The sequence below is a fragment of the Panicum virgatum genome, chromosome 6K (genome assembly GCF_016808335.1).
Source record: "Panicum virgatum strain AP13 chromosome 6K, P.virgatum_v5, whole genome shotgun sequence".
Lineage (NCBI taxonomy): Eukaryota > Viridiplantae > Streptophyta > Magnoliopsida > Poales > Poaceae > Panicum > Panicum virgatum.
The window spans coordinates 10,069,609-10,127,615 of record NC_053141.1 but is presented as its reverse complement, the minus strand read 5'-3'; the positions used below and the strand labels follow the sequence as shown (position 1 = coordinate 10,127,615).

Sequence of the window (58,007 nt, the reverse complement as noted above, 5' to 3'; positions counted from 1 at the left end):
TAACCACACGAACAACTAATTATTTTATACGAACAAAAAGGTTAAGCATAATGAACAAATAATAATACACAACGAATAAAATATTATACATCGCGAACATTTAATTGCATAGGATAATAATAAAAATAGATATCGCGAACAAATTAGTCAACATCACGGAATAATTTAATCTACAAAGCGAACAAATAATATGGTGTTGCGAACAAATTAGTAATACGATGACAAATAGTTTTACATGAGGACAAATGCATCTATATTGTAAAAATATAGTTTTATAAGCATAATTTTTCATCACGAATATATAGTTTGTATAGTAGATAATCTAATTAAAGATATATTTAATAATATACAATCATAGAATGATGAAAGGAAGTAGAAACAAGTTTAAAAAATATAAAAAAAGTCAAGATACAAATAAAAATGGAAAAGAAGTAAAACAAAAGGAGAAAGGAAAATATTTTGTATATGCATGCGTACAATAAAAAAATATGAAAAGAAAAAGGAAAAGAATGTAGAAAAAGAATAAGAAAAGAAAAAAAGAAAAAACTACTCACATGACCCCAATCATCGTCTGCCTGCATGCACATGCAAAAAGTAAAGAAAATAAAAAACAGTGTGTAAATTAGTAATAATAAAAAAGAAAAGCGAAGGAATAAGAAGGAATAAAAATAAGTGCTTCATAGTAAATTTGCATCGTGCATGGATGCATGCGTCCGTATATAAAAAGTTATAAGTTTGTAATACATATGTGCATATATGTATGGATATGGACAGCAAATCTATTTACTACATGCTACCAATGAAAGTGTTATTGGGATGAAATCAATCTCGTCGGCCCACTGACCAGCTTCAGACGATGGATCCTTAAATATAGTCGTTTCGGCCAAAGGGGAGCAGCGATTAGGCATCGCTTGAGGTGATGGTTTGGCCAACCATCACCTGAACATGAAAAAGATATACTATAGACTTGTTAGTTTCCACCCACCACATCCGACAAACTTACATGCACACGCTTCCCAGCCGTGGGCTAAAAGCTACAAGCTGCATGCGGTTAGCTAATTAGTGGGCTAATCGTTTATTCCGGTCCACACGCATGCTTCAGTCGATGGATCGGCATATTGTAGCGCACACAATGTATATCCGCGGCGGCGCCAAAACCCCATTTATTGTTTGGTGTTTGCTATGACGCGATGCTGGCGTTTTTGTGAGAACCGCCCAATTTGATACTATTTTAAACGAACCGCCGGTCATTATCACTCAGATGAGAGTTAACACGTGCTTGCCGTAGAGCGTGCCACGTGTTATCCCACATCTAGAGACACGAATAACCGACACGTTATTCATTCAAAATAATACCAAATCCGGTAGTCCCGGTATGTGCTCCAACATACGCCCAGAATCAGCATATGCACATACCGTATATAATCGAATACATAGCCAACAATCCACAAAGAGCAGTTATATAAAACCAAAGTTCGAGACTTAATATTACAAGTTCAATATAGGTGGGTTTCAAGTTTCACTTTACAAGCCTTGGGCTCACGCGAGTCATATTAAACAAAGATTTAGAGCTTATTGAAAATACATGCTCTCACGAAGCTCGATTACGATAAAGACTTCCTAAAGCAATGATGCCTTGCTCAAGGACATCATTACAGCCACCACGACCTACTCTTCCCCCGCGTTCGGATCAGCGGGGTCGAAGTGGCCGAACACGACTTCTGGCTCACCTGCAACTAGGTTTAGAAAGCAACCTGAGTACAAAAGGTACTCGCAAGACTTACGCGATTAAATAAACAAGGATCATGTAAAGGCTCAAGGAAAAGCTTTAGGTTTAAGTACTTATTGTATAAGCATAAGTTGCCTAGACTATCACCTAGCAAACTTAATTAATCTTGCCCAACCCCCAAAATTTTAGTGGATTAAGAGAGTAACACAAAATACATAACAGATCCTCAACATGACATGAAACCAAAGCCAACAATACCGAAACTCTCTATGAAGAATTCGACGAACCAAGAGCTTGCTCATATCCGAGAGCGCGGCAATTCGAATTGATTATAACCTTGCAAGGGTGTACTACTTTACCCACACGACGCGAGGACCATGCGACTCACCCAACCGATCACGCCGGGCAAGGGGGTACTCACGTCAGCCGTTCCCAACAAGGCTCAACCGTTGAGGGTACGCCCAGCTTGCGCGTGGAGATTTAGTTCCACCGGAGATTTCTCTAAACTTTCCTACACATAGTTCCACCCGGGGACACACTAAACCTCCCTGCATAGCCCGATGGCCACGCATCTGGGACCGGGCCCCAATGATCAAGTCAAAGAAGGTATTTGGCTCATCCGTTCCATTATATTGGATATGTGGTAGCACGGAAAGGTGCTCAAGGCCGATGGCATCAACTCGGTCCTTAATCGATCCAAGCGGACTATGCCCATGTGACTTCATTCTCTAGGCCCTACTATTCCGCTCGAATCTCGATACTACCAAACCCATACCACTAAACCAAACCAGTGCGATCAAGGGTAACCAGTAAGTGTGATCCTCCAGACTATTCCTGTCTAGCGAGCAAAAGAAGTACTCTAAGCCGGGCTAAGCATCTAGTCAGATTAAGTTATTAACTATCTAACTAGTGCCAAGAATAGGGATAACAAATCAAGGATGGATTATGCATGAAGATAGGTATCAAAATGCAATACATACATACTACATTTATAGCCCAACAATACCCAGTGGAATAGCTAAACTAAATTAGATTAGAAAGGTGCAAGGAATATGCTTAGCTGCTTGCCTTGGTTAGCTTCAGAGTCGACCACGAACGGGATTCCGGGTTCAGCCTCCACGGACTCGGCGGGTTCCACGGGTTCGTTCTCCGACGGTTCGGTCACTAAAATGCATGAATGCGATGCACGAATTAAGAAACGAACTTAACAACGAGCATTAATCATGAAACAAAATAAACATGCAGAGGATGATACAAGGGACTCATGAAAATTAGTTTTGCAGCAAAACCATTTTCCTAGAATTAACCATAAATATTTTAGCTTTCAGCCACTCTAAACAAGATAAATCAGGAAAGGCATGCAAACTGAACTAAACAAATCTAAGAAAATTATATTTGAAACCAGGAAGCAACACAAGGCTAACAAAACTAGTTTTACTAATTTCTCACTTTCCAGCAAGAAGTTCTATATTAAACCATATTTTGGACAGCAAGCATGAAAACGAAATGAAACCCTAACCAACAGCAAGGAATCATGTGAACAAGCTGCACCACTGAAAACTACACCTCACAAGGAGTCTAACAAAATTTGGTTTGGCATTTTTCTAGCAGTACACAAATAACTAAACAATAAACTCACCTTTGCAAGATAAATCTATAGATAAATCTACAACAAAGTAACATGCAAAACAATATTTTTCCTAAGTAGATCTGAGCTAGAGGAACTCAACAAAACAAGTTTCATAATTTTTGGAGCTATACATGAATTTCTAGGGATTTTACAAGATTGCAGATATATGAAACCTAAGAAACCCTAGCGAAAATTGCTAGGTACACCCCGAGCCGGCCAGCCCAGCGGCTGACAGGCCGGGCCCACGGGCCAGCGCCCACCCAGGCCGGGTCAAGGCTCAGCGCCCGCCTTGACCCGCGCGTGGGCGCGACCACGGGTTCACGTGGCGCGTCGCGCGCGCACACGTCGCGCGTGGCGACGGCGGCGGCGGCGGCGCAAGGCGGCGTGGCAGGGCCGAGGATGGGCTGAGGACGCGCGCACGGCGTGGAGGGGATGGTGGCGAGGCTCACCAGCGGCGGCGCGGTCAGGGAACGGCGGCGGACGGGCGGCGCGACGGACAGGGGCGGCGGCGCGGCGAAGGCGAGCGGCGGCGGCCCTGTGCGGTGATGGAGGAGGCCGGGTTAGCGCCGGAATCGGTGGAGGAGGGGGAGGAGAAGCTTCCCCCGCGAGGAATCGAGATGATGCTCACCGGAGCGGGCGAATCGGCGGCGGGGAGGGAGCTCGGCGGCGGCGGCAATGGTGGAGAGGGCTAGGGTTTGAGGCGGGGAACAGGCCGGGCTCGACGCGGATAAGGAGAGGGGCGAGGGAAGGAGTGAAGGGCGGCACGGCACGCGACGATGAACGGCACGTGGCGCGGAAGCCGAGGATGGACGCCGGCGACGACGCGTGCAGCGCGCGGCGAGGCAAAACAGAGAAGGGAGAGGGAGAGGCTGACAGGTGGGGCCCGCGCGAGGGATTTTCTTTTTCTTTCTTTTTTTTCCAGGGCTGTGACAACTCTCCCCCCCTTAAGAAAATCTCGTCCCGAGATTTAGGTAGACAAGAGGGGAAGGATAAAACTCGGACTAGGTTGAGGCCATATTCACCTAGACAAGATAAACATCTAAGAGATGATGCACCAAGGCCGGATGATGTGGTGTGAGACATTCCTAGGGTCTTCTTGATGGTGATTGTGTCCACATATAATAGTATCCAGAAAATAAACTTCACTAAGAAAGTGGGGGTGATTGAGAGAAAACTTACTCATCGGTAAAGAATTCCGGATAGTCTTGACATAATCGATCTTCACGCTCCCAAGTGGCTTCATCTTCGGAGTGATTGCTCCATTGAACCTTCACAAATTTCACCAGGTTACGCTTCACCTTTCTTTCATCTCGATCAAGAATGGCAATTGGGTGTTCCTCGTAGGTAAGGCCCGGTTGAAGATCAAGTGACCCAAGGTCGACGGCGTCAGCTGGAACACGATGGCACTGCTTCAATTGAGAGATATGAAAGACATTGTGCACTGCGGAGAGTGATTGAGGAAGTTCCAATTGATAGGCCACTGCTCCAACTTTCTTGGTGATTCGAAAAGGTCCGACATAGTGTGGCGCTAATTTTCCTCTGACTTGGAAACAGCGAGTGCCCTTAAATGGAGAAACCTTGAGATAAACATAATCACCAATTTTGAGATGGAGTTCTCGGCGACGACAATCAGCATAAGTCTTTTGACGAGATTGAGCAATACAAAGATTCTCACGAATAATCCTGACTTGATCCTCGGCATCTTTCACCAAATCCGGACCATAGAAAGGCCTTTCTCCCGATTCGGACCAGTTGATCGGAGTTCTGCACCGTCTTCCATAAAGGGCTTCAAAAGGAGACATCTTAATACTTGCTTGATAACTATTGTTGTAGGAGAATTCTGCGAATGACAAGCAAGTAACCCATTTCTTCTCATATATAAGAGCACAAGCTCGCAGCATATCTTCTAAGACTTGATTGACTCTCTCCGCTTGACCGTCGGTTTGAGGATGATAAGCAGTACTGTAAGTGAGATCAGTTCCCATGGCTTCATGAAGACTTCTCCAGAAGTGAGCAACAAACTGAGGACCCCGATCAGAGACAATTTTCTTAGGAACACCATGCAGACAGACAATGCGAGTGAGATACAACTCCGCATATTGCTTGGCATGATAAGTAGTCTTCACTGGAAGGAAATGAGCAGACTTTGTCAATCGATCCACAATTACCCATATAGAATCATATCCCTGAGAAGACCTGGGTAACCCAGTGATGAAATCCATTCCAATTTCTTCCCACTTCCATGATGGGATAGGCAAGGGCTGAAGGGTACCAGCTGGTTTGAGATGCTCAGCTTTAACCCTTTGACAAACATCACACTCAGAGACGTACCGAGCGATTTCTCGCTTCATGCGAGTCCACCAGAATCTTTGCTTGAGATCTTGATACATTTTTGTACTACCTGGGTGAATGGAAAATTGAGAACTGTGGGCTTCATCAAGGATAATTCGCCTGAGCTTATGATCCTTTGGCACCACAATTCGCTTCCCAAAGAATAGAACCCCTTGATCATCCGTAGAGAAACACCGAGCTTTGCCCTCATTCATTAATTCCCGAATTCGAGCCATACCCTTATTCTTCTTTTGGATTTTCTTAATTTGATCATAAAGATCAGATCTGACTGTAAGAGTAGCAAGATAGCCTTCTTTGACCATAGAAATTCCAAGTTTCCGAAGATCATCACAGAGAGTATGCACAGGAGGAGCTATGGTCAAGCAGTTGCATTGAACCTTTCGACTTAGTGCATCAGCGATGACATTCGCCTTACCAGGGTGATAGTGCACCTCAATGTCATAATCCTTGATCAGTTCAAGCCATCGACGTTGCCTCATGTTTAGATCAGATTGAGTGAAAATGTACTTGAGACTTTTGTGATCAGTATAGATGTTGCAGTGATTACCAAGCAGATAATGACGCCATATTTTTAGAGCATGAACAACAGCCGCAAGCTCTAAATCATGGGTAGGATAATTTTCTTCATGTCTCTTGAGTTGACGAGAAGCATAGGCCACCACTCGGCCTTCTTGCATAAGAATACAGCCAAGACCAATGCGAGAAGCATCGCAATAGACATCAAAGCTCTTGGAAATATCCGGCTGAGCAAGCACTGGAGCAGTAGTGAGACGATCCTTAAAGGTTTGAAAGGCTTCTGCACAGGCTGGGGACCACTCAAATTTGACCCCATTTTTCAATAACTCGGTCATAGGCTTCGCAATTTTAGAGAAGTTCTCTATGAACCGGCGGTAATATCCCGCAAGTCCCAGAAAACTCTGAACCTCATGGACATTCTGAGGTTGCTTCCAATCGAGAACATCTTGCACCTTACTAGGATCCACAGCAATACCATCCTTGGAGAGGACATGACCAAGAAAAGATACTTCTTCAAGCCAAAACTCACATTTGCTAAACTTGGCATAAAGATGATGCGCTCTAAGCTTTTGGAGGACGATATGAATATGACGAGCATGATCTTCTTTGGTCTTGGAATAAATGAGAATATCATCAATGAAGATGATCACAAAGACATCCAGTTCCTCCATGAAGATGCTATTCATCAGATACATGAAATAAGCCGGTGCATTGGTGAGGCCGAAGGACATGACAGTGAATTCATAGAGACCATATCTAGTAGAGAAAGCCATTTTCGGAATGTCTTCAATTCGAATCTTGATTTGATGATAACCCAACCTTAAATCAATCTTAGAAAAATAACAAGCTCCAAAGAGTTGATCAAACAAGATATCAATCCGTGGAAGAGGATATTTGTTCTTGACAGTGACTTCGTTTAACGGACGGTAATCAACACACATCCGCAAACTATCATCTTTCTTCTTCAAAAAAGAGCCGGGCATCCCCAAGGAGAGGAGCTCGGACGAATGAAACCCTTGTCCAATAAAGTCTTGAGTTGTTTCTTTAATTCTTTCAACTCATTGGGAGGCATTCGGTAAGGCTGTCTAGAGATAGGAGCAGTTCCGGGCTTGAGCTCTATGACGAACTCCACCTCACGATCAGGAGGCATACCCGGTAATTCTTCTGGAAAGACATCCAGATACTCACAAACCACGGTAATATTTTCCAACGCCGTGGCTATGATACTCGCCAAGGCATATAAACAAGATTCCATCTTGGCAAGAGAGAGTAGAACTCTACTCCCAGAAGAGTGCAAAAGATCAATGGTGCGGGGCCCACATTTGATAACTCCGTCATGCTTACCCAACCAATTCATCCCAAGAATCACATCTAAACCCATCTGATCTAGGACAAGAAGATTAGCTTGGAAAATAGCTCCCTCGATGAGAATTGGAACCCTATCCACAAAGTTTCTAGAAATGATCTCTCCATCCGGTGATTCTATCTGGTATGGCACTGGTAGATTTTGCATTTCAAGCTTACTATGCAGCACAAATTTCTTGCTGATGAAAGAAAAAGTTGCTCCAGAATATAAAAAAAACCATAGCAGGGTGAGAATTGATTAGGAGCGTACCCATAAGAACTTCAGCATTCTCCGGAATTTCTTCGGCGATGGTGTAGTTGAGGCGGCCACGTTTAGGAGCTTGTTGTGGCTTAGCTTCTTGACGCTGTGCTTGAGGCAGAGGAGTATTGGGCCTAGGTGCATTGAAGGCACCACCACGCCTCGGAGAGGGGCAATCCCTAGAGATGTGGCCTAAGCCACCACAATTGAAGCACGGACCCTTTGCGGTCACACCTGGGTTGTTCCAATAGGCACTGACCGGCCTAGGAGCTTGTCCTTGAGGAGGTTGAGGGTGACGCACAATCCACATAGGACGGGGAGGTTGCGTACCCAGTGCCCGAGGTGGAAAAGGAGAAGGCCCCAGACGTGGACGTGAGGAGCTACCGCCCGCAGAGGTAGGAGCAGGACGCTTGTTCTTTGCCTCAAGATTCTTCATCTTGTGCTCAGCTCTGATAGCGATATTCACCAAGTCATTGAAGTCCTCAAACTTGGTAGTGGAGAGCTTGTCTTGCAACTCTGCGGAGAGCCCATCGTACAGGCGTTCTTGCTTCTTGGCATCGGTGGCCACTTCTTCAGGTGCATATTGGGAGAGGGTGTTGAAGGCATTGACATAGGCCATCACATCACGACCTCCTTGAGTGAGATTCAGAAACTCCTTCTTCTTGATGTCCATGATACCCTTGGGAATATGGAAGGAGCGAAAAGTTGTGCGGAACTCCTCCCATGTGAAGCGGTAGTTGGCAGGGTGAGATGCCTTGAAGTTCCGCCACCAAACCCCAGGGGCATCATGCAGTTGATGAGCAGCAAAGAGTACCTTCTCATGTGGCTCACATTCAATAAGACCAAGCTTCTCTTCAATGACATTGAGCCAGAAATCCGCATCCAGAGGATCCTTGGAGCCACGGAAGATGGGAGGATTGGTGCGAAAGAAATCCCCGAACCTGTTCACTTGAGGCTCAGCTCTTGGACCATGGTTGCCAACATTGCCCATCTGATTCACTATGGTCGCCATGAGTTCAGTTTGTCGGGCCAGGACGTCCGCGAGGTTTGGGTGAACTGGAGGATTAGGAAGGGGGTCCTCGTTGTTGCGATTGTTGTTGCTACCCGAACCATTAGCACCATCCCTTTCAGTTCCCGAACGCAACACCATCCTGTTAACAAACAAAACGGTTAGCGGTCAGGAACGAAAGATAGAGGATGCACAAAGGAAGGGTGGAAAGACAATGTGTAGATAAAAATCTAACACATGATCAACACCGGAGTAGCAACTCTAAAAGATAGAGCAGATTTGGTCCACTAAGATTAGCAAGAACGAGATCAGCGAAAACTAGACCACGACACACTAGATCAGTTAGATGCAGGTTTGAAAACCACAAGAAATTATGCATGCATGCGAGGTATGAATGCAACATGACGTCTCCTCACAGCGTGAGCACGCCTTAACGTTCTAGCACTCACTTGCGATCCGCAACAACCGCATTGTCCAGCAGCGCTACAACCCTCCTACTAGCACTTAGGACAATGGGTGATTCCCACCTTCTCAACTCCGGTAAAAGGCTCAAAAGGTTTCCAGCAGGTGAAAGGGTTTTCCTACGCTCTCGCTACTCATTCAGACAAGAGAGGTTAAGCATATCTTAATTAAACAAGTGAAGCAATAAGGAAGAAGTAGCTCTAAGACGAAGGAAGAAAGGTAGCATTTCACCTTAAGTTCAAATGTTTAGCAAAAGTAAACATTAGTGCAAGTAATCAAATTTTATTTGACTCTCAACCCACTAAGCCAATTTTTTAGGTTCACTTCATGGAAACTCAGCTCTGATACCCGTTGTGAGAACCGCCCAATTTGATACTATTTTAAACAAACCGCCGGTCATTATCACCCAGATGAGAGTTAACACGTGCTTGCCGTAGAGCGTGCCACGTGTTATCCCACATCTAGAGAAACGAATAACCGACACGTCATTCATTCAAAATAATACCAAATCTGGTAGTCCCGGTATGTGCTCCAACATACGCCCAGAATCAGCATATGCACATACCGTATACAATCAAATACATAGCCAACAATCCACAAAGAGCAGTTATATAAAACCAGAGTTCGAGACTTAATATTACAAGTTCAATATAGGTGGGTTTCAAGTTTCACTTTACAAGCCTTGGGCTCACGCGAGTCATATTAAACAAAGATTTAGAGCTTATTGAAAATACATGCTCTCACGAAGCTCGATTACGATAAAGACTTCCTAAAGTAATGATGCCTTGCTCAAGGACATCATTACAGCCACCATGACCTACTCTTCCCCCGCGTTCGGATCAGTGGGTAGAAGTGGCCGAACACGACTTCTGGCTCACCTGCAACTAGGTTTAGAAAGCAACCTGAGTACAAAAGGTACTCGCAAGACTTACGCAATTAAATAAACAAGGATCATGCAAAGGCTCAAGGAAAAGCTTTAGGTTTAAGTACTTATTGCATAAGCATAAGCTGCCTAGACTATCACCTAGCAAACTTAATTAATCTTGCCCAACCCCCAAAATTTTAGTGGATTAAGAGAGTAACACAAAATACATAACAGATCCTCAACATGACATGAAACCAAAGCCAACAATACCGAAACTCTCTATGAAGAATTCGACGAACCAAGAGCTTGCTCATATCCGAGAGCGCGGCAATTCGAATTGATTATAACCTTGCAAGGGTGTACTACTTTACCCACACGACGTGAGGACCATGCGACTCACCCAACCGATCACGCCGGGCAAGGGGGTACTCACGTCAGCCGTTCCCAACAAGGCTCAACCGTTGAGGGTACGCCCAGCTTGCGCGTGGAGATTTAGTTCCACCGGAGATTTCTCTAAACTTTCCTACACATAGTTCCACCCGGGGACACACTAAACCTCCCTGCATAGCCCGATGGCCACGCATCTGGGACCGGGCCCCAATGATCAAGTCAAAGAAGGTATTTGGCTCATCCGTTCCATTATATTGGATATGTGGTAGCACGGAAAGGTGCTCAAGGCCGATGGCATCAACTCGGTCCTTAATCGATCCAAGCAGACTATGCCCATGTGACTTCATTCTCTAGGCCCTACTATTCCGCTCGAATCTCGATACTACCAAACCCATACCACTAAACCAAACCAGTGCGATCAAGGGTAACCAGTAAGTGTGTTCCTCCAGACTATTCCTGTCTAGCGAGCAAAAGAAGTACTCTAAGCCGGGCTAAGCATCTAGTCAGATTAAGTTATTAACTATCTAACTAGTGCCAAGAATAGGGATAACAAATCAAGGATGGATTATGCATGAAGATAGGTATCAAAATGCAATACATACATACTACATTTATAGCCCAACAATACCCAGTGGAATAGCTAAACTAAATTAGATTAGAAAGGTGCAAGGAATATGCTTAGCTGCTTGCCTTGGTTAGCTTCAGACTCGACCACGAACGGGATTCCGGGTTTAGCCTCCACGGACTCGGCGGGTTCCACGGGTTCGTTCTCCGACGGTTCGGTCACTAAAATGCATGAATGCGATGCACGAATTAAGAAACGAACTTAACAACAAGCATTAATCATGAAACAAAATAAACATGCAGAGGATGATACAAGGGACTCATGAAAATTAGTTTTGCAGCAAAACCATTTTCCTAGAATTAACCATAAATATTTTAGCTTTCAGCCACTCTAAACAAGATAAATCGGGAAAGGCATGCAAACTGAACTAAACAAATCTAAGAAAATTATCTTTGAAACCAGGCAGAAACACAAGGCTAACAAAACTGGTTTTACTAATTTCTCACTTTCCAGCAAGAAGTTCTATATTAAACCATATTTTGGACAGCAAGCACGAAAACGAAATGAAACCCTAACCAACAGCAAGGAATCATGTTAACAAGCTGCACCACTTGAAAACTACACCTCACAAGGAGTCTAACAAAATTTGGTTTGACATTTTTCTAGCAGTACACAAATAACTAAACAATAAACTCACTTTTGCAAGATAAATCTATAGATAAATCTACAACAAATTAACATGCAAAGCAATATTTTTCCTAAGTAGATCTGAGCTAGAGGAACTCAACAAAACAAGTTTCATAATTTTTGGAGCTATACATGAATTTCTAAGGATTTTACAAGATTGCAGATATATGAAACCTAAGAAACCCTAGCGAAAATTGCTAGGTACACCCCGAGCCGGCCAGCCCAGCGGCTGACAGGCCGGGCCCACGGGCCAGCGCCCACCCAGGCCGGGTCAAGGCTCAGCGCCCGCCTTGACCCGCGCGTGGGCGCGACCACGGGTTCACGCGGCGCGTCGCGCGCGCACACGTCGCGCGTGGCGACGACGGCGGCGGCGGCGCAAGGCGGCGTGGCAGGGCCGAGGACGGGCTGAGGACGCGCGCACGGCGTGGAGGGGATGGTGGCGAGGCTCACCAGTGGCGGCGCGGTCAGGGAACGGCGGCGGACGGGCGGCGCGACGGACAGGGGCGGCGGCGCGGCGAAGGCGAGCGGCGGCGGCCCTGTGCGGTGATGGAGGAGGCCGGGTTAGCGCCGGAATCGGTGGAGGAGGGGGAGGAGAAGCTTCCCCCGCGAGGAATCGAGATGATGCTCACCGGAGCGGGCGAATCGGCGGCGGGGAGGGAGCTCGGCGGCGGCGGCAATGGTGGAGAGGGCTAGGGTTTGAGGCGGGGAACAGGCCGGGCTCGACGCGGATAAGGAGAGGGGCGAGGGAAGGAGTGAAGGGCGGCATGGCACGCGACGATGAACGGCACGTGGCGCGGAAGCCGAGGATGGACGCCGGCGACGACGCGTGCAGCGCGCGGCGAGGCAAAACAGAGAACGGAGAGGGAGAGGCTGACAGGTGGGGCCCGCGCGAGGGATTTTCTTTTTCTTTCTTTTTTTTTCCAGGGCTGTGACAGTTTTCTTGTCCAACTGACAGTTCTATGTAGCAGCATATATTAGAACTTCAATTGGAAACCTTTTAGGCAGACATCAAAATCATTTGTTCCCAAATTCCTGGTTACAACATATCATTATTTTTTATTTTACTAGTAAAATACCCGTGCGTTGCTACGGTCAAATATCTACTATATTATTTTTTGTTGCTACGGTTAAATGTGTACTATATTATTTTTTGAATAATAATTTTTTTCTACTTACATTTTGCATTGCATTTAATGAATCTCTATATGTTCTTCATATTTCTTTCTACCCATATACTTATTACTCATAATGAGAGTATATCTCTGGCTACCACTTGTATTTGGCAAGAGAGTTCCTAGAGAGTAACCACAAAAGAAATAGTTACTCTCTCTGTTCAAATTCTAGGTCGTTCGATTTTTTGACAATAAGTTTGACTACTTGTCTTATTTAAAAATTTATGTAAAATATCACTTTTTTGTTGTGACTTGCTTTATCAATAAAAGTTCTTCAAGAATAATTTAAATTTCATAATATTTGTATAATTTTTTGAATAAGATAAGTGATCAAATTTTGGGTTAAAAGTCAAACGAACTATAATTTAAAACGGAGGGAGTATAACAGTAGAACACATCCTGATGAGATGGACATAAATAGGTTCTTAAATATACCCGGCATAAGAAAATAATCTAGATCTTCACCTAATATGTCTTTAGATTGCTACGGATAAAGACCTCGGCCTTGTTTAGATTCAAACTTCAAAATTCCAAAGGATTTGTAAAACGTCTGCATGGTGTATTAAATGTAGTTGAAAGAAAAATCACATTACACAGATGGACTGTAAATTGCGAGACGAATCTAATGAACCTAATTAGGTCGTGATTAGACACTAAATTGCTACAGTAAAGTTACAGCCCAATAAGTGGGGTAGGTTTGTAACATCCTAAAAATTCACCCAAATAAATTACTTGCTAAAAATAATTTTCAAAATCTTTTCATCTCCGAGCTCGAATCTTTTCCGGCGATTCGTCGCCCTGACAACAAACCCAATCTCCGTCCCGACACTGAAATCAATCATCGTTTAACTTTCCCTATTCTCCTCGTTTCTCGTGCGCGTCGCTTCTCGTCGACGCCACGCCCGGCTCACGACCGACGCCGCGAATCCCGCCGGCGCTTCCTTTTCTTTTTCTTCTTTTTCCTCTTTTTCCTTCCTCCTTTTTCTTTTTCCCCTCTCCTTTCTTCTTTCTCCTCCTTCCCTGCCCACACGCGTTCGTGCTCCCTGCCCCCACGCGCTCCACGCACTCGGGATGCTTGCCGCGCCGTTCGCCACTGCGCGACCTGTCTCGTCGCCTGTGCCCACGCCGCCCGTCGATTCGGCACAGCGCCACCACCGGCCGCTTGCCACCGACCCCTGCGCCGAGCCCCCTAGACGCCGAGCACCTTCCCCGGCCACCGCCCTCCCCGCTACACACCACCACCCTATCCTTTCCCTCTACACGCGCCATGCCCACTTGCCGCCTCGGCGCTCGCGCTCGCCGCGAGCGGAGCTCGCACGGCCGCCGCGCGTCGACCCACCACTGGCCGCCCCCTCCCACTCGCGCTACGCGCCACCGCCCACCTCTAGGCGCCTCGTCACCTCACCAGCCACCTCCACGCCACAGCGCCGCGCTCCAGGACGCTCGCAAGTGGCCGGAGCTGCCCCACAACCATTAATGGCCGCCGAACTCACCGTCCGGCGCTACCACCGCGGCCCCCTCCTTCCCATCCTCGCCGGCCTATAAATAGGCCTCCACGTCGCGCTCCACCACCACCACAACCTCCACCGCAGCTCCTAGCCCCTCCCCGGCCCTGCATCACCGCCGCCGCAAGCGCCTCTGCCCGCCGGCCGCCTTGGCCAGGCCGCCACAAGCCGCCTCCGCCCAAGGTGAGGGGGGAATAGAATCCCCTCGCCTCCCTCCCTCTTTTCCCCCACACCCTGGCCGCCGCCGCGCCCCCAGGCCGCCGGAATCGGCGCCGCCACCGTGCGCCCTCCCCCTCCTCTGTTCCAGGCGAGAGGAGGAAGAAGAAAGGGCATTTTCCCATTAAGCCCCCCTCCCTTCCTTTTTATTTAAGAGCACTCCCTCTCTTTATGTCCTTTTTCCAAATAAGCCCTCCCTGTTCCCCCTATTTAAGAACTGACCCCTCCACTACACAAAAACAATTACACAGAGGCCCCTGCCCCTTTCCAGAATAGCCAGAACATTTTCCAAAATTCTATTCAATTCCTTTCACTCTCAAAAATAAGTATAAGGAAGCCCCTATATCCTTATTTAGCCTCTAAACACCTCGTTAACTTATTATTGCATGCGCCAAAAATCCTCCAATTATCCCGAAACTCTACCATACCATTTCCAACATTATTTTTGCCATGCCATTAGAAAATCTCCCAAAAATATTCCTACTATCTTCATATCTAAATTTCTCCTGATTCGAGCTCGACGATAAAACTTTCATTTCTTTTTCCTTATTGTGTGTTTGTTCGTGTGCGCCGTAGATACCGGTGTGAACGAGGGAGAACCCGTCGAGGAGTTTGCCGAGCAGTACCGCGAGCAGGAGCCAAAAGACCCGTATCGTGAGCAGGAGCTCACGGAAGGCTTCGAAGACGGCAAGTTCAATCTCATCCTTTGATTGCATATTTAACCCAGTTCTATAAACACAACCTATTGGCCTGTTTTACAAAATTGTATATGTTTTTACTGCTGAAACACGGTTGAATAGCCACTCCTTGACTTGTTATAACCATTCCTTGATCACCTAGATTAATGTCTAAATATGATTCGTTATATTTGGATATTAATCGCTGCTAGAATTGCTTAGGACCTTATACCCGTTTTACTACATATCAAATATGGTGTGATTGTTTATAAAAGAAAATGTGTGAGTGTGTGGGGAGGGAAAAGGTGAATTTGTTGAAAAATAAATGGAAGATGTGTTTTGACGAGATGGATGACATTTCTATGTGAGGTGCCAAAAGGTGTGCTTGACCCGGTGTGATTGAGCAAGGTTGGGAGATGTCCATCTTGTCACAATTAAGGACCGAGTTGTTGTGACGTCTTGCCTAACCCAATCCATCGTGCAACCACTCGACCATTGTATGTGGCAACGGCTTAGCATAAATCCCACTAGCTAGTCTGTTAGTCATCAGGAGAGCTGAGAGTAATGGGTGGCCAAGGAGACGGGATAAGATCCTGACGACTTATGCCCCGGTTAGACCTCGTTGGTAGGTTAACCCCTTGGTGGAATCCGTGTTGGCTAGCCAGGCTTAGCTAAGGTGGGTAATGGCTTTGTTGGGATCTGCACCGGCACTAAGGTCATCGTGCTGTGGTACCCCACTTGTGGGTAAAGTGTACAACCGCTGCAGAGTGTAAAACCTATTCGAATAGCCGTGCCCACGGTATTGGGCGAGTTACGGTTTGGTCACACAACTAGCACTTCTTCTGGGATTGGTTGGGTTGGCGTGAGTGTTTTGGAAAAGTGTCCGGCAGTTGTGCCGTGAGATACTGCGGATGAGGAGTCCGGTAGTATTAAAACTTGGATCCTTTGTGTAGGATTAACCCCACTCATTACTCGGTTAGTAAAGAATCGCTTTGAGAAAACCCTTTTAAAAAATAAACCCTTGCATATGTAAAATCTAACTTTACTGCAAATGAACCTCAAACTTATCCTTGAATTATCCTGTGCATATCTGTGTTATCTCCCTCCGTGGATGGGGTTGGACTTGTTGAGTACTTTTGTACTCACCCGGTATTTATTTGTGGTTTTGCTTCAGAGGAAGATCCGGACTTCATTGTTGAAGACGTTGAGTAGAGGTTGCGTCCGCACCCAACCTGTTACATCCCGGAAAAATTACCAAAAAAATCACATGCTAAATAATTTTTTTTCAAAATTTCTTTTCATCGTTGAGCTCAAAACCCCCCCATAAACCCCGGACCCAATTTTCCGGAATCTCTCTCTGTTCTAAGTGTCCGATTTCCAACCCCTGACCGCTTCCCTGTGGCCGACCGGGGCCGCGATCGACGCCGGCGCGCTCGTCCCCTTTTCTTTCCCTTTTCCTTTTTCCCTTTTTCCCATTTTCTTCCCTTTTTCTCCATTTCTTTTCCCCTTTCTCCTTTTCTTTTCTCCTTTTTCCTTTTTCTCTTTTCTCTCTCTTTTCTTTCCCTCTCCTCCCTCTCTCCTTCCCCGAGTGTGGCTCAGCCCGGCCTGCCCTGCTCCGCACACCCGGCCCGGCCCGACTCCCCTTCGCCTTCCGCAAGCAAGCCGCCCGCTGCCCCTACTCCACACGCCCGCTCCTGGCCTGCCCCTGCTTGCCTGGCCCGCGCGCCATGCTCCCCTCCGCGCGCCACACGCGCACGCGCGCACACGGCGCTCGGATCACCGAGCTGCGACGCCGCACCGCCCGCGCGCGCGTCCAAGCCACGCCGCCTGCCCACGCCACGCACCACAGAGCCGCCATCACCGCCGCGCCGCTCGCCGCTCGCCTGCCTCGACGCCCGAGCCCGCGAGCAGAGCCCACGTGCACGCCCCGCCCTCGCCGCCGACTGCCCCTGTGCACGCCCACGCGCGACGCGAGCGGCACTGCTCGCCGCGTCCTCCGCCGTCAAGCCGCACAGCGCCACTGGCCCCGCTCGCCGCCTGCCTGAGCGATCACGTCGCCGCTGTGCCGCATCGCCGCCCGCACCGCCGTGTCGCGACGCTATTAAGGCGCTCCGCGCCGCTCGCCGGCCGCCACCGACGCACCCCCCCACCGCCTTTCCTCGGCTATAAAGAGCCCCCCCAGCGCCACACCCACCACCACGAGCCACACCGCCACCCCTAGCCCCCTCTCCTCAGCTGCAGCGCTCTGCATATGTTTTGCTTGCTGAAAACACGGTTGGATAGCCACCCCTTGATTTGTTATAACCATTCCTTGACCACCAAGATTAATGTCTGATTTTGTTTGGATGTTAATCGCTGTTAGAACGCTTAGGATCTTATACACAATACAACTTATTTTTATACAGAAAAGGTGTGCGTGTGTGGGAAGGGATAAAATTGGATTTTCGAAAGATGAGTCTAGACGGGATGGATGGCATTTCTGTGTGATTTGCCGTTTGGTGTGCTCGTGCCTATGTGGCAGGGCAAGAAAGGGAGATATCCATCTTGTCACAACTAAGGACCGAGTTAGTGTGACATCTCACCTAACTCCACTATCGTGCAAACCACTCGACCGTTGTATGGGCAACGGCTTAGCATAAATCCCACTAGTTAGTCTGATAGTCATCAGGAGAGCTGAGAGAAACGGGTGACTAAGGAGAAGGGATAAGCTCTGTGTGACTTATGCCCCGGTTAAACCTAGGTGAAAGGTCGATGACCCCTTGGTGCATCCCGTGATGGCTAGTCAGGTCTAGCTAAGGTGGGTAATGGCTTTGTTGGGATCTGCACCGACACTAAGGTGATCGAGTTGCGGTACCCCGCTTGTGGATAAAGTTGCACACCTCTGCAGAGTTAAAACCTATTCGAATAGCCGTGCCCACGGTACTGGGCGAGTTACGGTGTGGTCACATAACTAGTGTTTATTGTGGGATAGGTTGGCGTGAGTTGTTTTGGGAAAGTGTCCGGCAGTTGTGCCGTGTGCTACGGCGGATGAGGAGTCCGGTAGCAACTTAAAACTTGGATCCTGTGTGGATCAACCCTTCGTGTTACTCGGTATAAGAAAACTGGTTTTGGAAATGCTTTCTTTCAAATGAACCCTTGCATGAAATATTGTTTTCCGCAAAAGTAAACCTTATCCTTGATTTATCATGTGCATTATATTCTGTTTATACCCCCTCCGTGGGTGTGGTTGGACTTGCTGAGTATGTTTGTACTCACCCCATTCTTTATATTTACAGAAGAAGGTCCAGACTTTGTACCTGACGATGTTGAGTAGGGGTACCGTCCTGCACCCAGCCTTGCCTGTGGATTAGGGTCACCCGCAGAAGATACCGCATGGCGCAATACTCTGATGAGCCCCTTTTTGTATTTAATATCGTAGTGTGTGTGTGGATTGTAATCCTCGCGATAGTGGCGCTTCTCTGCTCACTACCGCGTAGAGTTGTACGGTGATGAACCATCTGATGTAATAAATGTGTCCTCAGCCTCTTAGGACTGATGTTTGTATCGCATTTAAGTCTTCTCTTATGAGGGGACGCTTCACAACCTTGCCTGTGGTGTTGACCCTCTGCAAGATGCTTCTGCTAGCGCGTTACTCTGAGCCCGAGCTGAAAACCGTCTGGGTTGTGCTTTGGTGTATCACCGTAGCTATTTTATTGCTTATCATCGTTTGCATCGAGTGTCCGCCTCCTCGGAGGTTTATACGGTAACTGAACCATCTATTGAATAAATGTGTTATCAGCCTCCTGGGACTGATATTTGTATCACATTTAGTCTCTACTTATGTGGGGACGCTTCAGGTGGTATCAGGACCGTAGGCTGGCTGTAGGACGTGACCCATAGGACCGAGGACCTTTTCTAAGCCAGTTTTCCACTAGATCTTTCCCTGCTTAGCCATCCTCTCACACAGCACTTACCTTTGGCCTTTGCCTGGTTCTAGATGGCTGATGATGGATGGAGTGGCGGAATCTGTCCCGCAGAGCCTGGCCTCCCTAAGTTGTTGCTACTCAGCCTGGAACGCGTCGGAGTTGTGGACCCACCGAAGTACATCTATCGGGAGTACGACTCTAGGGGCACCCTTCGGTGCGACATGATGATCTTCGTGAGAAAAAACAGCCGCTATCCTGACATGGAACCCTGATTCGTCTCCACCACTGGCTTTTGCTTCCCGGACACCTACCGAAAGGCCGCCCGAAAAGCCCTGCGACGTCTGCGTGTGGTTTACAAACATCATCTTTAGCGGACTCCTATGGGATTTTTCCCGCCTGCTGGAGGAAGAGGACGCTCATGGATTGCCCGGATGAGAGGACTTCGGAGGGAAGAAGAAGAACTAGAAGATACGGTCTCCCACATATCCATCTACCTCACTGGCTTGGACCAACTCTACCGCGAACAGGCGGCACAACTGAAACACCAAATCCGCAGGGCAGAAAAGGCAATCCAAGAAATGGAGTTACAACAAAAAAGAGCCATACAAACCGAGAACTCCCTAGCCGCTCTCCAAACCCAATGGCAAAACTATGAGGCGCTCAGGACAGAAGCTGGATTGTTAGAAGAAGAACCCGAAGAAACCCATTGGGATAAGGGTACTCAGACCGAAGATGAAGTGTTGGAGCAGTGTCTTCCACCAAAGAAGCACCCTATCCAGATTGAGAAAGAGTCTCCATGATAGGAGAGTAGCACACCTAAGCTAGAACCTCTATCCTAATAATCATATACCCATGGAAAATGTACCCCACCCTGTTGTAATAATAAGAACCATCTATCCCCTTTTGTACCCAAGTATTTGTACAAAGCTTGTTCACCCTATCTTTGTTTTCAGATGGCTGAGGAAGGATGGACCCAGGGCATTTGCTAAGTTGCCCCTGGCTTCCCCATCCTTTTGATCAATGCCCTAGAGAGTCTTGGTGTTTCGGAATGCCCAAGGTACTACAGCAGGGAGTACGAGCATCATGGTACCCTCCGCTGCAGGGTGATCTTGGTCATCGCCAAAAGTGACCGCTACTCCGACATCCAGCCATGGCGAGTGACCGCCACGGGGTTTAGGTATCAAGACACCTATCCCTTGGTTGTTAGGAAGGCGCTCCGTTATCTGTGCCGGATTTTTTAAGGACACCTCGCCCCCACACCAATGAGGTTCTTTTCTCCGGCCGTCAGAACCCCAGTTTGGGAGGCTCGCATGAGAAGCCTAGAACGGCGCCGCCATGAAGAGGACCCCCTGTACCAAGTGGCTACTTACCTAGCCTCCTTGGATCAGCTCTTCGACAAGCAAGCCAGCATCCTAAGGGAGCAAACCCATCGGGCCGAGCAAACAGAGCTCGCGGTAAGAATAGAAATTTTGGTGAAAAATTACCCTCCAATCATTTTTTCAATTGAATATTCAAATATAGGTATCCTCTATTCTGGATTTCATGCTAACGAAAGATGAAGAGCAAGAATATCTCTCTAGACTACACACAAGATATAAAAAGTTGTTGAAAAATACAAATATGGCCTATAGGAAGCTTGCAAGGATCGATGGACAAATCATGACACGCCTACGCATAGAAATCACATGAACCTACCCCTATCTATCAGGTCCAGCAGCAGCAGTTCATGTAGGAGCAAGAATCTAAGTATATGCATTCTTAATTTGTAAGAACATTTCTTTGGATGAGTTTGCTGATGCGATATGGATACAAGATATTTTACCTGTTTGACCGAAGTCAGTAGGGAATCCAAAACCTATTTGTTTTATATTTTTTATTCCAGATGCCCGTTTAACTCGCTCCCAATAAGAGTCGAACCTAAATCTTCCTGAGGCTATCCAGATGCTATAACTATTAGGCTAGAGACCCTTTCGCAAGACATTTTATCTGTTACATACTGGGATCATATATTGATCAGCCTCAAAAGTATGCAATATACCGATAATATACCAAGAAGCACAAGGCTTCAGAGTTGTGTCTGTTCATGCAGAAAGAGGCCCATGGGCCCTTTCAGCCTCATTGGGACAAGTAGCAAATCGACATGTTCTAATTCAACCTCAGTCTATTGGGGCGTGTTTGATAGGGTGGCCCGTGGGCTCAGCTGGGAGCGCATTCACGCGTTTGGCTCCACTTTGCCCTCCCTCGGCCCGGCCTGTTGGGGCCAAAACCACCCCCTCGGCCTGGCTTCAGTCGTACGCGAAAAATCACCGTAGCTGGAGAGCCCGGCTCCGCACGGCGCAAGTTGGGCAATTTGGGGGCGATTTTGGGTTGCCAGCCCGGCTTCCAGGCGCTCCCCAAACAATACCTGAGGACGCCCAAGCTGGGTTGGGCCACTGCGCCAAACAAGGATGGGTGGTCCATTGCCACCAGGCTCTGGCCGGCCATGGCCCGGTCGCTGGGCCGGGCTGGCCACAACCACCCTCCCAAACACGCCCTTGGGCTCTCCAACTTTTTTAACTGTCATGCTAAAAAAAACATTTTTTTAACTGCCCACTACGGACTACTTTCTTATGGAAGTAGTAACAACTTCGCTCCATACCATTGAGATGCTAAGACATCCAAAATACATATAGGAGTTACATTGCCATCACTTAAAAAAAACCCAAAAAAATAAATTGGTTTAGGATAATTTTTTCTTTTCTATACATTGACAATCATAAAGTAATAAAGGTGCTAAGAAATTCATTCAGATTCAGGAATTTTGGGTTTCCCACGAATTAACTGCACAGAGCCCTCGTGAGAGAAGTCCCCGACCACTTGTATCCAGGTTGGGTTACCTCATCAAGTAATAAAGCTTTTGAACTTTATTTGGCAGATGAATGGATCTGAAAAGGTTAACCACTTCTATAGAGTGAGCTGGTGAACAATTGATGTAAAAAAAAGTTCTTCGTTCACTTTAGGATTACTAAAAAATATTTCAATGGTATTACATTAAACAACATACAGACTGTGACTTCCTAATTTTCCAAAAAAGTTTTGGACTCAGATTCGCCCTTTTTTATCTTCTCTACACATAGAAGGATACAAACTAAAAAGCACCCTATTAGTAGCTGGACAACAAAAAATTTACTCAAGTTCATGCTCAAAGTTAGCCATTTACAGTGGGCGGTTTATGTTAGAAAAAAATATTTTCCTTTCACTGATGACGCTTAGGAAATTTCCAAGGTTGTGTTGAACAAAATACTAATTGGATTATTCCAGGATTAAGAAATTTGACAGAACATGAATTAATTATTGCAGGAGGTCCACGTTTGAGAAATCTCTAAACTACTAGTATATTTCCTCTCACTCTCATTAGCTAAATAGCTTTCGAATTTCTATCCAGATGGATCTGAATAAAATTTGATTTTGGATTAATTATCTCAGTCCGTGCTCAATGTTAACCATTACATACAGTGATCTGGTGAGCAATTCATGTAACTTTTTTTTCTTTCACTCATGAAGCTTAAAAGTACCTCAGTGGTTTTTGAAAATGTAATAAAGGCTGCCATTTTTTCCCAAAAAAGTTTTAGACTTCGATTCAGATGTTTTTTTCTTCTCTTCACACTGAAGGGCAGAAACTAAAAAACACCTTATTCGTAGCTTCAACAACAACAAAGAGACCAACTTCTTTATTCGAGGTCACAACACTAGTGACCCAACACGAGCAACTCATACTACACAGAGAAAACTGTGCCCACCAAAAGGTAAAATGAAAGGGATGCCATATGCTCAGATAAAAAGGAGAGCAAGACTATCCAGCTCCAAGACTCATCTCTCTCTCCTACAAACTTAGGCTTTGATCTTCAAGCACTCGGTTTTCGCCATCGGGACAAGGAAGGCCAGCTTGTCGGCACAGTACATCGGGGTGTCAAGGACTTCCTTGGTGTGGCTCCCATTGTGAGAAGGTGCCCTTGGTGGCTCCAAGGCTTCCTTGTCATCCTCCATAATTGTGTCAAGGATCTTTGGGAGCTTAGCACGCCTGATGATCGATGGCATCTTTGATGGCGCAACCTCCATTGTGATTCGGCCAATGAGTTGAACCATATTTTTTGCTATGGTGATGAGAGATGGCCTGTAATCAAGCCTAAGAATGTACGAGAGGCTGAGAGAGGAGGGTTGAAGAATAGAAAGAGGGCTCAAGGGGGCATCTGGGTATTGCTTAGTGTTGCCTCCCTTGGCGCCTGCTGGCTCCCAAGAGGTTGTCTTTGGAGGTTGAAGAATAGAAAGAGTGTTCAAGGGGGCATCAGGCCAGGCAATTTCTGTATGTTTGCTTGCCTTGGTGCCTGGCTCCCAAGAGGTTGTCTTTGGGGGTTTATATAGCCGGAGCTTCATGGACATTTTGCAAGTTACTGCACATGCAAATTGATGTGGGTAAAGAGGACACTAATTTCTGAAGGCGATCTTTCCAGAGAATGAATGAGCTGAAAGCGAAATGTTGGAAGCAGAAAATGACCATCGATCAGAAGATGGCCATACATGTCAAATAGAAAATTCAGAGGTTGTGTAATCATATCACGCATTCCATTGTCGTCGTACTTTTTTACTGTCCCTTTCAACAAAGAAATTCAGAAGAGAACATGAATTATTTTACATTTATTTCCCAGCAAACAACCATTTTGGTTTTCAAAGAACTTGAGAAAAGCAACATGTATACTGCCCCACTAATATTTGAGATCTGCTACTGAGTACAGACTCAATATTACTTTCAGAAGCAGAGATACATATTTACTCTTTATAATCTGTTAGGGCCTTTCATCATATAATAGCACAAATAGTAGTTTGATGATTATCTATCATAAAATAAATCAAGAATCCTTCCCTCGTTTGCATATCAAAACATTCTTTTTCAATTATAGAATACTGTATTGACTGTTCAGTATTCTTAGCAAACTAGCATTTTCCTTTCTAATTTTTTTTCTCCAAAGCATTTTCCTTTCCAAAATGGAAGAGTACATGTATAGCAAAGATAAAAAAAATTCTCTTAAGTATTCCAAACGATTTTGCACATAACCTGTTTGATAGCTATTGAAATATTGAAAGGAAAAGATGACACTCGATATAGCAATATGATCGTGAGCATGCACTATTACAAAAATGACGCTTAACAAACTAATTAAGGCCCCAGGAGCAGTACTTGTATTGATTTTTATATATGAAGGGTATTTATTTGTCAGTACTGTCTGTTTTTTTGGCAAATTACTAGAAATTCTTCAGAGAATAGAAACATAACAACCATGGATTTATTTTAATTATTGACACAACAAATCAGAAAAAAACCTCTAACATTTCATTGCCACTGAAACAATAGAAGCAAAGCGTGTAGGCATTACGAGATTTTTTTAAACAGTTTTTGCTTAACTTTCAATGAGGTAGAGGCATACACGGAACTGCACAGGGCTCTGTGGACTGCAGGGCAAGGAGAGCTGCCAATGCAAGGGGTAACCTGGCGGCGAGGGCAGCCGCACGGCGACGGGGGCGGTTGCTTTCTTGCACCTTTTGGCAATGAAGGAGCTGGATCATGATAGATCTTGAAGTGATCTGGTGTTGATGTGTCCCTTCAACAACTCCGCTGAAATGTTAAGCATAGGAATTTTGTACTGAAAGAACACGGTGTTGTATGACTGTGTTTGGAATGCAGGAATTTCATTCAGAAACGATTGATCCGCATAAACTTGGAGAGAACAAAAACCATGTGGCTACCGAACTCGCTCAGTTAACCTTAAAAAGGGAACATATCAGGTGCAAACTAACCCCTTCGTGCAAAGCATGCAAACTTCAATATGATCCACCGGATCAACATCCAAAGAGCACGAAGGAGTTAGTTTACACCTGATATGTTCTCAATCTTAAGGGATCCGTGCAAACCTTTTGGATAAACATTTTCTTGATGGTGAGAATCACATAAACAAATGAAGAGAAAATAAGCCATTCGACCTCAGAGAAATGGCAAAGCGACGGATCAATGCCATCCGCAACAGCACGTACGGGCGCCGGCGACGTGCCGCCATTCATGGCGCCAGCTCGCTACCGGCCGGCATCAGTCGCCAGACAGTCGCCGCAAGACCAACCAACACACGGTCGACAGCGAGACCGCCGTCCAAGCTGCAACGCCGCTGTGGTCCCTCTTCAGTTAGTACAATACACCCTCATAATAAAAACATAGCAAAAATAGCCTCTTTTTTTCTCCTAAACACACAAAAAAAATGGTAAAACAGCTTCTTGAGATGACTCTGCATGTGCCATTTTTGGGTATTCAAATCAAATTTCAAACTGACATATGACGGAAATTCGAAAAGTTCGACTGCAAGCAACCCAAAACGACATCAACTTTTCCTCGACTGGATGTAGTAGTACAGCTACAGCATCTGCTTTTCTGTGTCAATGACTACTAGTGCCAGGAGAAGCAAGATTTTGATCTGAAATCAGAGCCGAATGATGGGTCACTCTTGCCCCAATCAGGATCCAAGCCACATGCAGGGTGTTGCACTGTTGCTGCATGTTGCTGTCAGGCAGATGAGCAAGATCTAGCGTGGGATCCAGCACCAGCAGGTTACCTGAGGATCAGAGAGGAGAGTGCCAACAGAAACCGACTTTTGTCTTTTTCTTGGTTTTGCCGGAGATTTGTTCATGAAAGTATATGGATGACAAACAGAGTATCCGTAGAGTGTTTAAACAGGAATGCATGAAGAATTAACATGGAATTATCATCAGAGATGAAAAAGAAATCGGACTACGAACGAACCGCATCAATAGATTTCATCCTAGCAGTTCATTTCTTATTGTCGAAGAAAATGGAAATTCTTGAAGGAGCTCCAGAATGGGCGGCAGAAAATTCCAATTGTGTTAACATATAATTTCTTCCTGAAATCCTCAGATTTCCTTTTCACCATGACTAATGAAACCGCCATATAAAACACGCAGTGAATAGTTTTTGCAACAGTGAATCTCAATTTCATGAACAGTAGAGCAAAGCCTAGAAATATCAGGGTGGTAATATTGGGTCACCATGCAGCGCAGATGTGTGGAACAACTGACAGACATAGTTCAGTTTTATGAATAAGTGCTAGGAAAGCTAGTCTGTCAAAGAACTATTCTTAATTTCTTATTGATAGTAACAGTAAGTGGCAGCACGTCCTCTGTTAAAGAAAAAGGCTTTACCCAGAAGTAACAAAACCTCCTGTGATTTCGGAAGGGCAACCAAAAGAATGCTCACGTAAAAGTTTGGTAAACAAGTCAATGATTACCCTAGTTTCTTCTTGTCAGATTTGACTTACTCAGTTCGAAACATTCTACTTTATGTTGATTGGTAAACCAGAATTGACCAAAAAAAAGGGAAAATTCGATTCATGCCACCACAACTCCGTGAATTTGGGTTTCATGTTGAAAATCATGCCACTCAATGGCATGGATTTCAACATGAAATCCAATTTCAAGAAATTGTAGTGGCATGGATCCAACTAACCCAAAAAAAAACAGGTCTTTAGAAAATCCACCAACCTCCTATAGTTGTCAGAAGCGAGAAAAATTAAATTTTAACAAATTGTAAGAACTCATTGAAATCTCCTTTTTTATCAGGCTGACCCAAATTGTGTAGAAGTTGCATTCCATATCTAAATAACATCGATGTGTCCACTACTACTACTAAATAAAACACCGCATTATCAACAAAGTAAATGGCTAAGAAATACAGAAGCACTTGATGTACAAGCTCAAAAAAATTTCTCCCATGTGATGAGATATGGCAAGAATTAATAATCTTCAGATGTCCCGTGTAACAGTTACTAACACTGTAACACATCAAGGATGGGCAGTCACAAGGTGTTACTGTCTACATATACCTCAGCAAGATTCTTCGCCTTCTGCTGGCAGAAACTAGTCCTTGATATGTAACAGTGGATGTGCTTATGTTCATCTCATCTTTCATAATTCTAGTATGCGAAGTTATGTCCTAAACAGCATGTTTAAATTTATGTATCAAAAGCATAGACATAATCGAACACAGATTCAATCACATGTAACCAAGTAGCAATAAGTTTAGAAACAAGTTGAACAATCGAGAAGTTCTAGTATACCCAATTCTGATGTAATTCCTACACAGCAGGTGGAACTGACCGGTTGGGGTCATTGGTATTTGGTCTGTATCCGATGTGGCTGCAGTCAATCAGAAATACAGGTACAACTTACCTAATGACCCATCAAACCTGAGGAATCACTTTTTGTCCTTCTGTCTTACCTTACTTCCTTTGAAAGACACGGCTAGATAAAAACATCACTCAGGATTTGAGACAAGCTGTATTAACATTTCAAGTTGGTTCTTTTGTATACGAAATGCCATCATCTGATCATGAGTTTGTCGAAAAAAATATACACCAACGTTTATGACATCAACTAGCAAAATTTAGTTCTCTCTTATCTTTGAAAGAAACAAAATTGAATTCTTCACCATCCTCTTCCTCATAATCATCGTCGTCATCCTCATCCTCATCAAAAGCATAATTACCAGTCCTGATCCTACCATTTACATGGTTTTTTGCAGGCATGTCATCTAACGAACGGTGATTTCCAGAATCAGTTTGTGTAATTTCATGCTCATCAGCATCATCGACCTCTTCATTATAGGGTTTCACTTCCAGCTGGACTGCACCATTCCCTACCAATTCATTCGCTTCTTGCTGTTCTTCGGGTGTTTTGGCAAGTGAAAGTAGAATGTTTTTTGCTTTCTGGTCTGGTGGGTATCCACGAGCTTCCATTTCTTTGAACCAAATCACGGCATTTCCAAAATCTGAGTTCCTGCCATGTACATCCATGATAGTAGTATAGATGGTCTGGTTGGGTTCAACACCCTGGATCCTCATTCTCTCATACACCCGCATAACTTTCTCAACATTATTTAACTTTGAATAGCCTTTCATCAGAGTTCCATAAACCACAACATTGGGCTTCAAACCATCCTCTTTAATCCTACGGAAAAATTTCTCAGCTCCATTCATGTCAGAAGCATTTACATAAGCTAATACCATAGTTGTATAAGAGCAAAGATCAGGCTCAACCCTGAAACAGAAAATGGTGTGATAAGGTGAGAAATGAACAGTCCAATTTATTTCTGAAAGGTAGGTACAATGACGTGAGTTGTACCTGTGTCTTCTCATTGCCTTGAAAACTGTATTAGCCTCATCTACCAATCCAGATATTGCAAATGCATCAAGCAAGATGTTATATGATTTGCGTGTCGGCCTGCAAAATAGCATACTTCAATACTACTCACAAGAACATTTCAATCTTAAGCAGATATTCTCCACTGAACATTTGTTTTAACTCCAAGCATAGTTTTCAGCTTATTCATGGAATACATAGACTTGAACTGATGAAAGAAAGTCTCTAGCTTGACTTCCTTCTATTTTAAAGTAAGGCCGTGCTTGACCACATGGCTCAAAATGAACAGTACCAAGACTGACAATCACACATGGTCATGGGCCAACTCTTCAATACACTTAAGATTTGCATACAATCAACACTCATACAGAGAAATTTTACAGGAAATTAGTGGTACAAGTTTAACTAGATCAAACATCTTGGGTTCTATACCTCATTCAAAAACTATTTAGTCCCTCAAGTTTTTCACTAACCATGCCCCTGGGGCTAGAAGTCCTTAGTAAGGAAGATCTCCAAACACCCTTACTTGCACTAGCAAAACTATGTCCGAAATTTCTCAAGTAGCCTCAAACTGTATAAGGCAATAAAAACAGTGATAGAGAAGGACCTGACTCCAGCATCAAGCATCTCTTCAAAAACTGCCAATGCTTCTTCTTCCCTCCTGGCTTTCCCATAAGCTTTGATGAGCAGGGAATAGCTCACAACATCTGGTTTCAGCCCTGCTCTTTGCATCTAAAATTTGAGGCATTTATCAGGGGAAACAAAATTGATGATTGTCTGATTGGGCAATTAAATGGTGAAGTACCTGATCATAAATACTTGAAACTTCCTTGTAGTCTGTTTCAAATGACATCAAACTGTTAAAAGTAACTGTAGATAGTGGAATTCCTCTGTCGGACATCTGTGCAAATAGCTTACGAGCCTGGGCATAGTCACCAGATTTCTTGTACATGTAAATCATCATATGAAACATCTTCTGGTCTGGCTTAAATGAAGCTCTTTTTTCATTAAGAAGGTCCTCAAATATAGCTTCAGCTTCCTTATATTTGTCACCCTGCCAAAATTAACAATTAATTTGTTACAAACAAAAGTATGAGTTCAGGGAATCAGGAATCATCATAACTAGTTTTCTGAAGGGATTTATGATGGAGAAAAGTGCAAACATCCTACTAAAAGTCACTAATAGTTGCAAATACCACACCACACTACAATTTAAATACTATCCACATGTCTTCTCTTGTTTCAGATTCACACGTGGAGGTATTTGATCGAGAATGAAGCTATGCCTTGCGTTTCAGGTGCAAGACACTTAGCGCCCCCTACCTAAGTGGAACCCTTGAGTTAGGGTCTCAATGGTGCTAGGTGAGCTCCATGATGAGGCAATTCCTGATAATTTTATGATATTAAGGTGCAATTCTGGTGGTTTGGGATTTCAATTTGTGTATGCTTCATGTAAGCCATATTTTGTTTAAATTTCAATGTTGCAGCATATGTGTCCCATCCAACATGAGTTTGCAATAAGAGAGATGTGGGGTGCTAAACGCAACTCCATGATGACTGTTCAAACATTGTTATTATAAAAAGAGGACACACAGACTACAGATCTGTAAACATTTACAGTGGAAAAGATCATCCGGATTGAGAATGCATAAATGGATAGTGTAAAAGCAGAATCAAAGTAGCAGAGTGGTTTGTTCTAATTCGAATTGACAGCGGACACTAAATATCGGACCGATTTTCATCCATTTTTAGTGGCTAAATCATTACAGTAATAGTGTATAGATAGTATAAAGCAGCAAAATACTGACCTCCACTAAAGATTTCAAAATGATTTGATATGTAACAGGTGATGGTTCAGGGCCTGATGCCTGCATCCTACGGAATACTGCTTCCGCCTTACGGTACTGCTTGCCTCTTCCATACGCCTCCATTAGACCAGTCTGAGATATCACACTGGGCTGGTAACCTTTCTTGTTCATGTATTTTAGGACTCTTTCTGCCCTGCTAAAATCTCCCAACTTTCCATAAGCTGTCACAAGCATCAGGAAGTCCATCTCAGTGAAGTCCCACCAATGCTGTGTCCTGAGCCATTCGAGAATCTGAAAAGAACAGAGTATAGGAACTCAAATAGCTTAGAATCCTGAAAGTGGATTATTTCGATATTGAAGAATCGCATCTAGCTGTTTAGTCACTAAGCTAGTTTCTATATGGGTCATCTGCAAGTGAAAATATACCTCGCTGACAATATTCCATTTTTTCAGTTGCTTGAACCGCATGAGTGTTCCAAGAATAACATCCCTTGGAAGTGGCTCTTTCCCGCTTCGCTGAGTCTTCAGAATGGATACAGCCGACCCTCTCTCCTCTATCTCCCTCATCATTCTCCTCCAATTCTTCTGCTCAGCCTCATCAGCAGCATCCTTGAAGACTTCCTCTTTCCTTTTCCGTTGCATAAACTTTCTGGTTGCCAACATCCCATGGCAAACCACCTCAAGCCTGCGATTGCTGCTGATCTTCACATTGCATATTGGTAAACCGGAGGACACTTTTGCTTTGCTGAAACAGTCAAACATGTTCCAAACAGAGTTAACCGAAGGAGAAAAAAACATCGTCACAGGAAAAATGCAAAATGTAACACACTCAAATGCATTTCAATTCATCGATTATACAGAAAATTACAACTGGTAATGCTGCAAAACAGCATTTCTCTTTATTTTTCTCTTCACCGTAAAGCTAGGGTCGCATCCGGACTGAACACCTTAGGCCTAACAGCGACACCAGCCCCAAATGCTTCAATAATAACCATTCACCACGCAGGCAAAAGGAAGCAGCCCATCAGTGAAAACCCCGCCAAAGATCACATTTTTACCCTGAAATTGACACGCACCCGCCGCACAAACCGTCCACCACCGGCCGATTAACGCGCAGGCAGCCGTGAATCGGAGACCTGTCTGTGGCTGGCTCCACACTTCCCCCCATGACTGCCTACCTACACAGCTGTACGAACACCCACTGGCGAGAAGCTTAACGTTCCCACCCTCGCGTCCCCACGGCGAACTACATAACAGAAGAGCAAACCACCGCGCGGATTGCATCCAAGAACGGCCCCCCGCGGTTCTCGCGCGCGGGAAATCGCCGGGAGGAAGAAGAACGGGGGCGACCGGAGGAAGAAGGGAGGGAGCACGCACCAGAGGCTGGAGGGGAAGGAGAGCGGGGACTGGGACCCAATCGCCGCCGCCTCCATTGGAGCGGGGAGCCTTATCGGCTGCAGCGGGGGAGTGGGAGCGAGCTGAGGCTGAGCTGCGGAGAACCTCTCCTTCCTCGCGCGCTTAAACCCCTCCTCTCCCCATTTTGCCTCTGGAATCTGGATGAGATGAATTGATGATGATGGTGGTGGCAGGAGGATCTTTTCCACCGGGAGAGAAGAGGATAAGCATGGGCCGGCTCCGATGGGCCCGTCTCGCTTTAGGCCCGTTTTAGGATTAGGCTCACTGTAAACCCGGGCCGTTTTCCTTTTTGCTCTATGCACGGAAACGTGGAGTTTTTTTTTTAAAGAATTTTGGTATTTTTTGCTCCTATTTCGAACTTAAATGGTGATTTTGCTGCTGGCTGCCATCCCGAATGCAAGTGCAAATGTTAGAAGTCACATGTGTGACTGGCAGTCAAATCATTATACAAGACTCAATAACTATTTTTTCAGAATAATTTCTTTTGTTTCTGAAATAATTATTACTGTTTGTGCAACAAATAAAAATTATTCCGGAACAAAAAAATTCGAAATAAATTTTCTTCGAAAAAATTTGACTACATATATGAACTTGTTTGTTGGATCGATCTAGGCCGACTAGTATTTCACTTCGAAATAGGATAAGAACGTCAAAACCTATTTTTTAAAAAAAAAATTGTACAGTTTGTACAAATTTGAACTACGTGGTGTAACCCTCATAAATTAAAGGAATGTCCAGTGACACTTTTTTCCCCGCAAACGTGGCTCGCTTTTTCTCCAGTGGAGCCGCATGTGGTTGTTTCGGGTTGACTGCGAAAGTGCACAACTTTGTCACCGATGCCAGCACACTGACTGCACAGTGACCTATCGAGAAGCGCAACCGCTGACATGTGGGACCAGCAATATGATGCTGCAGTTTTCTTCTTTCTGTTTTTTTTTCAATATACCAAAGTGGATCCTTCTCATCTCGGCACTGTGCTATGTCGCCATTTTTTTCTGACGGTAGCAACGATCATTACCTTTCATGAAAAAGAGAAGAGGAAAAAAGCTATTTACCTCTGTTTTAAGTTATAGTTCGTTTGATTTTTTAGACTTCAAGTTTAACCCTTCATCTTATTCAAAATATTTGTACAAACATAGTAAAAATTAAGTTATATTTGGAGAACTTTCATTAATAAAGCAAGATATAACAAAAAAAAATTACGTAATATTTTGTTATTTTTTTGAATAAGACGAGTGGTCAAATTTGCGGTAAAAAAAAACAAACGAACTACTCTCTCCGTTCCAAATTATAAGACATTCCAAGAATCTTTGAGAGTCAAAGCAATCTCAAGTTTGACCAAGATTATAGAGAGAAATATAAAGATTTATGATATCAAATTGATGTACTATGAAAATATAACTAATAAAAAATCTAATGATACTTAGTTTATATAATAAATTTTATTATTTTATTATATAAATTTAGTCAAATATAAAAAATTTTAACTCTCCAAGATTGTTAAAATATCTTATAATTTGGAACGGAGGGAGTATAATTTAAAACCGAGGGAGTACAAAACTTTATCCCCAAGTACACCAGGAATAGGTGAGGCCTGTGAACAAGATCAGCACATATGTGCAGCAGGATGCAGACTGCAGGACCACGACATTGAGCAAATGCATTGAACCTGGACTTATCTCAAAACTATAATCATTAGTTTTATTTAACCTTTATACCTGCTTTTTATGTTACATAGAAGGATCGTATCGTCAAGATATCTGCTATAGTTTTTGCCACATGTTTTTGAGGAGTTTCCACTTCTCTTATAAGTCATACTTTATCATCACTAACTCTTTAAGAGCATGTTTAATAATATAGCCAACAGAGCATCCGTCACTTCATATACAGCCAATTAAAAGTCCAATCATATAATAGTGTGGCCATAACATAGACTAAATCATTAATGTTTGGTCCACCTTATCATCTCAAAAAAGATTTAGGAACATGTGCTTCAGCCGCCCATAAACTCTCTCTTCTCTTTCGTCCAACTCAGGCCTTGTTTGGATGCACCGTATAAAATTTTTGAAATAGAATCTTTGCACATTTGAAGTATTAAATATAAACTAATTATAGAATTCGTCTGTAGACAATGAGACAAATTTATTAAGACTAATTAATTCGTCATTAGCACATATTTATTGTAGCAATTTATTGTCTAGTCATGGTCTAAATTAGGCTCATTAGATTCGACTTGTAATTTACAAGCAAACTATGCAATTAGTTTTTTTATTTTGTTTAGATTTAATACTCCATGCATGTGCTGCAAGATAGTTTTGGAATTTTGAATTTTGCATCTAAACAATGGCTCATTACAAATTTGATGTGGCAAGCCGCTTAGTCTATCATTCAATTAAGCTTGTTATAAGCTATATGGAAGCCTGACACTATGCTAAATGCGTCTGTATGCCATCAACATCAAGCTATGACAATCACCACGTGATTTTTTTTCCATACAATAAATTTCTGGTCCTGCATGGTAGATATCAGTACCACGTCTTGGTAGGAGTGAGTAATAATGGATAAAAGGATGGATTTGCAATCTGCATGCAGGGCAGTACTCTGATTTCACTGACTTGTACGTTTCATTACCAACTAGAATTTATAGTCTCCACGTGAATCAATCAGAGTACGTGACACGGTGAAAAAAACAAACTGAAAAGTATCGTCATTGTTTTTTTTAAAAAAGAAAGGTGTCGTCATTGTTTGAAGATGTAGCTTATTGTTTGTATTACTGTATCAGTCAGTCTTTTCGTTATCCATGGGAGTGCTGAACAGTGAACTACTGAACTCTGTGCAAGCCTCCTGTGGCCTGTTGCCTGTATATATATAGGCGCCGTGCCCTTCACTATTCTTCCTCGAAAGGAGGAAGAAACCAAGACGCTGATTTAGTGAGAGCTCACTGCTGCGCCTGTGCGTGCTCCTTGATCGAATCGAGTCGAGACCGGCCCGAATCCAATCCAAGGTGAGCATCCATCTCTAAAAGCCCCGTCATTTTCCCTCTCCCCTGAACCCTCGCGTGCTCACGATTCTGCGGTTCCTAAAGACCGGATCAGGCGACCCTGTAGATTCTGCGCGCGTTTCTTTTTCTTGATTCCTTCGGGTTCTTGCCCTAAAAATTCTTCCTTTTTCACCGGGGTTCATTCCAGTGCTCCCTCCTGGTCTTCTCCCAAATGCTGAAATTGGAAAGGGAACTCGAGTTACTCGACGACTAGTTGCGCTTTTATTTAAAGTTCTATACTCCTTCCGTCCTAGTATATAAGGCGTAATCATTTTTACTCAAGTCACATGATATAAGGCGCGTTCTGTCTAGACACACGTTCATCGATGTAGTAATACTAGTATTGATAGAGAGAATTATTGGGACGACGGGAGTATTTACAAAGGGGAGCATTGGATCTCTGTGTATCTGATTTGGTTGAGCTGAGACTTTCTTTAGTGACCTTCCGAGAAAAAAAAAAGGATTTGGTTTGGGACTGCGATTCAAAGATGATGGAAAAAAAAGGATGTATCACTGTTTTTTTATGAGAGGTTGAGATTTGTAGGCTTACAACAGATAATACAGTACTATTGTATTAGTATATCTGATAAATATATATTTTAAAAAAGCAAATCACTGACCAATTGGATGTTTCTGTACTGATAAGCTTCCGAAGTACTACGATTTTCTGCCACAGCTCTGAACAAATGACACAGCTGTCAGGATTTCGAGCCTGGACTCCACCTGCTTGGTTCTTTGTTTTCGTCAACATATCTTTCTCCCTCTTGTTCTTAGGCCAGTCTCAGTTCATAGTTTTAATGTGTGTCTTTCTGTACCAGGGATGGCAACAGGGAGCGAAGCCACGAAGCCGGCTGAGGCTGTGCTTGAGTGGAACAAACAGGACAACAAGAGGATGCTTCACACAGTTTACCGTGTCGGCAACCTAGAGCGCACAATCAAGTATGTTTCTGTGTTCAATTTTAAGCAACATTTTTAGTATCTAGAGCTAGTATCATGCTTCTGATGTATACTTCTGATTCTGGTAGGTACTACACGGAATGCTTTGGGATGAAGCTGCTGAGGAAAAGAGACGTGCCTGACGAGAAGTACACCAACGCCTTCCTTGGGTTTGGACCAGAGGACACCAACTTTGCACTTGAATTGACATACAGTATGTTCACCAATGCAACCTGCCAAATTTTTTTTTGTGGCACAAAAATTATTTCAATATTCTACTTCATATTTGCATGTGTATTGACCTGATAATAAAGAAATTATTAATGGATATGCTTCTCTCTTCATATAAACTAATCAATTCTTGTCCTGGAAAAACACTTTCATTTTCTTCGACATCCTAATGTGCTAACAAGTTCACTCTTGTTCAACAGACTATGGTGTTGACAAGTATGACATCGGAGAGGGCTTTGGGCATTTCGGGATCGTTAATGAGGATGTAAGTATTGTCCATTATTTGCAGATCCACCGTCGCCGCTGCAGACAGCCTTTTTATGATATCATGTATGCAAATGTAGGTGTACAGGTTTGCTGAGAATATAAAATCCAAGGGTGGCAACATTACTCGTGAACCTGGTCCTGTCAAGAGAGGATCCACTGTTATTGCCTTTGCAGAAGACCCCGATGGTTACCGGTTTGCGCTTATTCAGAGGGCTGAGACACCTGAGCCTCTTTGCCAAATCATGCTTCGTGTTGGTGATCTTGAGCGTTCTATTAAGTTCTATGAGAAGGTACTTTCTTTTCTTTTGTAAGGGTAGGCGCTATTACAGAAGTTATAAGTGCTAAATGTTTCTTCTTTATGTCTCTTGAGCTGCAGCACCGTGCTCATACATGGTGCATGTTTTGTTGTCATTCAGGCCCTTGGGATGAAGCTCCTAAGATAGAAGGATGTGCCCGATTATACGGTACCTTCAATTACTTGGTGCATAAAGAATGTTGCCAAATTTCACAACGATGAGAGAATGGCATGCAATTTTTCCCTCAGATGTGATGTTCTTTCAATTTTAGACTGAATATATTTTTTCCTTGAACAGCATACCATTGCAAAGTTGGGCTATGGTGATGAAGACAAGACAACTTCTCTGGAGCTGATATATAACTATGGTGTCACAGAATATAGCAAGGGCAATGCATATGCTCAGGTGCGTATATGAAATCTTTTTTGCAGGTTTCGGTTGTGATGGTGGTGTGGGTTCCTTTGGTTTGTGGGTTGAGCCATTGTCCTTCCCGTGTTGCTTGCTGCTATTCGGTGTTGTCGTTGTATTTTCTTGCTTGTGTGTGTGATTCTTCAGTGTTTCTCCGTTTTTAGTCCTTTGCATTTTTGTGTTGGTCAAACTTTGTTTGGCCGCATCAAAATTGTATTGTAACTACTTTCTTTTTAATAAAAAACATGCTCAGCCATGGCCGCGAAAAAGAAATATTTATCTGCGGTATTTGTCAAATAAGGTCTTAGCATTTCTTGATGATCCTCCTTATCCAAGTGCAGGTTGCTATTGGCACCAATGATGTGTACAAGAGTGCCGAGGTTGTCGATCTTGCGACCAAAGAACTAGGGGGCAAGATTTTGCGACAGCCAGGGCCGCTACCTGGGATCAACACAAAGATAACCTCTTTTGTTGACCCAGATGGCTGGAAAGTGGTACGCCTTCCATCTGTGCTGTACTGTTAACCAGTAAATGACTGACTGCGTTCTTCTCAAATCTATAATAATGCCAATAATTTTTTGGCAGAAACTAGGCACAACTTGTAGTTTAAAAGCTTAATTCTGAAGCATATGTGACGCCGAGCCATTACTTGTGAAACAGGATCCTACCTTGGGAGACTAATAAAGCAAAAGACTAGTCATCTTTAGCAAAATGTGGCAGAAACGGCACAATTTTAATGCGAGATTGACACCATACCTATATTCATGAATGCTATCATTATCCCATCAAAATTATAATGCAATCTGATTATTTTTATGGCTCTTTTACGGTTCTCCTCTTTCCTCTTGAGATGTAAGATATAAATTCAAGCTGAAACGGTGATTAAGAAGAGAACATATCAGGTGCAAACCAACCTCTCCGTGCAAATTATGAAAACTTCAATCTGGACTATCAGATCAACATCCAAGGGGAGGGGCGTCAAATCATTTTTTTTTCATGTGAAAGGATAATGGGCGTGAAGGCCGGCATGATGAATCTGTCTATAGGAAACAGCGATGATCAATTAAAGGAATTGGATCTGGGGCATGCACAAAATTGGTTCAGATATCTGCCAAAAGAAAAATATGTGTGACATACTCTTTTTATTTTGTTTTTATTTTTGAAGTTTGAGCTGCACGGTGGTAACGTATTAGTTTCCGAATGTTTCTTTTGAAATAAAGTGTCCAGAAAATGTGACATTCTATCCTTGACATTACAGGTTCTTGTTGACCACGCTGACTTCATCAAGGAACTCCAGTGAAGACCGGACGCTCTGGTTCCGTGCCTATGGTTCCATTTATTAATTAATCTCCATTGAATTGAAACTTTATCGTTATCATTGGTGTTAGGATGATGCTTGTCCATGATGTAATAAACGGGGTTTGGTGGGATGTATATTAAGGCCCCGATGAACTGAATGAAATAAAACTGCTGCTGCAGAGATTGTGGGACTGGCTATGTGGTTGTGCCTGTTTTTTCTCTTTTTTGAAGTTAAGGCATGAGCGCCCAGTGGCGAAGCTAGAGCAAATTGAAGGGAGGTGTATTAACCTTGTGAGTGTATAAAGTTGACCTGTGGAGGTGCATATATGGTGAAAAATTAGATCTAATCACTGCTTTTGTAAAATTTCGTGGTGCATAGGCACCTCCTAATTTCTACCTAGCTTCGCCCCTGGGAGCACTGTCAAACCATATAAGAAGGTTTTGCCTGTTACTAGTATGGAATTGCTACCTGCAGCAACATGTTAAAATCATTTTTGAATTCGAATGAGTCTATTGATGAGAGCATCAATATTGTTAAGCTCATGCTAAGGACGTGAGGGGTGGGCACCTGCCACGTGTGCACCAAATATTTTCCAAATAGATGAGAAATATAATATACTTATTTAATTTCACATTTATAGATTTTTTCTAAAAAAGATCAGTTAATGAGGAATGTGGAGTACTCACTCCTGGTTGTGATGAGTGAATTGTCAACCGTGCGGTGTGATAGTGTGCTTGGTCTTTGGTTGGAGGTACACGGGCAGTGAAGGGCAGCCGAGACTGGAGCTCGGGCGGGGCGGCAGCTATGGCGTCCACTCCTGGATCGAGGGTGCAAGCGCCGACGGATGGCGGGTTTCTTGGTTTGCGCCACAAAACCAAGCTGGGGACGGCGGTTGAAGACGCCAAGTCGTGGAGGCACGGCGTCGGTCTCGGGACTGGCGGAGGAACGGGTGTCGACGACGTCTAGGGCCTCGCTGCGGGCGAGGAGGTGACGGGCGTCGGGCGGCGTCTAGGTCCGTCAGAAGGCCGAGGCGGGAACGGCGTCCAGGGCCACGGCGTGGAGGCGGGAATCTTCCCGCGCGTGGAGTTTTGGCGGTTTTCTCAAAACCGGCCACCTACCCGGGTTTTGCGGACCCTCCAAATCTGCGGACCGGATCTTCATCTACGTGGCGGCATCGCGGAGAAGACTTCGATTCGAAGAAACAACCTCGGCCGTCGGATGAGTCCTTGTATCTTTTTCCGGTTTTGCCCCTACAGACTTTCTAGTGTCTAGTTAAGTCTAGGGGTAGTTTAGTCTTTTAGTCCTAGAGTTAGTGGGCATAAATATCCCCTCACCCACTCTCTCTCTGGATCTTCGCCTGGCGTCCAGAAGGAGCCGCCCCCTCTCTCCCAGGCGTCTCCTCCTTCTCCTCCCTCTTCCTTCATTTCTCTATAGGGTTAGGATTTTAGGGATATGGATTTTTGAGACTCTTGTATGAAATTGATCGGAAAAGGAGGCCCTCTCCTCCTTGTGCCCTCGGGGCTTTTGAATTCGTGTCAATTTCATACATCATGTGCTTTGTTTGGTTGAAATTCTATTTTCGCGTGTCGATTCTTGTGCACGAGATGAGGGGTTGTTTCTTGATGATCACGTGACTCTTTGAAGTAATTCTAATCCATCTAGGCTAGTGCTAAAACCCGCGGAATCACGAGTCCCTTCGAAACGACGTTTTTGCGTTCTTGAGAAAACCCCGTTCTTGCTCGGGAATTCCTCGATTCCTCCCAAACCATGGACTGATTCGTCGATTCCTTCCGTGGACATATTCACAAGTCCTTTGTGATCATGCCTACAAAATTTGGTGAGACTTGGACTTCATTTGGCCCTTCGATCATCAAGTTTGTCAAAAGTCGCGGGCTGAAAAATTCGTTTCTGGGCACGCGTAGACTTTTTCCTATCATCGGTTAAACCGGCGCTTGTGATATGTTGCGTCGGATCAACCGGTGAGTTGGTTTTTCGGCTGTTAGGGTTTTGGTGTTTGGTTCATTGCACCGGCGTATAGAAGTCTCTTAGCATCGGTTCAACCGGTGTTCAGTTTGATCCGTTTTGCAGTCTCTCTGGACAACTGCACCGGTGCTTTGGATTTGACTGCGTCGGTTTAACCGGTGCTTGGTAAGTCAGTTTTGGAGCCTCTCTGGACAACTGCACCGACGCTGAGTGTTGATTTTGTCGGATCATCCGGCGCACTATCGCCGGTTGAACCGACACTGTTTAAACCGTAGCGTCGGTTTAACCGGTGAGTACTTCTTCTTTGCTGCCGGCTCTGTGACGTCGGTTGAACCGGTGAAGGTTTTCTTCACACATCGGTTTAACCGGTGTTCATATACCGTGTCTGTTTCGCACTGTTTCTTCTTGTTTGCTTCCGCGTTTGTTCTCGTTTGTTCCTAGGGCCGTTGTCTGCTGGTGTAACTCCTCCATAGCTGCTCCATATTTCCCTAGGACTCTAGGGTTTGGGTGCGCAGTTGTGATCTTAAGCCGAGCTTCCGATTACGATAATTTTGAATCGGCTCCCATTCACCCCTCTCTGGTCGCCTTTTCGGTCCCTCGGTTAAACTTTAGATGGATTGACTTAAAGACAAAACTAGGTAGAAGAGTCAAGAATATTAATGCATCTGGTCTTAAACTATTAGCTGACTATGTGCTACCTGATTATTTTTTCAGAGAGAGAGAGATCACTACTGGACTCGTAACAACTTCGGGAAAAATAATGATGCAGTTCAAATTATAACATGTCCTGCAACAAAAACGCCTTTTTGATCCACAACACTTGCACTAACATATCTGAAAATACTACACGGAGTCACGCACTATGCCGCTTGTGAAAAGGAGATCGGGTTGATGTATATTAATTTTTCGGATTATACAGTACAATTCAGATACTCACAATATATAAACACTCGTACCTCTATAAATGTATGTGTGCAAACCCTATCCTACGAGCGTCTTCGAAGACTAAATCGGCAAATCCTCGAGATTGATGAAGTCACCATAAACATCTATATTGAAATTAGGATAAAAATGAATGGGATACGAACAGATATAACATAGATATTTAATTACGAATTTGAATACTGATAATGTTATATGTGCCGGACATTGATACCCAACCTATCCTTATATCATATATCCCACACACCTGAGTATTTGGATAGGGATAATATATAGATATTGAATACTCGGTTATAGATACATTCTATTCTATTTAGTTTCTAAATCCCTTCGGTCAGTCAATGGAAGGAAAATATCTATACTATTTTCATCCCTAATTGAAATTGATAAAGTGATCATAGGCATATTTTATTTTCATGCTTTCTAGTTATTTGTTTATACCCAACCTTCCCACTTTGTTTCTAGCAAGTGAATTTTTCTGAACTTTTGGTGGGGTGGTTGTGTTGTGTTGTTTCTTGAGATCCTGCACAATTCAGGCTAATTTGACTTCTTTGCACATAAAGATGTTGCATATCAAACATTTTATTTACAATGAAGACAACCTCTCGTTGCAAATAAAATATAATTGAACCACAAATAGTGCTTAAATTAATTTAGAAAATGTCATTTATTTTATTACAACAACTACTCCATTTATTCTAAAAGAAAGAAACAACCACTCCATTTAGTAAAGGAAACAACCACTCCATTTAGAAAATGTCATTTATTTTATTACAACAACTACTCCATTTATTCTAAAAGAAAGAAACAACCACTCCATTTAGTAAAGGAAAAGGAAAAGAGTTATCCATCCTTTTAATAGTTCCTAATAGCTTCTCCAACATATACTTATCTTCCTCCCTAATTCCAAAAAAATGATCGTTTTAATGATTGGAGATGTTCCAGCAGATTACCAATCCAATTTTAGTACCTAAAAGTTTGTGTAATCACCAAAACACACCTTTTTGTCACCTAATGAAGAGAATTTGTCCTATACCTTATTTTTGGTGATTGGATTTTAGTAGTCTACTGTAGTTATAAAAACACGAAAATAGATAATGGAGAGAGGATATATTTTAGACATAGGAATAAATAATGTGTTGAAGATGGTCGGAAAAGGAAAAGCAGCCAACTTTTCTGATATTAAAGTTACTATTCTAAATTTTAAAGTGAGTGCAGAGAGAAAATTATTAAAAAAGAATCTGAAGAACCATCTAGCCTGCTGTACACACTGCACGCCTCCTGTGGACTCAAAGCCTGCATATAGGTACGGTGTCTTCACTCATCTCCTCGCGAGGAGGAAGAAGCCAAAATACTTGAGGTTGAGAGCTCACTGTTGCGCGCCTGTGCGTGGTTCTTGATCGAATCGAGCCGAGGCCGGTCGGAGTTCAGCCCGAGGTGAGCATCCGTCTCCATGCCTCACTATCTCCTCTCCCCTAACACCTCGCGGGCAAGATTCCGCGGTTCCTGGAGGCCCGATCAGGGCGGGGGGCTGTGGATTTCTGTTTCTTGATTCCGTCGGTTTCTTGCTCTGTGAGACTTGGATCATCATCTCCTTCCACCTAAAGATTGTCCCCCCCCCCCCCCCCCCAAGATTGAAAGAACGCCTGTACGGGGGGAGTTTGATTTCAGTGCTCCACTGCTCCCTTCTCCCTAATGGTGAAATAGGAAGGGGAACTCGAGGTTTAACAACCCTGTATAGACTGCACATGACCCGCTAGAAAATTCCAGGGATTAGGTTCGGTTCTCTTCTTGCTAAGGGTTTTGGAGGTCATGTGTCCATCGTGTAGATTGACTCCTGGTAACTGGTGTGTAGATGGCTAATTGCGTCTTCAGCGTTCAGACTTCCACAAGTTGGAGACTTGGATCTCTGTATTTTTATTACTGACTTTCTGAGGGAGCAGGAGCAAATATTCTATTTGGTTGGGATTGCCAATTTGCGGTTGAAAGATGCCAGTGAAAAAAAAAAGAGATGTGTCACCTTGAGTTCTGTTATGTTAGCACTAGTTTTTTTGGATGAGAGATCGAGAGTTGCAGGGATTGCAGCAGAAAGTATTTCTGATAAATATATTATTTTAGAAAAGAAAATAACTGACTAATTGTATGTTCCTGTACCAATAAGCTTCTGAAACACTATGATTTTCTGCCAGAATTCTGAAAAAAATGCCACAACTTTCATAATGTGGAGCCTGGACTCCTTGTGCTTAATCCTCTGTTTGCTCAATATACCTTTTCCCTCTTGTTCTTATCAAATGTGTGACTTTTTGTACCAGGGATGGCAACTGGGAGCGAAGCCACAAAGCCAGCTGAGGCTGTGCTTGAATGGAACAAACAGGACAACAAGAGGATGCTTCATGCTGTTTACCGTGTTGGGGATTTGGACCGCACAATCAAGTATGTTGCTGTATTTTAAGCAACATTTTCAACATCTAGAGCTAGAGTCATACTTCTGATGTCATCTTGTGATTATGGTAGGTACTACACGGAATGCTTTGGGATGAAGCTGCTGAGGAAAAGAGACGTTCCTGATGAGAAGTACACCAATGCCTTCCTTGGTTTTGGACCAGAGACCACCAACTTTGCGCTTGAATTGACATACAGTATGTTCAGCGACCTGCCAAATTTGTTGTTTCAATATTCTACTTCATAATATTTGCATAATATGTGGCCAACCTGATAAGATACTCAGCAATGGATATGCTTCTGTCTTCATATGAACTGATCAACTCTTTTCCTTGGAAAGTTATATTTTCTTCAACATCCTAATGGGCTAACAAGTTCACTCTTGTCCAACAGACTATGGCGTCGACAAGTATGACATCGGAGAGGGCTTTGGGCATTTCGCTATCGCTAATGAGGATGTAATTATTGTTTGTTTGCAATGCTTACTGTTAGCCCTACAGAAATTATGCTTATATGATATCATGTATGCAAATGCAGGTGTACAAGTTGGCTGAGAATATTAAATCCAAGGGTGGCAAGATTACTCGTGAACCTGGTCCTGTCAAGGGAGGATCCACTGTTATTGCCTTTGCACAAGACCCTGATGGTTACTTGTTTGAGCTTATTCAGAGGGCTGAGACACCTGAGCCTCTTTGCCAAGTCATGCTTCGTGTTGGTGACCTTGAGCGTTCTATCAAGTTCTATGAGAAGGTATTTTCTTTCCTTATGTAAGGGTAGGCTATTCCAGAAGTTAGAAATGCTACATATTTCTTTGTTATGTCCTTTGAGCAGCAGCCCCGTCCTCATACATGATGTATTATTTGGTATCATGCAGGCCCTTGGGATGAAGCTTCTAAGAAAGAAGGATGTGCCTGATTATAAGGTACCTTCACATATTTGGGGTTGAAAGAATGGTTGCCAGATTTCTTGGAGATGAGAGAAATGCCATGAAAATTGTGGCCTTCTTTCAATTTTAGACTGAGAATATATATTTGGCCTTGTGCAGTATACCATTGCCATGTTGGGCTATGCTGATGAGGACAAGACAACAGTTCTGGAGCTGACATACAACTATGGTCGCACAGAATATAGCAAGGGCAATGCATATGCTCAGGTATGTATGAAATCTGATGGATAATTTTGTATGCTTTTGAACATTATCTACATCAGGAGTAGTCGGCGCTCTCCATTTCTTGTGGCCATGCTCAGCTTGTCAAACAGGACAGCTGCAGGCAGTAACAGTAGCAAGTTGCGGGAGTATGTTTCAGCTAGTTCTAGTATAAGTATGGTCTAGCTAGTAGTAATTGGTAGCGACATCATGTACCTTACTTTGACTTGTACCTGTCTTTGATATATGGAAGAGATAGGAGCAGCTGCAGTTTAGTTCAGCACCACCAAACAGATTGCTCTCTGTTCTCCCTTCTCTCCTCTTGGTGTGAGTGTATTTGTGTGCTTGAGGTGTTGTTCAGAGTGGTTGGCGGCCAACACAATCTTTTTTTTCCCTCTAAAGATGCAGGAGACTTGCGTGTAATTTCATTAAAAAGAGATCCAACAAAAATCTTTTATATGCAGTATTTATCTAATAAGATCTTGCCATTTCTTGATGATCCTCATTATGTAAGTGCAGGTTGCTATTGGCACCAATGATGTGTACAAGAGTGCCGAGGCTGTTGATCTTGCGACCAAAGAACTAGGTGGAAAGATTTTGCGGCAGCCAGGGCCGCTACCTGGGATCAACACAAAGATCGCCTCTTTTGTTGACCCAGATGGCTGGAAAGTGGTATGCTTCTGTCTGTGCTGTATTGTCAGTAAAATTTTCGCAGAAACTAGTAAAACATGTAGTTTCAAAGCTTTAATCTGATGCATATGTGGAGCTGAAGCCAAGCCATTACTTGTGAAGCAGAATCCTGTTTCATGGGTTTACCTAATAAAGCAAAAGAATAGGCATCATTGGCAAAATGTGGCAGAAACGGTAGAATCTTAATGCGAAATTCAAGCCATTCCTTTATTCATGAAGATAGTCATTATCTCATCAAAATTTTCTTGCAATCTGATTAGTTTATTATGGCTTTTTTATTGTGCTCCTCTTACCTCTTGAGAGTTAATTAAGACATAATTTCAATCTGAACAGTTGACTGAGAAAGGGCAGAATGACCAAATGAAACACCAATAGTAAGCAAACGAACAGTCAATTCAATTTATGCATGTGAAGTGATAATGGGCATGGATATGTTTTATAGAAACCAGAGGCAAAACATTGTTTAAAGGATATGCAATGCTCAAACTTTTCATGGCCATATCATAGCTATTCAGATAATTGGATCTGGATAATGCACATATTGGTTCAAATATGTTTCAGACGAAAATATTTGTGACACACACCGTTTTGTAAAAGTTTGAGCAACATGTTATGTATTGGTTTCTGAATCTTTCTTTTGAAAGAAAGTAATTTTCCAGAAAATGTAACATTTTATCCTTGACATTATAGGTTCTGGTTGACCACACCGACTTCCTCAAGGAGCTCCAGTGAAGCCCAGAGCCCCTGACACCCAGGTGCCCTGCTGGATGTAGTAATGCTTGTCCGTGATGTAATAAATGGCGATTGGTGTTTGGGTTTGTTCCTGCCATGATGAACTGAAAATAAAACTGCTGCAGAGTTGTGCTTTTGCTAGTGAGGATTGGGGTTGACTGTGTGGTTCTGCCTGTTACTAGTTTGCAATTGCTACCTGTAGCAATCTGTCTATTACACTGGATCAGTTCGCGTGGTTGAATGGTGTTGGTTCACTGATATGTGCTGGTTGCCTGCTGCTGTTTTATCGTGAATTTGTTCCCCTAGGTGCTAGGATACGCTGTTGCTGATCTTGGTAATAGTGCATCAGGTCCAAACTGAATCTTCATTGGCAATTTATGCAACTTTGCATGAGCCATCTGATCGTGTTAATTTTTCAATGCCACTCTGATCGAGTTAATTTTTCGATGTGGCCTGATTTCCTGATGAATCCCCATTCTATTGGAGGCGGTGCCAGCTTATCGATACTGAACAAGGCGATTTCAAAGCTCTGAATGGTTATTTGACTACTCTTCTTGAAAGCCAAGGGTGTAGGTGTTTGTTTCATGCACCCATTCAGATTGGATCAATGCAAAAGGAGCTGCAAACTGCAAATTTTCAGACCAACCAGATGCAGCTCAGCTCGCGCATGCCCCTCACACCGCTGGTTCTGTTGGATCACGATGATTCCCCGGCGAAAGCCGAGGTGACGGTTGACGACAACGCCTCAGCATCCCTATCAGCCTGACCCCGTTTGGTTTTGTAGCGCGCTAGTGAATAGTGACACTTTGACCGCTTATTACGGTGTCAAGTAAAGTCAGTTTACAAAACCAACTCCAGAACCCCCGCGCTAGCGATCCTAAAGAATCTAATGGGGTCTTTGACCGCGTGATTAGAGGATGGTTACTGTAGCATCACTGTAGCAAATCATCGATTGATTACCGTCATTAGATTCGTCGCGAAAAGTTACACCCATCCCTAAAAAAGTTTTGCAAATAGACTTCATTCAGTCCTTCATGCGGGAAGGATTCTCTTCTAGCGCTAGGATTCTAGCGCGCATCCAAACAAGGCCCCTGTATCTGGCAGCTTGTCCGGTTCATGCACAAAGTTGGATGCTGATGCTGCCGTCCCAGTGGCGCGTTGCTGTTCGTCGTCGGAGCCAACAGCTCGATCCCCGGCCCTCGAACGCGTTGTCGGACGCCCTGACGACCGTCGGGAGTCTTATCATTCAGGCATATTGAACTGATACAGAGGAATTCCACGTGCAGTTTGATTCTCTCTTCAGGCTGTGTGGTACCTGGTGCAGAATTGCAGAGGGATCCTTTGCTTTGCACATGACCTCCGTTGTCGGTTATGTTGATAGCCCTTCCAAGTGAGTGGTCTCTGAAAGGCTGGAATCAAAACGAGAAGGGTGTTACTGCTGTGCAAGTGCTTTTGATCATGTTGTTAACTGTTAAGCTGTTGTTGCTTTTGTTTGGCTGCAGTTTTTCATGCAAGATTCTGCACCATTCCATGGTCACCTAGGGCCAGCGTGCCTGTACTTTTCTGACAGATACTCTTTGACCATGGCATCTCCCCTGGTGCCCCAAAAGGAAATATTCACACAGGGTGCAGTAAAAATTGTACCGAGGTATTTTGAGTGAATCAGTGCTACATTTTCAGAAATCAGGGTCAGGAAAAAGAATAGTTCTTTCCAGTTCCAATAAAAATAAAGCACACATACACAATGCAAATACACAACCACAACAACTTCACTGCAAGATGATTGATTTGGCGCGGAGCGTCAGACATCAGAATCATGGATCAAGATTTCGCATTCATCTACAACGAACGAAATCGAAATGGAGGCGAGGGAAAAGGAGGGACATCCATGAAGGCTTTATCACAATTGTCCTTTTGGTATTTTCGGGGGGGGGGGGGGGGGAATTAAAATATTTTCGGAAAAAAGAACAATTGTCCTTATGGATGCTCTCTCTTTGATAGCTCCAATTACACACATACAAGGCTCTGCAGCGAGCATCAGCCGCCCCCGCACGAATGCTTATGATCAGCTTTTCCTTGCCAGTAGTTTTCAGGCATCGCGCATCGTGTGTCCATCCATTTGTTTGTTGTTTCTACCAAAAAGTTCTCTGATTTGATTGCAGGCGCGGGGCATCGATCAGGAGCTATGTCCTGTTGCGAGCGTAGCAAAGCTTCACGGATCTTGAGTTCTTGATTCGGATTCCTTTCATGCAGTCTCTTGTTCCGCGGCTGCGTCGCCTGAATAGGTCGGGACTCCAATGCATATCTTTGCAAGCAAGCTCGATGGACCAGGCAAGTGGCAGAGCTATTGTACCGTAATTCTCAGGTTTTTCCTTACTAGATAGAATAGAATGGTCAGGGGTAACAACTTAGATCAATGAGTGAGTAGCATTTATTCACCTGTTTCTGTTTATATTTAGTAGTACAACACTCAGCAGCAACTGATGGTGATGTTCTCCCTTGCGAACCATCATATCCTCATCAGGTACAAATATAGCAAGGTGCACTAACAGAAAACATGCGTATCGTGTTTTTCATGTTGACCGTGCATTGCAAAGAATAAATGTTTTGTTTTTGGAAGAACAAAGAAGAAATGTGGAGTCTGAAAAGTAGCAGCCCAAAAAGTGGTGAGTGCACCTGTGAAACTGTATATATACCCTGATGCAGATTCAATCATGCACAATACTAAGCAGGGAGAAGTATTCTGTTCGTTCGGTCTGAAGCCATGGCAGTGAAGGAACAGCAGAACACATGTAAGAACAAGAGATGAGAGCGAGTACGATACATGATGCGCACAGCACACCGGCGGCAGGCGAATTGGGTGAAGGGCGACGTGATATTGGCACGGCTCAATCAGAGAGGAGGGCCCCCGATGGCCGCCCGGGGCGCAGGCTCTCGGATTGAACCGCGCCAACACCGCGTCGCCCGCGCACTGCTTGCGGGGGAAGGAGATCGAAGCTCCATGGGCACGCGTCCATGGAGCAGGCAGGCACTGTACCCTTTCGCATGGCGCAGGAGGAGATGAGGGCAGACTGATGAGGAGGAAGAAGAAGCAGCAGCAGCAGCCGCCGGAAGAAGATGCGCTCGCTGCCTGCGACCGGGGTGAAAGGGTGCGGTATTTATTGGCAGCATTCAAAGAGGGGAGAGAGAGAGAGAGAGAGAGAGAGAGAGAGAGAGAGAGAGAGAGAGAGAGGTTTGAATGTCTGCAGGCAGCAGCTGCTGCGGGCACGGCATGGGATGTTTGCCGCATCTCTGAATGAATCTCCGGTGGGCTCCTCCGCTCTCAAATTCTCCGTGCCAGGGCAGGGTGGCAAGCAATACTGGACGCTCGTGATCTTAAATCTGGTACAATTGAATTGGACTGCTCGTGACCTTTGATGAAGTTTTGAACAAACTAAAGAGCATAAGTCTGATACAATTTGGCTAAGGGGTCGTATTTGTCGTGGCTCCAACTCGAATTCAAAACTCCAGGTGGAGCTAGATCTAGGCGGCTAGGAGAGTTGCAACGTCGCGTAGAATAGGTGCACAATTTGCTTCATATTTTTCAGCATAGCGATAAACATTTCGTGCATTATGCATTGAGAATACTTTGCTGGCGGCGCGTAGGATCTCGTTTGCCATTCTTGCCCGGATTCCCAGTGCCACTGCAGTACAACACCCTCTGCTTACTGGAGGCTACTGCACACGGAGAGTTACACCGGCGCCGGCGGCATTAGGGTGGTCAGCATGCCGGTGCTCTTCGCCTGCCGTCAGTGCCCACACCACCCACAGGGGGCTTCGTCAGCACTGTGGCCAGTCAATGAACAAACGCAGTAGCAACCTGTCATCAATGGGCGTGATAACCACAGAAACATGGCGTTACTTTGAGCAACCAAAGTTACTAACACCAGGGGCGAACACTTGATAGAATTTCTGAAGCATAATGGACCAGTTTAACCAGAGGGCGAGAGGGCTACATAAATGTGCTGAGCATTTTACGCTTCAAAGGACTTTTTTAACAGCAGAGCACAGCTTAAGAGCTGCTGGCGACAAAGGCGGACCGGATTATGTACACAGGTTCTTCAGATATGTATTTACAGGAGACATTTGCGACGAGGCCAGAGGGCCATTCGCGACGCCCTGGGCTTAGAACAGCCCGAAGGTGTTCTCGCCGCTGTAGGTCATGTAGAGAAACCCGTCCTCGTCCTTGTTCTCCTCGTAGATGGCAGACATCAGAGCGGCTGCAGGACCAAAGTGGGGATGATGTTTAGGGGCGGCACAGTTGTTTTGTACGATGGTGCGTGAGCAAAGGAAACATTTCTGCGTACCTGTTGGCGGGAGGGTGTTCTTTACGAAGATGAAGATCGCTTTCTCGGCACTGAGCTTGATCCGCTTCCGTACCACATAGACAAACTGTCCAACTGTGAGGTCGGCAGGAACAAGGTACCTGTATGCAGTAAGGCATTAGGAACCATGTGTCTTGTGTAAGAAAAGTAGCAAACATTACAGTTGGTCTTGGCTTGTATTGGTAAACTAGGCTTCATCCTGAATTAATTAATGCTGCAAGGTGGTACAAGCAAAGTATATGCTAATGGAGTAAGCAATCAATTTCCGGATGACAACTTGCAGAAGAAACAGACACTTGATTGGGACGTCTAGTCTCTGGGATTTATTCGAGTAAACAACTTTGAAGGCAGGTTGGCACAGGGATAATGCCCAAGGCAAAGCCAACAACCAACAGTTTTGCACCATCAAGAGTTTGACAAAATCAATGATGAAAAATTGCTACAAGCTATACTTTCAGAAGCAAATAAAACTCTAATGTCAAGAGAACTATTCGAACAAATTCTTGACCAGGAAGTTAAGACCTGGGACTTATTAGAGATATACAACTCTGAAGGGATGACTGTCACAGGGGTAATGCCCACGGCTGAGCGAAAGAACCAACAGTTTTGCACTATCAAGAGTTGACATTGAACAAAAATCACTGCAAGCTATTGTTTCTGAGGCACAAAAGTTATATTATCAAGAAAACCATTCAAACAATAGAAATGCAATGGAATTATTCTTAAATTGGATAAGAACGGACAGACTTTTTCTTGTCAATGTCGGGGATATCGCTTCTCTCGGCCTTCTCAACAATGACCTGTATTACAAGAAAGCCGCATTTAATGAGAACAAATCGATCATGAAAAATAGCAGAATCCACCAACAAGAACAGAAGCTTACGGGGATTCTGTCAGGGTACTTCTCCCTGATGCGGTTGGCCTCAGCCTGCCTCCTCTCTGTGACAAATGGCAAACGTATAATGAGAATTCAGTTACAATAAAACAAAAGGATATAGTTCTTCATAAAGAAAAACAAAAAACATGGAAGAGTCCATGCACTATGGGCACACAGTAAACAAGAATCAGGTAATGACAACGCGAAACTAGCAGGCCCAAGCAGTGTCCTGCCATGCCTGTAGAAAATAACGACAGGACCATGCTATCTAACTAGCTGCAAAAATTTTTGACAAGGGTATAGGGCAGGCATTTCATAACCGTAGATGCAAACTAAACCTTAAAAAAGTTGCAGAGCGATTAAAACTGGAGGCTATAAGAACCTGGGAACACCTCAAGAGAATTTAACACGACGGCAACCACTTGCAGAGGAAAAGCATGTTACTATCAACTCTGCTGCGGCAAAAAAAAAAAGGCCATTGAAGTCGCTAGAAACTACAGATGAACCATAGCCAACCAACCGCGTGGCAATTTTACTGGGAACCGCCGCCACCACATCCCGGTAGTGCACCGTACAGATTCAGTAGGATCACCACGGCGAAGCTGCGGACCCTAACCTACCGATCCGCACCGCGCACGCAGCTAGGCCGTCCACGAAAGCAACAGAGGCAGCCGGCCACCCATCCGCCCGCAGTAGTAGCGCGCAAGCAACCGCAGCCCCGTCGCGCAAACCAACCAACCCCCCCAAACACGGAGAGCCCCGCCGGAGCTCAGCGGACCGACCCGGTCGATCCGTGTACCAGCCTACCACGGCCGAGGCCGATACCGAAACCCAAGCAACCGCAACGGCGGCGGCGCCGGCCCACGGGCTCCCCCTGCCGGGACCTCCACGAAACACCCCGATTAGAGGCGAGCAAGGGCGGGCGGGCGGGCGAGCGGGCGGGGGAAGGGAGGTAATACCGACCGAGGGGGTGCTCCAGCTTGAACGAGCTCCTCGCCATCGCCTGTCCTGACGCGAGCGCGGACAGCAGCGAACCTGCCAACACAAACCAGCCAGCAGACGGATCGGGGTCAGGGAGGCGCGCGGGGACGGCGGGGCCACCGAATCGACCGGGGGCGGCGGGCGCTCACCGGATCGACGGACGGACGGACGGCGAGCAGCGGCGGCGGCGGAGGCGGAGGCGGAGCGGACGGGATCGATCGATCGCCGGCGGAGGGGGAGGGGGAGAAATGGGGGCGCGGAGGAGCAGTGAGGAGGGATGCGGTTGGTTAAATGCTACGCGCACGCAAGCGATGGCGTGCGCCGGGGAGACGAGACGAGATGGGGGAATGGGAATGGGAATGGGGGGAGGCTTGGAGGGTAGAATAGGAATTGCCGGCGGGTGATGGATAAGTCCGTCGCTCTCCCTCCTCTCGCGGCTTGGCTTGCGTGTCCCGACGAAGCTAGCGACCTCCGGCTCCCGGTCTTCCGTGTCGCCGTCGCTCACTTGGGGTGGGTGCCCTGCTCGGTGCTCGCTTTGGATTCCACTAGTTATTAAACTTTTTGATTTCTTTTAAAAAATGGTTGTTCTCAAACTGGATGTTACTGCATTGACCAAGACTCCGGGACTCGGTTATTTATTTATTATTTATTTTCACTAACATGTCATTTGTATTAGGAAAACTGATGAAATGTGTAGTACTTCCTCCGTTTTTATTTATATTTATATGTAGTATAAGGTTTGTTCTAAGTCAAACTGGCTAATTTTGATCAAGTCTATAAAAATATATATATCAACAACTAAACTATCCAATATATGCACTATCAACATATACTTTATGATGAATTCAATGAAACAAATTTGGTATTGTAAATATTATTTTTTCTATAAATTTAGTCAAAGTTTTGCCAAATTTGATTTAGGACAAACCAAATACGATATGTAAATAAAAACAGAGGGAGTATTGTGTTTGGAATATTAATTTAACTATGCTATTATGTACACTACAAAACGTACTTATTGCATACTAGTACTCCCTCTGTCCCAAAAAGAATATAAATTTCGTTTTCCGAGAAGTCAAACACATTTAATTTTGACTAAATTTATAAAAAAATTACAAACATTTGTGTATTCGAATTGATATAGTATAGAAATATATTATATGATTAATCTAAAAATATTTATGTTGTAATATATATATTAGTAATATTTTATATAAATTCGATCAAAGTTGAAATTGTTTGACTCCTCGGGAAACGAGATTTACATTTTTTTTTTGAAACATCGGGAAACGAGTATATATCTATTAGAATCCGACCTTTTCAAACAAGACCCGTACTTAAAAGTAGTTCCGCAAAAGCCAAGCATATCTCCGAGTTGGAATCGGTGGTTTCCCACGAAGCCCCTAGGCAGCAGCCCGATTTATATCAGAGCACCGGCGATTCGGTGGAGATAAATTTCGCATGCCATCTCTGCAGGTTATATACGAAAGGGACCGATCGCGACCTGCTACCGAGCGGAGGTTCCAGTTCCAGGATATCATCATCATTTGGTCCGGAACCGCGACGCGTGTTGCTCAAACAGGGAGCACACAAAAAAGACCAACCATTTTGTCGGATAACACTCGAGATTTGCAAACTTGGATAAGGCATTTTTTTCCACCCCCATCGTGGAACCACAAAAAAAAAGGCAATGCAACACGAATTCAAAACTCAAAATCCTGATGGGTGCCCCAGCTGGTGTATGGCGAGACCAGCAGATTAACAGCGCAAAAGCAAGACGCAAACGACCCCCCATCTTATTGGGTATTTAGGTTCCCAGCAAATCATAAGCTATTTCAATACTTGTGAAGTGTCTGACATCCATCCATATTTCAGAGTGTTTCAACGCTTCCAGGTGCAGTCCAGTGCACGGTTACAACCTAGTACACACGACTTACCATACGAATCACCACTAGTCATTCCTTCTCCCAGGCGGCCTGTTACACTGCTTGAGGCACCGCCAACAGCACAGGATGTTGCCCCCTTTTCTTCAGCGCGCTTCATATTGGACAACTGCCAAAAAAACAATAATGAGCACTAGTGATCAGGACAAGCATATGGAATGCAGAGGGGATTCAGTTTAAGCAGCGAGAATAATAAGAAAGAAAAAACTACTAGCATCAAGTAGCATGCATGCTTTACAAATCACAGCGACTGCCAAAAGGAAGGGCACAACAGAACAGGACAAGGGATGTAGCTTGAATTCTGTTAAAACAGGGTAAAAATAAACTAGTATTGACCGAGCTTATTTTTAGATTTAGTTTAGCACTTTAGCCACCGATTTCCAGTCTCAATTGGCTCCAGTCAGTATAGAGAAATGATGGCTCATACACGAGTTTGTCAAACGATATAGGAAACAAGATGTCAAGCTGATTGCCACTTTTCCTATCTCATAACTTCATCGGCAAGAATCAACACACCTCGTCAAAGCCGCTGGCAACTATCTTAACCTTTCTGGTCCTCAATCACACCACCACGTCAACCTCAGCTGCCTGTGATGCCCACAACCTCCTTCCTCCCCACTAAAAAAAGATACAATATACCATCCAACTGTCCTATCTCTTTCTCCTTGTAAGACATCACAACCCTTCCTCTCATTACAAGATAATTCTGTTCAGCACAATGTCCTGTGAGAAAACTTTTATTGTGGAAAATAAAGTGTTCCAATTTATGATCATTTTCATGGAAGAAATGGGTAGTAGCAAGTGCCATTGGGTAGCTTAATCATGAATATCCCCTATCTTTCATGCATTACCATGGTCATTAAGGAAGTAGGGTGCTTGAGATAAGGCATGAATACCCACACACTTTGTAAAGCCTAGGAGCTTAAGGTGAGGTGTGGAAAAAACTGACATATAAATTCTACTCTTGATGTTGTATATAATAATAGTTTCAATAAAGAACAGCCAAATTGCCAAAAAAAAAACATCCCGTGCAAAGCATATACAGGTGTCATTGAAGTAAAAGCAATGCCATCGAGCATATGTATGGGATTGTAGTTAAGCATCGATGAATCACAACCTACAATCCCTTCTGGGAGTGTTATGCAGCCTAATTACCCAAAATACGGTACATATGTAACCCAAAATACAGTACATATGTAACAGCATATAAACTAGTCTGGTTGCCAATCAAACATGAATTACTTAATTGAATTATGATTAGCGAAAATTCTAGAACCAAACTGCTTTACAGTTCACACTCTTGGATGTACAAGAACCATGATGAAAAGCTAACTACTACATGGCAAATCCAAAAGTCCAACCACGCCAAGAGACTGCTCCCACCACTTGCATAAATACATCAAAGGGGGTAAAGGGGTTCAACCTTTTATCTTCGAGGACAAGGGCCCTAGGTCCTAAACATCAAGAACTCAGAGCTCTAACCGTAAGAATAAATCTACTCCAAGACCAAATAATTACTGAAAATGGATGAAAAGATAACTTAAACTTGCATGTTCCATACTTCCATGGAATGTCTCCCCTGAGAATTCACATAACCTTTGAAGAGTTTCCATGGTCAGGCATTAATTTAGACATCAAATAGACAGTGCATGCAGCAATACTACCAAAAGTAACAGAGGAAACTTATGTACACAAATAATCGTCAGCAAAGCCAGCTACACCTTTTTGTGGACTAGCAAAAAGGTTCTTTTAAAAAAATGAATTATAAAAACTGTGTTTTCTCATCATTTTAACTAATTTTCGAAAGTAGCCATTCCAGGTTAAATATGCTATATCAATGTTGTACAAAATATAGAACGACAATGGGAAAAAAGTATGCAGCATCAGTTAGGATGGGCAGCAGCAGGGCAACTCCATGACAATGTGCTTGAACTACTTGAAACTGGTCTGTAAATGTATAAGAACTTAATGCCCAACCCTCCCTTCTGATAACAGGGCATCAGGCCTACATGAGATTTTCCATATATACCAACCAGTAACTACAATAGGATCTGAGCAATCATTGGTGAAATCACAAGCCAACAATTCAGACTTCAGACACTGCCACACAGGAAATCAAGAGAGGAGTAGGAGAGACCATACTTCGGCGGGTCCGCTTCTTGTAGAGGATGCGGTAGCCGCACTCGCGGCACTGGATCACATCGCCCGGCTTCAGCGTGTTCTCGGCTCCACAATCTGGAAACAAAAAAAAAAAGTCGTTCCCAGTGAGAAAACGAAAGAGGAACTAAATACTTCCCTATTCGCCGAACTGTGGGGAAACTACTGGAGATTAGGGAGACGAAGCATCCCCCTCATCCGAAAGCACAAGTCAGAGAGGCACTAAAACTTGTAATCTCGATCCTTATTTCTTTTTTTTGGAAGAAATAATCTAGATGCGTATTTCAGCCAGGCACAAAAATCAGTCGTGGCGAGGTGTCGCGGCAACGAAGAATCGGCCCGGCCGGGAACCGCGGCGACAAATCGAGACCGGATGGAGATTAGGAGGGAGGGAGAGGGATGAAGGATTACCTCCGCAGAGGTAGCTGACCGGTTCCGGCTGCTGAGGGTCCATCCGGCGAGCCGCGAGCTAGGGTTTCGCTCTCTCTCTCTCTCTCTGGGGAAGGAGCACGGGGCCTGCGGGGAAAGATGGGGAAAGAGAGATTTTATTTTTTTACTGAGGGTAGAGAGTGGAGAGTAGGCTTTGACTGGGCCTATGGGCCGTTAGCTAGCCCTCTCGGTCGGATGGGCCGAGACCCTGTGTCGGGGCGCGGGCCCAACTAGAGAGGAGGCGAAGTGCCGAAATCCTATCTATCTTGTGGAAAAAAATCTACTAATCTTCCGGTGTATAAGATTCGTACAGTTTTCATACATCGTTCGATTCAAATGATATTTTAGCTGAGAGAGGCCAGACCACGAGTAGATGAGCGACACGTGCAACCAGTTCTACGCAGAAAATCAGCCTCGGGTGCATGGCATATCCACGTGTAGGGGAAAGACCGGAGGTGGGTGGACGTTAAACATTTTCCTATTTTGAAATGATTTTTTCCCTAAACTATACATTCAATTTAAAATCCGTCTGAACCATAATGTTCGTGACAATTAATACTACAGAATGAGATCCAATATGTTATTTTTATTTTTTTATTTTAGTATTTCAACATTTTAATATACTAGTTCAACATCTTCAATATATCACTCCAACATTTGTATTATACTATTTCAACATTTTTAAAATGTTGAATTAGTATTTTTGAATTGTTGAGTTACTTTTTTCAAGATATCAATTCAGTTTGTTAAGATTGTTGAATCCTGCACTACAATAATTAGTAGAACAAACAAAACTAAAGATGATAAAAAATAAAGCACGGTGGGCTGAGCCTCCTTACGCGCTGACGAAAAAAGGCAGCGTCCCCACACTTTTGTCTGGTGCACGTGCTGTTTGCTACCGTTGTCCAATTGGGCCATACGTTGCTGGGCTTCGGTTCATGGGCTGTGCGATCGTTAAAGTTTCTATCACACGGAAGATATATAGGATCCCCCGGCAAAGTGATGGAACAAGATACTGGGCCCAATAAGTCTTCGCAATTGGGATCTGAGCAAGGGAGCACAAGAGGGCGTTTTTTTATTTTTATATTTTTCAAAATCGTT

The 58,007-nt window shown here is 44.2% G+C and overlaps 4 protein-coding genes and 1 pseudogene across 4 annotated transcripts; 2 read left to right on the top strand and 3 right to left on the bottom strand.

Annotated features, from left to right (window-relative positions):
* Positions 1-27,633: 27,633 nt before the first annotated feature.
* LOC120711669 (pentatricopeptide repeat-containing protein At3g59040-like) lies at positions 27,634-31,906 on the bottom strand. Its single transcript, XM_039997262.1, has 7 exons — positions 31,703-31,906; positions 30,752-31,070; positions 30,326-30,616; positions 29,323-29,571; positions 29,125-29,249; positions 28,500-28,598; positions 27,634-28,415 (listed from the first exon to the last, which is right to left on the bottom strand). The coding sequence occupies exons 1-7, from the start codon at positions 31,756-31,758 to the stop codon at positions 27,749-27,751; spliced, it is 1,806 nt and encodes a 601-aa protein (XP_039853196.1). The 5' UTR covers positions 31,759-31,906; the 3' UTR covers positions 27,634-27,748.
* A 2,658-nt stretch (positions 31,907-34,564) lies between these two features.
* Positions 34,565-38,416, top strand: LOC120711666 (annotated as a pseudogene).
* Positions 38,417-42,387: 3,971 nt separating this feature from the next.
* LOC120711665 (lactoylglutathione lyase-like) lies at positions 42,388-46,415 on the top strand. Its single transcript, XM_039997259.1, has 9 exons — positions 42,388-42,581; positions 43,457-43,577; positions 43,659-43,783; positions 43,980-44,044; positions 44,124-44,336; positions 44,461-44,508; positions 44,632-44,739; positions 45,253-45,405; positions 46,114-46,415. Exons 2-9 carry the CDS (start codon positions 43,459-43,461, stop codon positions 46,153-46,155), a joined length of 873 nt encoding a protein of 290 aa, XP_039853193.1. The 5' UTR covers positions 42,388-42,581; positions 43,457-43,458; the 3' UTR covers positions 46,156-46,415.
* A 3,641-nt stretch (positions 46,416-50,056) lies between these two features.
* On the bottom strand, positions 50,057-52,745 carry LOC120711667 (autophagy-related protein 8C). The gene is made up of 6 exons (XM_039997260.1): positions 52,527-52,745; positions 52,360-52,431; positions 51,403-51,458; positions 51,267-51,319; positions 50,502-50,620; positions 50,057-50,414 (listed from the first exon to the last, which is right to left on the bottom strand). The coding sequence occupies exons 2-6, from the start codon at positions 52,394-52,396 to the stop codon at positions 50,320-50,322; spliced, it is 360 nt and encodes a 119-aa protein (XP_039853194.1). The 5' UTR covers positions 52,397-52,431; positions 52,527-52,745; the 3' UTR covers positions 50,057-50,319.
* Positions 52,746-54,148: 1,403 nt separating this feature from the next.
* LOC120711668 (DNA-directed RNA polymerases II, IV and V subunit 12) lies at positions 54,149-57,051 on the bottom strand. The gene is made up of 3 exons (XM_039997261.1): positions 56,889-57,051; positions 56,463-56,555; positions 54,149-54,429 (listed from the first exon to the last, which is right to left on the bottom strand). Exons 1-3 carry the CDS (start codon positions 56,929-56,931, stop codon positions 54,407-54,409), a joined length of 159 nt encoding a protein of 52 aa, XP_039853195.1. The 5' UTR covers positions 56,932-57,051; the 3' UTR covers positions 54,149-54,406.
* Positions 57,052-58,007: the final 956 nt, after the last annotated feature.

What these genes read in the sequence shown, in the direction of transcription:
- LOC120711669 (XM_039997262.1), bottom strand. Translation starts at nt 31,758, where the DNA reads ATGGAGGCGGCGGCGATTGGGTCCCAGTCCCCGCTCTCCTTCCCCTCC. An exon ending in TCCTTCCCCTCCAGCCTCTG is followed by an intron (nt 31,071 to 31,702) that starts GTGCGTGCTCCC and finishes TGACTGTTTCAG; the next exon opens with CAAAGCAAAAGTGTCCTCCG. An exon ending in ATGCTTGATGCTGGAGTCAG is followed by an intron (nt 28,599 to 29,124) that starts GTCCTTCTCTAT and finishes GCTATTTTGCAG; the next exon opens with GCCGACACGCAAATCATATA.
- LOC120711665 (XM_039997259.1), top strand. Translation starts at nt 43,459, where the DNA reads ATGGCAACTGGGAGCGAAGCCACAAAGCCAGCTGAGGCTGTGCTTGAA. An exon ending in AGGATGTGCCTGATTATAAG is followed by an intron (nt 44,509 to 44,631) that starts GTACCTTCACAT and finishes GGCCTTGTGCAG; the next exon opens with TATACCATTGCCATGTTGGG. An exon ending in AGGGCAATGCATATGCTCAG is followed by an intron (nt 44,740 to 45,252) that starts GTATGTATGAAA and finishes ATGTAAGTGCAG; the next exon opens with GTTGCTATTGGCACCAATGA.
- LOC120711667 (XM_039997260.1), bottom strand. Translation starts at nt 52,396, where the DNA reads ATGGCGAGGAGCTCGTTCAAGCTGGAGCACCCCCTCG. An exon ending in CCCGACATTGACAAGAAAAA is followed by an intron (nt 50,621 to 51,266) that starts GTCTGTCCGTTC and finishes TACTGCATACAG; the next exon opens with GTACCTTGTTCCTGCCGACC. An exon ending in GAACACCCTCCCGCCAACAG is followed by an intron (nt 50,415 to 50,501) that starts GTACGCAGAAAT and finishes TTGGTCCTGCAG; the next exon opens with CCGCTCTGATGTCTGCCATC.
- LOC120711668 (XM_039997261.1), bottom strand. Translation starts at nt 56,931, where the DNA reads ATGGACCCTCAGCAGCCGGAACCGGTCAGCTACCTCTGCGGAG. An exon ending in GGTCAGCTACCTCTGCGGAG is followed by an intron (nt 56,556 to 56,888) that starts GTAATCCTTCAT and finishes TTTTGTTTCCAG; the next exon opens with ATTGTGGAGCCGAGAACACG. An exon ending in CAAGAAGCGGACCCGCCGAA is followed by an intron (nt 54,430 to 56,462) that starts GTATGGTCTCTC and finishes TTTTTTTGGCAG; the next exon opens with TTGTCCAATATGAAGCGCGC.